This window comes from Microchirus variegatus, assembly GCF_963457635.1.
Source record: "Microchirus variegatus genome assembly, chromosome: 12".
NCBI lineage: Eukaryota > Metazoa > Chordata > Actinopteri > Pleuronectiformes > Soleidae > Microchirus > Microchirus variegatus.
The window spans coordinates 16,361,388-16,433,476 of NC_139813.1; the positions used below are offsets into that span (position 1 = coordinate 16,361,388).

The following is a 72,089-nucleotide window of genomic DNA, read 5'->3' on the forward strand; positions in this document are numbered from 1 at the left end:
GGGGGAAGGGGCTTGTCCAGCAGAGTGTCCCTGCCGTCTAAACCAGAACGCAAGTATGATATTTTTGGACATTTTAGGCATTGTTTTTTAAAACAGACATTTCGTGTATTTGCATTCATTTGGAATCTACATGTAATAGTGATTTTGTTTTACAATACTGTGGCTGTTAAATGGGACATTTACATTAACTGTCAACTCAAATCACAGGTTTAATATCTTTCAGTTTCTGTGTTTAAGCTACAAAAAGAAACACTCTTCACACTCCTTGCTTTGTTATTTCAGACCTACCCTCCCACCAGCCAAGCAAGCCAACAGAAATCTAATACTGAAGGCCATTTCTGAAGCTCAGGACTCGATCATCAAAACTACATCCTACCCAATAAGTATGTTTTCCACTGCCATTAAATTTCTGTACTTCAGGCCATTCAGCTATGTTGCTGATTTAAAATAATAATAATCATTTCTCGCTGTTCTCCCCCACACAGTACCACAGAAGCAGACTGTTCCTGTGGCGCCTCGCACTCGCGTGGCCAGCAGCGAGGAGATGTCGGCAGCCATCCAGCTGGTGCAGGAGCACCTCCACACTCTGGTCCCCAAGGTGCAGACCTACAACTCTGAGGAGCTACCTCCTTCAAGAACAGAAGGTGTGTTAAAATAGAATTCCCTTCAGCATACAGTATTTGTACCGCTTTAATGTTTCCATAACATCAAATTCAACATTTCAGTGCTTTAATCAAATACAAGTTGCTTGACGTGCCACCTACATGCATGTATACAACTTAATAACATGAAAAGAACAGTTTAATACAAAGAAACAAAGTCCAGGTGTATTTATCTTTTAGGTGTTAAATGTTGCATTTTCCTTCCAGGTCCAGTGAGATCTTTAGCTTCACGCCTCCAGTTGGATTTAGTCGAGAGCAGTGATGGAAGAGAGCGACGTGATTATGGTGATTCTTTATTTTATTTCTTTTTTGGGATTTAATGAACATTTCTTCTCCCCAGTGTTTAATTAAAGTAAAATTTAACATGTAAAATGCAACATCTGCTTTTGTGTTCTACCTAGTACCTACACGTGTGGAGGTTGCTGCTGGCAGTGAAGAAAAGGGATTCGATACCCGCTCCTTCATAATGAGTCGACCACGACTGGAAGAATCTCAGACCAGAACTCAGCAGCCTCTTCCAGTCAAAGGGGAAGTTAATTCTGCTGTACCACGCACTGTCCAGGCCAGGTATATATACACACACGTCCAAAATAGAGTACTCCCAGAACTACTCCCAGTTCTGATTTATTCTTGGTGGAATTTTGCAACCTTTGAGAGTTATATTGCCATATTTTTTTGTCTTCTTGTTTTTCTCCACATACCAGCAAGGAGAGAGGTGACTCTGCCAGCCCAAAGTTTATAGTGACATTGGATGGAGTACCGAGCCCCCTGGGGAATCTTACAGACTGTGACATGGAGATGGATGACGTGCGGCCACCCAAAAAGGACTCTGTTACAACCGACCATGCGCACAGGGAGCCCAAAGTCAGCATCCTTCAGAGGCTACAGGGGGTGGTCATGCCATCAGACGGTGTGTGTTGTTCATCATGCTCCATTTTATAACAACAAAATACACGGTTAAATGTAGTAATAACTGTGTGTCCACCCGTTATAGATAATGTGATGGACATTGAGATGATGGATGACGACAACGTCCCGTTAAAGAAACAAAAGGTCACGGAGCGTTGCAGGTTCTGGCCGGTCTGTAAAAGTGGAGACGAGTGTTTGTACCATCATCCTACGACAAAGTGCAAGTGAGTAATCCAGTTCGTAAACTGAAGTAACACACTGTTTTTTTTCCTTCTCAACACTCACTTGAGCTCTTTATTCACGACTCTTTGTATATTCTTTCCCTCTTGAAGGACGTTTCCCAACTGCAGATTTGGGGATAAATGCCTTTTCATCCACCCGAATTGTAAATACGATGCCAGGTGTACAAAGCCAGACTGTCCCTTCACTCATGTCAGCCGCAGAAGCACGGTCGCTCCTCCACCCAAACCAGGTGCCTCTTTCTTTCAATCCCCAATATACAGCAGATTTTATCTTTATCTCAGCAGTAATCCGTAGTTTGTTCAAAGGTGTTGTATATTTTTGGCCTCTAACTGGAATTATCTGTGTTTACAGCAGTGCAGCTAGCTGAAACAGCTAGTGTGTGTCGCTTCTTCCCTGAGTGTAAGAAGATGGACTGTCCATTTTATCATCCCAAGGTGATGCTTCGATTGCATAATATTGTTTTAGTGTGTATATATTTTGGTGAAAGAGAAAGTGTTGTTTCTTTGTTTTTGTTTTTAAAGATGGCACTTTTTTCTTTCACACAGCCTTGTCGTTTTGCGGCGCTGTGTAAGCGAGTTGGCTGCACCTTCTACCACCCGACCACATCCGTGCCTCCGAGACACGCCCTGAAGTGGACAAAAACACAGAGCAGGTGAACAGACGGAGATAATGTTGTGTTAAACTTGGATAAATAACAAAATCCCAATTTAAGTGCATTAATTTTATAAAATTCATGTTGAAGTGCAGATGATATAACATTTTCTCTCTCTCTTTCTCTCAGCTAATTGTGCGGGGAGGTCTCGACAGACGTGCGACATTCGAGATGTCGCAAGCATTTTCTGGATCTGTGTCTGCAAATGTTCATTCTTTAATTAATTGTTGTTTTATTTTATTTTATTGTATTGTATTGTTTGAACTTGCAAGGAAAGTGTTTTGTAAGACGAACAGTCAGATTTTTGCTGATGATACAAAAAAAGAAAAAGAAAAGCCAAACAACATTAAAATGATCCACAACGAACTTTACTGTTATCTTATTCTTCTAATGGTCTTTAATTTTTATTATAATATTGACTTTTCCTTATGAAATGAAAACATCTATTATGTTTCTTCCTCATAATCTCGTTAAGTTTCCATTTAAAAAAAAAAAAATTCAAATGGGCCCTCAATGAAAAGCGACTTCACTGTACTAGCAGGAAAACCTGTTTTCAAATCAAATGCATTTGTTTTTATAAATATTCTGCCCAAGTGACTCCATTTGAGATGTTTTAGTATTTTCTAAATATAAGTATTGTATCTAAGTGTAGTAGCTGTTGTCCTCCGGGTGGAGGCGCTGTAGGAGCAGCAGAACTGCAGCTTTGTGTAGGTTTAGTTGAATAATAATGTAAAGCATGAGAGATGAATGTGAGTGATATAAAGACGTGATAATGATGTGTGTGTCTGTGTGTGCTGACAGTTGTGTAGTGATGTGTGTAAAAAGACTGTGTCTCGCTGTATTACTCAGGCTGTTCTCCAGTGTCTATTCACGGGCGCGATCCCACTACTGAGCGGCACGGGGGCTTTGACCTGCTCCGTTTCCGGCCTGGGTCGGTGCACCCCTCCTTAGACGACCTGGTGATCCCGGGCTCCCCCAGGAGAACCATATCGATACCGAACTTAGTGCGGACACCCACTCGACATAGTCCACTGAAGCTCAGAACTCCTGAGCTCAAACGATCCAACAGACTCAGCCTCCCGGTAACTTGGATTACAGGCGCGCGCCACCGCACCCGGCGACTACACCACTGTTTCACAGAGACTTTAAATCTTACCTGAACTCTTTCCTGGTGTGACGTCATGATAGAGTACTCTACGGCAGCATCTAGTGGCGGGAAACAAAACTGCAGCTCTCTCTTTCTCTCTCCCACACACACATCAATCAGTTATTCAACATTACACAACACAATCAATTCATCGACATTTTAATGTGAAATTATTCGCTTCTTGGATTATACAATAGTGATACTTATTTACTATTATATGAGTTACAATAGTGGCCTAATAGACTATGATAATAATGTAATGTAAATTTACCATGCTTTTGAAGAGATTTCTGATGTATTTGAATCACACACCTTGCTCAGGTGATGATGACGTCACCACAGTCAGGTTAAAATCTCTGTGAAACAGCGGCGTTGTCGCCGGGTGCGGTGGCGCGCGCCTGTAATCCAAGTTACCGGGAGGCTGAGTCTGTCGGATCGTTTGAGCTCAGGAGTTCTGAGCTTCAGTGGACTATGTCGAGTGGGTGTCCGCACTAAGTTCGGTATCGATATGGTTCTCCTGGGGGAGCCCGGGATCTCCAGGTCGTCTAAGGAGGGGTGCACCGACCCAGGCCGGAAACGGAGCAGGTCAAAGCCCCCGTGCCGCTCAGTAGTGGGATCGCGCCCGTGAATAGACACTGGAGAGCAGCCTGAGTAATACAGCGAGACACAGTCTTTTTACACACATCACTACACAACTGTCAACACACACAGACACACACATCATTATCACGTCTTTATATCACACTCCTTCATCTCTCATGCTTTACATTATTATTCAACTAAACCCACAAAAAGCAGCAACTCTGCTGCTCCTATAGCGCCTCCACCTGGAGGACAACAGTTACTACACCACTGTTTCTCAAACCTGGTCCTGGAGACACAACCTGCTCCAACACACCTGATTCAAATGAATGGTTAATTACCAGGCTTTTGCCAAATACCTCCAACAAGACTTGAGTGCACGTTTGAAAACAGATTTTTCTGCTAGTAACTAATAACTAGACTCTGATCAACTGTACAAAGAGAGCTAGCTAAATGTTCTGAATAAGAATGAAAAAGATGTGTTCAGCACATTAAGATCTAGTGTATTGGATATTGGACATTTTTACTGTACAGTTTTAGAGAAATTTCAAATGAAATGTCTCACATATGCACGTTTTATTGGGAAAATTATCAGCTTTGAGAGGCCATTAAAAAAACATTTCTCTAAAGCTACACAGTCAGAAATGTCTAATTAGCAGTATGCTAGTAGTCATAAATGTCCTAAACACAACCTAGTCAGTCTTGTGCAGAATGTATGGCAATATTAGTTTTTATGACATTTCAAATGTGATACTTTTCTGAGTAAAAAGTGAGAATATGGGACTTTTCATTTCAAATTTCAGAAACTGTACAGTAAAAATATCTGACTTGCTGTATGCTAGTAGCCATAAATGTCCTGAACACAACCTAGCGCCAGATAGCTCTCTTTATACAGTTGCTCAGAGTCCAGTTATTAGTTACTAGCAGAAAAATCTGTTTTCAAACGTGCACTCAAGTCTTGTTGGAGTTATTTGGCAAAAGCCTGGTAATTAACCATCCATTTGAATCAGGTGTGTTGGATCAGGTTCTGTCTCCAGGACCAGGATTGACAGTGGTGTAGTAGCTGTTGTCCTCCAGTTGGAGGCGCTATAGGAGCAGCAGAACTGCAGCTTTGTGTGGGTTTAGTTTAATAATAACGTAAAGCATGAGAGATGAAGGGGTGTGATATAAAGACGTGATAATGATGTGTGTGTCTGTGTGTGTTGACAGTTGTGTAGTGATGTGTGTAAAAAGACTGTGTCTCGCTGTATTACTCAGGCTGCTCTCCAGTGTCTATTCACGGGCGCGATCCCACTACTGAGCGGCACGGGGGCTTTGACCTGCTCCGTTTCCGGCCTGGGTCGGTGCACCCCTCCTTAGACAACCTGGTGATCCCGGGCTCCCCCAGGAGAACCATATCGATACCGAACTTAGTGCGGACACCCACTCGACATAGTCCACTGAAGCTCAGAACTCCTGAGCTCAAACGATCCGACAGACTCAGCCTCCCGGTAACTTGGATTACAGGCGCGCGCCACCGCACCCGGCGACAGCATCACTGATCACAACGACTTTAAATCTGACTGTGGTGACGTTATCATCACCTGAGCAAGGTGTGTGATTCAAATGCATATCTATAGCAACTTGAAAATCAAATGTATTTGTTTGTATGAATATTCCGCCAAAGTGACGGCATTTGAGAAGTAATGTGTTTAAGTATCTTCTAAGTATAATTATTTAATCCTCAATTTCTGCTAAAGTAACACATTTTCACCTAAATGTTACACACTGTTTGTGTTAACACAAGGACTATATTGACATAAAGTGTGTTGTATGTCGTTTTTGTCAAATTTTGGACCAAATAAAAATGTCTAAACATTTTGGACGACATAGTATATTATGTTGTTTATGTCAAATGTTCAGGACATATATGGCTACTAGCATACAGCAAGTCAGACATTTTTACTGTACAGTTTTTGAGAAATTTAAAATGAAAAGTCCCATATTCTCACTTTTTACTCAGAAAAGTATCACATTTGAAATGTCATAAAAACTAATATTGCCATACATTCTGCACAAGATTGACTAGGTTGTGTTTAGGACATTTGTGACTACTAGCATACTGCTAATGAGACATTTTTGACAGTGTAGCTTTAGAGAAATGTTTTTTTAATGGCCTCTCAAAGCTGATAATTTTCCCAATAAAACGTGCATATGTGAGACATTTCATTTGAAATTTCTCTATAACTGTACAGTAAAAATGTCCAATATCCAGTACACTAGATCTTAATGTGCTGAAAACAACTTTTTCATTCTTATTCAGAACATTTAGCTAGCTCTCTTTGTACAGTTGCTCAGAGACTAGTTATTAGTTACTAGCAGAAAAATCTGTTTTCAAACGTGCACTCAAGTCTTGTTGGAGGTATTTGGCAAAAGCCTGGTAATTAACCATCCATTTGAATCAGGTGTGTTGGAGCAGGTTGTGTCTCCAGGACAAGGTTTGAGAAACAGTGGTGTAGTAACTGTTGTCCTCCAGGTGGAGGCACTGCAGGAGCAGCAGACCTGCTCCTTTTTGTGGGTTTAGTCGAATAATAATGTAAAGCATGAGAGATGAAGGAGTGTGATATAGAGACGTTATAATGATGTGTGTTGACAGTTGTGTAGTGATGTGTGTAAAAATACTGTGTCTCGCTGTATTACGCAGGCTGCTCTCCAGTGTCTATTCACGGGCGCGATCCCACTACTGAGCGGCACGGGGGCTTTGACCTGCTCCGTTTCCGGCCTGGGTCGGTGCACCCCTCCTTAGACGACCTGGTGATCCCGGGCTCCCCCAGGAGAACCATATCGATACCGAACTTAGTGCGGACACCCACTCGACATAGTCCACTGAAGCTCAGAACTCCTGAGCTCAAACGATCCGACAGACTCAGCCTCCCGGTAACTTGGATTACAGGCGCGCGCCACCGCACCCGGCGACAACACCACTGTTTCACAGAGACTTTAAATCTGACTGTGGTGACGTCATCATCATCAAGATTTGTGATTCAAAATACATCAGATATCTCTTCAAAAGCATGGTAAATTCACATTACATTATTATCATAATCTATTAGGCCATTATTATAACTCATATAATAGTGACTCACTATCACTATTGTATAATCCAAAGGCGAATATTTAATTTGACGTTTAATTTTTTTTAAATTTTCATGTTAATTTCACATTAGAATGTCGATGAATTGATTGTGTTGAATAACTGATTGATGTGTATGTGTGGGAGAGAGAAAAAAAGAGCTGCAGTTTTGTTTCCCGCCACTAGATACTGCTGTAGGGTACTCTATCATGACGTCACACCAGGAAGGAGTTCAGGTAAGATTTAAAATCTCTGTGAAACAGCGGTGTTGTCGCCGGGTGCGGTGGCGCGCGCCTGTAATCCAAGTTACCGGGAGGCTGAGTCTGTCGGATCGTTTGAGCTCAGGAGTTCTGAGCTTCAGTGGACTATGTCGAGTGGGTGTCCGCACTAAGTTCGGTATCGATATGGTTCTCCTGGGGGAGCCCGGGATCACCAGGTCGTCTAAGGAGGGGTGCACCGACCCAGGCCGGAAACGGAGCAGGTCAAAGCCCCCGTGCCGCTCAGTAGTGGGATCGCGCCCGTGAATAGACACTGGAGAGCAGCCTGAGTAATACAGCGAGACACAGTCTTTTTACACACATCACTACACAACTGTCAGCACACACAGACACACACATCATTATCACGTCTTTATATCACACTCTTTCTGTTGCTACTTTGCCGTCTTCTTCACACCAAAACTTACACAAAGCTCCGCTTTGTTTGCCTCTACAGCACCCCCACCTGGAGGACAGCAGCTACTACAACAACCACTCATCAGTGCTCCACATGTTACTGCTGCCAAGATGAGCTGCACAAGAAAGTGTAAGACACCTCTGTTATTATCCTTCCCAACATGTGTTCAGCAGCCATTTTAGCACAGTTACTGATCACAGTAATGACTCTGTTCCCTCAGGACGTCCAAAACCAAACACTTAGATACCATTATAAGAAGTTTGCAGTTGTTAAATTCACATTTAGGTTAGATTTTAAGGTACAATTGCACAAATGAACCACAGAGGGATATATTCATACCCAATTTGTATAATTGGGTTGGTGAAATCAGTAATTTAATAAATATGATTATGAAAGTAACTATTTAAGTAATTAGTTGAGTTAAGGTTGTCTCACTGTCCCAATCCATTCAATCCATGTGAGCCAGGAACAGTGTGACAATGAAACTGAGGAACCAAAATGGAACTCAACCATCCTTAATGTGATGATTCACACACTGTGACACTGTCAAAATGGCTGCCGTGGAAACGAACAATGTACACCCATGTTCACTGTGTGACCTTTATACACTTGACCCATTGGATTCAGACAGTAATACGCAGTATTTTATGACTTATTTCTCCGCCGTGATGTAGGTGTGACAGCTTTAGTTTTCTCAGCAGTAGATGAGCAGCTGTCCGTATGCTCGTATTAACATCGATGCAAATAATTAAACCGTGGGCTCAAAAAGTCTGAAAACATATTAAAGACCATTGTTATAATATTAATAATAATTATAATTTCCCGTAAAAAACAAAACAAAAAAACGGAGGTGAATTTCTGAGTCTAGTATGAAACTTTGTACGGGTGGAAAATTTCCACCAACATTCTCAAGGAGGTTAAACACTCACACGCTCTCTATTGCATGACATTTACTGTCAACCACTGACAATACAATGACCTTTATTTCAGGTAAAGATCAGGAAATCTGCTTTTGAAAGTTGATTTAGTTGATTATTAATCGATAAATTGAATATTAAGCTTTTTTCATTGTTCAAACAAGATTTCTGCTTGTTTTAGCTTCTTAAAGGTGAATATTTTCCTTGTTTCTTTGCTCCACATAACAAAGAAATCATTAAAACTCAATCATTTTGCTTTGTGGACAAAAACGATGTTCGACAACATAATCATTTCCAGGTTTAACAAACACTGATCAACGTTTTCTGACATTTTATGGACCAAACGATTAATGGATTACAAAAAGAATCGTCACTTGCTTAAAAAAAGGGTTTCCTTTCGATCACTTCAGCATCTTCACAATTCCTCTTTTCCCTCACTACTTTTGTGATTATTATAAACTTCCCACAGTAATTTCCAATGCGTCATCTTAAGAAGATTGTATTTTTTGTCTGAATAAATGTCCCTTTAGGTGTTTTTTCCTAAGTAAATACGGTCCTGAAGGAGAAGTGAGAGTGTGTCACAAAAAAAACGCACTTTTCAATAATCTCACGTTGGCTGCTTAAACTCTCAATGATAACTTTAAACGTTAATCTGTTGGGAAAGGTCGCCGACATTTCTCATGACTGAAATAACTGCAACATTCCTAGAAACGTTGTGCTTTAATAAGGATTAAAATATCACTTGAGGTTTAGAGATAAACTGAATGCCACCATCATAATCTTATTTTCTTTTTTGTTGTTGTTTGCATCCTAGTTAAAGCCTAATTTGACTAATCAGCTTTTCTGTGTTTTCTTTTTACGGACTGTTTTTTTTTGGACGGCGTTAAATGCCAACTATTAGAAATGTCTGCCCTTGCTGGAGCTCTTTAAAAATCGCTGTGATGGTAGAACATGTTTTTGTGTGGGAGGACTGTTCTGCCAAGCAAAGCTGTTTTGGTCCTGATTATGTTTTTTTTCTTTTTCATCACAAGAAAATCGAGTCCTTTCACAACCAAATGCTACCTCATGACAGGGCAAACAAGAAAGTAATACACAACACGGAAAGGGCACGGCAGCTTTAGATGTTTATGCGTCAGTCAAACGCACAAAACAAGTACAATTCTTCCCGGCAACACGTTCAGGGAACATACTGTACATTTTCTTTTAAGATTCCCCACAATTCAAGACTCATTTAGACTTTAGTCAATGAGGGAATTGTACAGGTGTGTGTCTGGGCAGCCCCGTCACTGTGTGTCCGTCCATGTTGCTGCTTCACCTTACACTGCAGCTGCTGTGCGATGATGCTGCAGCTCTGGAAATCACCACAGAGCACGAGCAAATGTTCACCACCCAGTCATCCATGTTCAAGTTCAGGAATCATCACGCTTGTCTCTTGAGGATTCAGCCGAAACATGACATCAGCATGTGGCTGCTGAAAAAGAGGAAGAGGGACTGCCCCCCCCCCACCCCTCATGGCCTGTACCACACACACTGTGAACCACCTTAACCCTGTCGGAGCACGACCCTACACTCTTAGAAATAAAAGTGCTAAGTAGAACCATATAAGGTTCTTAGGCTTGTCCTCATAGGAGAACCCCCTTTTTTGGAGGGTTCCACCAAGAACCCTTTTAAAACCCTTTCTTCATGAAAGGGGTTTTAAAGGGTTCTCTGGATCAAAATGGTTCTTACTGGAACCGTTAGTGTTACCAAGAACCCTTGAAAAACTCTTTCTTTGGGAAAAGGGTTTTTCAGAAGCAAATAGTTCCAGGTAGAACCTGGAGCCATTAGACAAAAGTGCTAAGTATAACCATATAAGATTCGTCGGCTTGTCCTCATAGTAGAACCCTTTTTGGCTCCAGGTAGAACCTTTTTAGAAAGATTCCACCTGGAACCCTTTTGGAAGTTTCCACCAAGAACCCTTTTAAAACCCTTTATTCAGTAACAGGGTTTTAAAGGGTTCTCTGGATCAAAATGGTTCTTACTGGAACCATTAGTGTTACCAAGAACCCTTTAAAACCCTTTCTTCGGGGAAAGGGTTTTTCAGAAGCAAATGGTTCCAGGTAGAACCTCAGCCCTTGTAGAAGAACCCTTTTAGAACCCTTATTTCTGGGAGTCAAAGGAAAGATAATCGCAGAAAAAAAAGGAATTAAATTACTTTATTTGGTGCAGCTATGCATAATTTGCTTTACACTTTCAAGTTTATATATTTGTATTCTTCTGTAAAGCCTTAAGTACACTTTGTACTTCACTTTTTATTTTATTTACCTTTTATTTCAATCTCTGTTTAAAATATAGATCCAAATTCCTGTCTTGTTTTTACGCACACAAATGATGTGATAGATAAAGAAATCGTGAAAACAAGTTATATAATATAATATAAATAATGAGTTTATGTACACACTTAGAAATAAAAGTGCTATGTAGAACCATATAAGGTTCTTCGGCTTGTCCTCATAGGAGAACCATTTTTGGCTCCAGGTAGAACCTTTTTTATAAAGGATCTACCTTGAAAAACGCTTTCTTCGTGAAAAGGGTTTTTCAGAAGCAAATGGTTCCAGGTAGAACCTCAGCCCTCGTAGAAGGAACCCTTATTTCTAAGAGTATACAGACTAACTGTCAGAAGAAAAACGTTATTATGTTAATAAGATATGGACACTTTCTCATAACTGCTCGAATAAATTCACATGGATTCTTTTCAGTAAGTTTGCCCTCTCATTTCCTAATACCAGTGTAATCCTGAAACTACACCATTAACACCACAGTGCCCAAATGTCCTCACAAAACCACAGAAACACATATGGCTACTCGCACATATGTGAGTAAAAGTTAATATCTCATTTCAGAGAAATATCAGAGACGGGTAATGTCCGCCCATAGTGTGTTCATATTGTTTCTTCAAGCTCCCGCTGTGTTGTTTTTCTGGACTTTACACGATTAGCTTTGTGTGTGTTTTAACTTTCCAGCAAACATGTGACTTCCAGTCTAATGCAACTTACCCCAAATTCTTACCAGAAGCCACATCAGATACAGATAATTAGGTAGACATTTAGTCTCACAGTGTATATGTGTCAGAGAGAGAGAGTGAGAGAGAGAGAGAGAGAGAGAGAGAGAAGGAGGGAGGAGTGACAGAAAGGGACAGAAAAAGAGGAAGGAGTCTCATTTCTCACAGAGTGGTAAACTTCTTCTGAGCAACTTGTTCTGCTACACGACTCTCTCTCTCACACACACTCACTCACACACACGCTCTCTCTCTCTCTTCGTCTTTCACACACACACACTTGTATACGCCACACACACACACATTGCCAAAAAAAACACAAAGCAGAAGTGGATAAAGACACGCGGTTTCAGTCGCTGCAGTCAGCGATGGCTCAGGGCTCTGACAGCAATGACACATCTTACAAGTCCCCTTCACCTGGTAGCAGGCCGGTAAGTGTGCAGTTTCCATTGACTTTCTCCATGATGGTGCACCTGTGTTACAGTATGTGATGTTTTATTAAGAAGGCTGTGATCCTGTGAGACACACGCTACCTCTGTCCTTTTGCTGTGTGTGTGTGTGTGTGTGTGTCACAGTTTCTCAGGCTGTTGCACACATGCACACATGGGGCTGCAGGCATGACTCGCCTCTCAAAAGTGTGAGGTGCAGAATTCATCACTTTGTCCCAGTAGGAGGACTCTCTTTTGTTCGCTGCACATTAACTGTGAATGATGGTGATGGGAACTCTTGTCAAGTATGCGCTGTAGGATTTCTGTGCAAATGAGACACTCCCCATCGTCCTCGGTGCTTGTGTAAAGTGTGTGTGTGTGTGTGTGTGCTGTCACATGTGTCACTTTCCAGCACACAGTTACTCATTGTCCTGGAAATAAAACCCTCAAATAGTGTTTTTTGTTCATGCAAAATGTTTCAACAGACGGTTTCAACAGAACATTAACTCTTTGATGCACAACTGATTCAGCAGTTTGACATCGATTAGTTATTCCGATACCAAGCAGACGAAGGGTTCCGGACACGAAACAGGGTGTGTGTTGTACCTACACGATGACTCAGACACTCCCCTGACCGAGCCCTTCGCGTTAGGCGTGAACGTCGAGCCTCACCCCTCAGTCTGTCAAACTGTCACGACACGCAGGGTGACGCTTCCATTCGCACGTTTGAGCCCACCACCGAGTGTCATGAGCGCCAAGTCGGAATTTGGATAGCAAAATTCTGATTTGTGAAGTTAAAACCGTCCACCACATTTGTGTGTTGTTTTTTTTTTTTTGTCAGAGCTCGTCAGATGATGCAAAGAAGGTGATGCGGCGGGAGAAGAACAGGATTGCAGCTCAGAAGAGCAGGATGAGGCAAACTCAGAAAGCTGACAGTCTACACTTGGTGAGGAAACCATTTACTCTGCAATATAACACAGATTACTACATTTTCCACATAAAGTGCAGCACAGTATTTAGTATTACACTCACAGAAATAAAAGTGCCAAGTAGAACCATATAATGTTCTTAGGCTTGTCCTCATAGGAGAACCCTTTTTGTCTCCAGGTAGAATGTGGTTCCACCAAGAACCCTTTTAAACCCTTTATTCAGGAAATGGGTTTTAAAGGGTTCTCTGGATCAAAATGGTTCTTACTGGAATCATTAGTGTTACCAAGAACCCTTGAGAAACCCTTTTTTCAGGAAAGGGTTTTTCAGAAGCAAATGATTCCAGGGAGAACCTTAGCCCTTGTAGAAGAACCCTTTCTGAAGCCTTATTTCTAAGATTGGAGTAGTATATTTTTGGATGTTATGATGCAGCCGATCGGCATCGTGGATGTAAACAAACGTCCTCAAAGTCTCTCAGTTCTCATTCTGCACTCTTAAGCCTCCACGAATGAGTTTGTCTTTACCAAAAAAAAACTACCTGACCATGTGGCGATGTGTCATGGCTTCTGTCAGGGCCGCACACTTGGACGCTCTGCTCTTGTGTGTTTGCAGGAGCTTCAGGAATAAATTAGCACGTGTGGGCAGTCACAGCATCAATCCACCGCCAGAGAGTACAGTGCTATGAAAGGAGCGCGTTTGGTGTTTTTGCCCGGCACAATCCATCACTGCCATTACTCATTTGTGGGTCTAATTTGTCGTGATAGTAGTTAGTACACTCTAAGAAATAAAAGTGCAAAGTAGAACCATATAAGGTTCTTCGGCTTGTCCTCATAGGTGAACCCTTTTAAAACCCTTTATTCAGGAATTGGTTTTAAAGGGATTATGTTACCAAGGACCCTTGAAAAACCCTTTCTTCGGGAAAAGGGTTTTTCAGAAGCAAATGGTTCCAGGTAGAACCTCAGTCCTTGTAGAATGACCCTTTTGGAACCCTTATTTCTAAGCATGTAGTTACTTATGTTACTCTTTTATATGCCCGTGTTTCCACACGCTGACCATCTGAATTCAAGAGAATCTTGATTTGTGCTTCTCCGTCACCGTGATGACGCTCAAAGCAGATGTTTCTGTGAACGCTATCAGATGAAGATGTTGACCGTCAGCGCAGACACACTGACAGTTTTTTTTTTCTTTACATCCAGTGTAAATGATTTGAATATCTGAGAATCCTTCCTGTGAAGTACGCTGTATGTTATCAATCGCTCTGAATCTTGTCACAGACAAACACCGCGGGGGACCGCAGAGTATTCTGTGGTTTGGCTTTCATCGTCTCGCTACACAAACAGGAAAGTTTCCCCTCTTTATGACACGCTGGCCTATTTCCTGTTTCTTCAGTAGTATTTTATTTTTCTTCCGTGTAAATGAGCTCAATATTTTGTGCCGTGGGCAGGAGGGGAGAAAGAGGCAGTCACTTCTTGTAAAAGAGTTGACAGCAGTGGGCTGTATTTGGCTAAGTGACGCAAGAACAGGGGTTTGCCCAAAGGTTATGTGACAGTAAGGACCCACAGATAGGTATTATAATCGCTATGGCCACGCTGCAGTGACCTTTAACTTTACCCAGGTGGAATATTTCTCCCCTGCTGCTCCCACACAAGAAAAACTATTGACATTTTACTCCACCTTTTATGCCTGATTCAAGAACTGCTGTCAGTCGCAGGCGGATCACATCAAATAACGCATGCATTTAGAAGTTGTTTTGCACTTTTGCAGCACAAGTGCTCTGTCAGCGTACAACTTATTAGATTTTTAATGCACTGCACTAGCTCCTAATGAACCTACAGCATATTATTGTTGAAATGACGATGTTCTCCAATGTCTCTATTGTCCACAAACCAAAATGATTCTATTTTTATGATTTCTTTATAGGGCTGGGCGATATATTGATAATCAACGCCAATTTGCCATTATCGATACATTCGATAATTCAAAAAAAAGAAAGAAAGCAAAATAAAAGTTGTTTTTGGCTGTGTGTGTAGGTAGGCAGGCTACCTGTATGTTCATGTCTCTTTAAGACACTCGGACACTTATATCAGGCAAATGGTCAATTATGCAAATTCGGCGATGACGTCATTTCGCAACTTCGAACTTATCGTTCATTTACCGTTATCGAGGTGAGCTGCTCAATATATCGTGATAGTGATTTGAGGCCATATCGTCCAGCCCTATTTCTTTGTGATGTGGAGCAAAGAAACAAAGAAAATATTCACACGTAAGAAGCTAAAACGATCAGAAATCTTGTTTTAATCACGAAAAAAAAGCTTCAAACCGATCCATCGATTATCAAAATAGTTGACGATTAATTTAGTAACACGCTTGTAAGCACACAAGTAGAAAGGTGTCACTGCAGATCATCCGTCTACATCCACACCACTGAATGGAAACATAAAGCTGTCATTAATATGGAAACGAGACTGAGAGTCTACGGCGACATCAACAACTCACCACACATGATACCAGCAGTGACAATGACAATAAATAAACCTGGTAGTGTTGACTGGTGGTTATAATCCTCAGTTGTAGACATAGGGCCTCATTTCAGCTCTCTATAGTCAGAGGATCACCAAAAGATGGAGCGTATATTCTCTGGGGGACCTTGAATATTTCTATAAAACAGTTTGTCTCAGACTTTAAAAATCAATGAAGCGAGGGGAAAAAAAGTCTAGAATTGGCAAAATGCGTTTAAAGGTATATCACAACTGTCCATAATAAGGTTTTCGGTACGATATTCCATAGAATTTCAAAATAAAAGCGTCTGTTTTTATATGGAACATATAGGGCTGCATTAAATTGATTGAGGGGCCACACGTTTGAGATAAAATGTCAAACTACACAAGATATTGCAATTATAAAGGGAAATAAAGTGAAAACATACCACCTTCAAATATAGATTGTTTTCTTTTAGTTTTCTTTTCTTGTATTTTTACTTTATTCCCTCAGCCTGTCCCGTCTGAGGATAACGGATGAGAATTAGGCTATATAATCTGGCATATTTGTATTAATTAGCACTTTCATGCATGAATTATGCCAAGGATTTTTTTATTCAGTGTTTATATTCATCTTTAGCCATGAAATAATAATAATTTTGAACTTGGATGCAGATGTACTTGGTTTTTTTCGTGTACATGGTGGCATCTTTTTTGCATTTCTGGCCTCGGTAAGCTGTGGCCAATGTGTCCAGGGCCTAACCTGATCTCAGTGGGTGGGTGGCAGTATATGGGGGGCCCAATGTTGTGGCCAGTGTGCAATTATACTATCAACACCTATATGCAAGAAAATAACTCTTGAATGAAAGTGTGTCAGGATGAAAACAGGAATTGTGCAGCCTCTAACCCTTCATTGTCCCCCCTGCGTGTGTTCTTCCAGGAGAGCGAGAACCTGGAGAAGGAGAACGCTGCTCTGAGGAAGGAGGTGAAGCAGCTGACGGAGGAGGCCAAGTATCTGTCGTCCGTGCTGAGCAGCCACGAGCCTCTGTGCACTGGCCTGGCCCCTCAAACGCCCGACCTCCTCTACCCGGCTCACCACGGCAGCTACCACCAAGCTCACATCACCGTACCACACTACCAGCACTGACCCGAGTGAGCGGCGAGAACGACGTGCTGACCAAACAGACGACTGACCTCAACGGAGAGAGACACTGACCGGTGACGTCGTGTTTTTGCGAAAAAGCCGATCGAGGAGTGAACGTGACAGACTGATGACAGTGTGTGAACCCAGACTGTAACATGCAGTGTTAGACATGTATTTATTTTTCCTTATAGTCACTTATTTGGTATTGTCCGACTGGTACCAGTGATCTGTGTGTGTGTGTGTGTGTGTCCTTACATGACTAGAATTATACAACCAGTCTATGTTTACATCGGGGCCAAACGACCAACTTACTGTACGTTCAGGTGACTCAATCGCTTCATTTAGTGTCATATTACAGTTTTTTTCTGTTTTGTGTGTACATGTGGAATAATGCTCAGGAGCTTTTATTTTTTATTTTTTTGACAAATGTGATTGTGGACAATCAGAATGTAACCTGTATCCTGTACGCTCAGACGGACCAAAAAGAAATCGTTCGGCGGCGGGCGGAACGGGGAACTTGGATGCAGCAGAAGATATTTATTAAATGTGACGCCGTTTGGGTGAAAGGTTGTTCTTTCTGCCTTTTATTCTGTGTCCTCTGTGTGGACAACAGTGTGTGTGTTTGTGTGTGTGTGTGATGATAACATTGGGACGTGGAGAAAAAGGTGTTTCATTCAGTCTCTCTAGATGGCACTGTTTACTTGTGAGGAAGACGACAGCTTAAGTTGAAGCTTAAGCAAAGTGGTAATCACTTCTATGTGGGCATACATATTTATTTTTATTATCATGTGTTTTTGTTTTTTAACACAGCTGCAGAGGCTTTTGTGTCTTTTTTTTTTCTTCCATGTTTGCCATCATCAGTGGTCAAAGTTCATGACCTATGTTTTGAATAATTTTAAAACTGGGGCATGGAGTTATAATATTAATAAAGTGGTTATAAAAATGATGTTGTGTTTATTCAGGATATGTGGGTAATACTCACTGGGGAAATGAACATTTATTAATGTGCTGCAGAGCTGGCCCAATGCATAAGCGAACTATGCCCCGTGACCACTAGAGGGCCCCCAATAGCAAAAAAAAAAAGTAAAAGTATGGATTGCTGTAGTTTATTTAGAATTTTTCTCCCCATTTTTACCAAAGCTTTTTCACTCTTTTTACATAGTTGTCAGATGTGATTATTTAACTTTATATTTTATTTATAAACCATTTGTATATCCTTGTTCCACGTGCCTCTGTTGATGTACATTATTATTTAAGTGTTTGTTTGATATTTATTTGTTTATTTCATTTAATGCTGTGTTTTTTACATATAAAAGTCAAATCTTTGTATTACAGGAGTGTATTTTGAAATCTGGTGTCAAACAAAAAGTTCTCACATTTAGTTTTACAAGTGTAGTTTTATAAGTGTAAGTAGAATAAGTACCTTTAGTATAGTAGGTGTGTGAATGATCAATAATCATTATTATTGGCAGTAACAGAGGGCCCCCAAAATCTCATTTTGCTTAGGTCCCCAAGACAGACTTGGGCCGGCCCTGATTGGCTGTAACTGAGTCACATGAACAAGTTTGTGAAGCCCCGCCCCCCCCCCAGAACCTGACGTGAGTCTGACCGACTTCTTTCAAAACAACACGGGGGTTTTTCAGCTCCGGGTGGAGGGTCACACACTCACTGACTCACGGCAGAGCAGACACTCTACACGTGTCAACTCGACAAACTAGACCTAAAAAAAGAGGAAAAACACTCATTTTAATTTGACCTGTAACCACACAGTGGTTTAAACTCTGTACCGGTGTCGACGAAATCTCGACTCGGAACTTTCCGGCGGATTTTTAAACTTTCCGAGCAGCTGTACAGACCTTTACTGTCTGTATATGTATATTTATGTGTTATTTAAACACTTACGTTTGAGTGTAACAAGTTAATTAGCTGAAAAACATGAAGTTATAAGCTGTCTTTCAGGAAGCGCTGCCTGGTCACTTACGTAGAATACGTGTCACGTTGTCACTTCACGTTAAGTTTAGACGTAAACTTTTACTCCATGTGGACACGGGATATGACAGTTTAATATGGGCGAGGACGAGGCAGTGGAAGACACTAAAGTTAACGTGTGCGAGGTGAAAGTTGACGCGGCGAACCATGCTCCACCGGAGGCGGGGGACGCGGCGCAGCACGCCGAGCTCATCGTTGAGAAGAGCGGTCACGAAGCGCCGCAGAGCACCCGTCTGTACAAGCGGCGCTGGATGATCGTGCTCCTGTTCAGCTGTTACTCCCTGAGCAACTCCTTCCAATGGATACAGTACGGCATCATCAGCAACATCTTCATGAAGTTCTACAACGTGGACGCCTTCACCATAGACTGGATGTCCATGATCTACATGCTCACGTACATCCCCTTCATATTCCCGGTCACCTGGCTCCTGGACAAGAAGGGGCTGCGGATCGTCGCGCTCGTCGCCACCGCGCTCAACTGCGCCGGGACGTGGATCAAAGTGGTCAGCGTCCAACCGCACCTGTTCCCCGTCACCTTCCTGGGACAGTTCTGCTGCTCCCTGGCGCAGGTGTTCATCCTCGGGATGCCGTCGACGATCGCGTCGGTGTGGTTCGGGTCACAGGAGGTGTCCACCGCCTGCTCCATCGGAGTCTTCGGGAACCAGGTAAACACTGTGCGAGACACTGTCCTCTCTTCAGATACTATAGGCTACAGGTCAAGTTAGTTGCTTCACCTACTTCATCACTGATTCAAAGTGTGGGCTTCACTGCACACCTCTGTTTTGGCACGCTTTGCGTAATTACGCACGCCTTGGGTGACCACAGGGCACCAATTAAGAATGAATGGGATCGACACACTGTGAAACAGATACATTACACCAATATAGCACTGTCACTGCTCATAAACTACACATTAATATACAACAACACAGTTAGAAACACACAGCATACACACCCAATAAAGTTATGTGAACTTAAAGTGTTTATTATACAGCTGTATGAAGCATGTGGGTGAAAGATAATCTCATAGGGGAAACCTCCTCCTCCTGTCCTGTCCTGGTGGTTTATGCTGACACTTGACCATGACAGTAGAAGTAGTCACAGAACTATTTCCAGACAAAGAAGCACTGATGAGCCTCTTGGATGAAGTCCAACACAGCACAGAGTTAAAGAATGAAAAAAAATAATTTTAAATAATAAAAGTTAGCCTTAAGCCTTAATTTTAACATGCTGATGTATGCGTAGATCCTATTAAACCTGATATTCCACATTATGTTTGTTCCAGTGCGTTTAAGAATGAATTATTGGATTTTATTTACTGAGGCAGATCAAAGATGAAAGTAGTGTTCTGCATGTTTTTCTTTAACGAAACATTCTGGTCTGTGACTGTGACAGAAACACAGTCATCTACTACTTTCATGACGAAAATCACGCACAAAATCAATCTGTGTCTGAATTAGTAGCAGCAGCATGTTGTGAAATCCACATGAGCGACAATTTCAGATGGAACACTGAAGGTTTTTGACATTTGAGTCAACTTGAAGCTGCAGTGCGTAACTTTCTGTGAGTGTTTTTTTGCTCATATTATTATTATTACTGTGTTGACTCTGTTTGGTCTTTGTGAACAGAATTAATGTAGCATCATTTGTATGCTGTGTCCTTCAGTCCAAGGAATACTATCAGACCTGACAGAGGGAGCATTTGTGTGTATACAGCAGCAGCAGCATACGGGGGAAAAGATGGTTTATCCTATGATATTGCTGATCGACTGGGTTTTTTGAATAAAGTGTTTGAATGAAGAGGTGTCGGGCTCACATGAAGGTAGTTAAATTATACAACTGTGGGTGTCATTAAAAAAAAGAAAGACTAAAAACCAAGGGTATAGGTTTGTGTATGGCTGGTGGGGACATGTCTAATTGGAGAAAGCCATATTTTCCCTACCAATATTAGAGACAGGGCAATGTGCATGTGAGCGGGCAAATTTTACGAGCATCGCAGCTTCATCACTGATGCTTTAGGGCCAAACCTAAAGCACACAGGCAAATATTTGTGCGCTTCCTTTTCTCTCTGGCCTACACTAATTAGCACACACATTATTTTTTTATTTTTTTAATCACAAACAATGCCGTTTTCAAAGGAAAGAGTATAATTTGCATAACCCCACCCCACCCATGAACCGCACTCCTCTGGCTATATTTTGTTATGTGCTTATCTCGGTCTTTGTTGACGGCAGTTATGAAAGACTCAACAAAGGTAAGATTATAATTCCAACCCTGGGCGATTCTTTGTGTTTTTAGTCATACTCCATTATGTTTGCAGAAATATTTTTTTATATATACTATGAAAAGACTTTTTATAATCAAGCAATTAATCAAATAATCAAATACTCATGCCTGCACCTATCTCTCTACACGACCACTGTCTGAACTGTTCTTACTATCAGACACAAAAGCACACTAGTTATAATAGTTATAGACTATCTTGAAGCATCCAGACTTCATATCGGTGTGTCTCATCAGAACACACCCTTCTAGGCAATGATAAGTCTTCTGTCTTCGCTGTCCAATAAGATTGTGGGTTTACAATAGCTGGGGAAGCAGGAGACTGATACAGTATAATTGCGTAAACTAACTAAAAAAATAACAGGAGGAACAGGATCTCCTCTGTACCGGCTGTCCTATAAACAGTGACAAAAACTTGGAAACATTAAGCCTTTGCTGCTGACTCCAACTCTTTTGCAAGAAACTTCATTAAAATTCAAGAAAGGAATATGTTATGTTTGTGTGAGATCATTTACTGAGGCGATGGTACATGGTCTGAGTTGGTGGGAGTGTTTAGGGTCGAACTGGACAATTATCTCTATTAAAATCACATGGCAGGGACTGGAGCTCTGCAAATATGCGGACGTGTGGTGAAGAAGTGCAAGTCCAGCACATGCACTGAGCTGAGACCAGTTTGCACACAGGAGAGCAAACTGTTGGGACACAACACTCTCTGGCACTTTTCAGAACCTCTCACCTCTCACATTTCCGCTGTGGGACAGTTGCAATGCCACGGAACAATACTTTGAAAGCCAATCGTGCGGATTCTGGACCCGGTGGTGAAGAATGGCCACGGTCCAAGGCCGCAAAGAATCTTGCTCCTGGCTTTGCTTCGCTGCAGTGGAGTCCAGGACCTTTAGGCAGACCCATCTCCATTGGTTCACAGGTAGACGTTGTGGCCGTGCGAGGTGACCGCGCACATCTGGCGCCAAACCTGGAGACCAAACTTTACCATCGCCGTTGGTTCATGCTGTTCCTCTTCAGCGCCGTCGCAGGCAGCAACAGCTTCATTGTGCTCCAGTATGGCATCATTAGCAACATCTTCATGCGCTTTTACAATATAGACTCCATGGCCATAGACTGGCTGTCAATTATATATCTGCTCACCTATATACCACTCATTCTGCCCGTCTTGTGGCTACTGGACAACAGGGGCATCCGGGATGTCGTCCTCGTCGGTGCAGCCTTTAACTGCATCGGCGCTTGGATAAAAATTGGTAGTGCAGATCCCGGTTCGTTTGCAGTCACCTTCTTTGGCCAGTTTGTGTGCTCAATAGGCAATGTGTTTGTGCTCGGTATTCCCTCTCATTTCGCCTCATTGTGGTTTAGTGAGACGGAGGTTTCCACCGCCTGTTCCATAGGAGTTCTGGGGAACCAGGTTTGTCTGACTATCCAATAACTATCCTTTCTACTTTTGCAACTAAGTGACTTATAGAGACGCTTAAACTTTCTGTACATTGTGCAGCACTGGATGCCATAGTCACATAGGACTTGTAGTGTCCGAGTGTGAGGGGCCAGTGAGGTTAACTGTTTGGTGGCATCTTCTCGTTGGTCTAGTCACAGGTTTAAATGTAAAATATATTCAGTCTAAATTATTTTTTGAGTCATATTTTGACAGATTTTTTATCTTATACTGAAGCTTGGACTAATGTTTCTCACATCTTTTAGACTGACATTTTAAAAGGTTACTCGTATGAATGTTGTAATGTTAAAAATCAGTCTTAAATCTGCTCCCATCTGCCCTTTACAGCCTACTTTTAAATATGCATAGGTGTGAATGAAGAGTGGTAAACAATTAACATTTAATCAATGTGAAAAATACCTTCTGAATACATATGGTGTGTTTTTGTCACTTGGTATGTGTGAGATGGTATATCTGTGGAAACGGTGGAGATAAAAGCTGCTTTTAAAACCAACAACTTGGCTCCAGTCCCTCCAGGTCTGTCTTAAACTTATCTTATTTGTATGTTGTTGTTGTTTTTGTTTTTTTGTCTCACAGCTGGGTATCGCCATCGGGTTCCTCGTGCCTCCGATTCTCGTGCCTAACGTGGACGACGTTGACGAGCTGGCTCACCACATCAGCATCATGTTCTACATCACGGCGGGAGTAGCAACGTTGCTCTTCATCCTCGTTGTCTTTGGTAAGGTAATAATAATGGAGCGTACTGTATGTCAAATGTCACTTTACAATAGGGAAATAGAGACTTTGGTCGATAACAAATATTATCTCGGTTTATATTGTCAGTTCACAAGAAGTGATACTAGTTATGCCTTGTAAAACCTTGTAGAGCACTGGCTTCAGTTTTAGAAGGGAGTGTAGGTGGGAGGCACAAAAGGAGACTTGTGGAGGAATTCCATAGTCGTACCATGCACAACATTCACACGGACTGAACTGACACTGTTGCATTGCAACCACATTCCACCTTTTTTTGGATATTTAACTTCTGTGAGACTGGTTTATTCCTGTGGTTTCAAAGGAGCAGTTACAGTACCAAATTCACTCTTCATTAGCACTTTTAAAGCTTGGTAATTAAAAAAATGATATACAGGACATAAGTGAGTGGAGAGTTTTTCCCGTTTACAGTCAAGTATAAATTGTGTTCTATGTCTATATTGTTATATTGGAGTGGTTCTCTTAATTACGTTAAGAGTGTTTTCATTTGAATGAGTTTTATTGAACTAAAGAGGTACAATAAAGACAGAATACATACTAATTGCCCAATAATTGTTTAATAATTATTCCGTAAGTAAAATCAAGCATTAGGTATTAGGTGATATTTCGATATATTATTTGATATATTTTGTTGATTTGAACATCTTTTCGTAAAATAAAAACAAACTGCTTCACACTTAAAAGATAGAGATTGCACGTAAAGTTAATGTAAACCACTGACATGACATTTTTCTGGAGACAAAGCTTTTCTACGCAACAAGACACCCACTGTTCTCGACCTCAGGTCATGTGACTGGTGGTATGGAGACAGAGGCTTGTGACTTGTGTCACTCTTGCTTACTCCAGCAAGATAATTTGCACCAGCTGGCCGCAGTTGTTCCATGATATGACATGACACATTTACTTAGACACACACACAGCACACAGCACACAGCTACAGCACACCCTCACACATGCATGCAAGATGCCATGTGTGAGGGTTGTCCTGCTGGCTGGGCCATCTGTGGTCCCGCAACAGTCCTGTGAGTCAGCAGGACAGACAAAGTCCCAAAGATTCACAGATTTGCATAAACTGTGTGTGTGTGTGTGTGTGTGTGTGTGTGTGTGTGTGCGTGTAAAAAAGATGTGAGAAGTTTAGCTGCTGCCTTTCTCAGAGAATTTACAGAAACTGTCTACAGCGAGATGATGGGAATTGTTTTGGTTGAATGAATGAGATGAATTAGTGTGTGTTAAAGGAAATTTAATAAAACTGAAATGCATCACTTAAATATAAAACCATGATGAGTTCACACGATGAACACACTACTCTGTGTTTCTCAGTATAGTGGTGTCTAGATCTGGTGTCACACGGCAAGTTATTTGTTATAAGCCGACACAAAGAGGGAGCAGCAACATTGCGCTAGTAAAGCAAGAGGATTTGTAGGAACTTCAGAGGTAGAGTTTGGGGCCCAATTTACAGAGACTAAGAAAATAAGTTTAACCTTTTTATTAACGGAGAAAAGGACGATCAATTACAGTCAACACACATTAATGGCATGGAAAAACGGTACTATTTACTATAACTATAATTCATAACTCCTACACATGTATACATATGCTCCCTCAGTCAGGTCTGATAGTATTGCTTGACAGAGCCTGTTCCCACATTTAGGACACGGCCCACAAATAATGTTGAGACCAAATGGAGGTCAAATTAGATTAGGTTTAGCCAAAAAAAGGCACCTGTGTACAGCTCGGATAATAACATTACAGTATTAAGACACACCAGGATGTCCTACCATTAAAACACGTCATTTCATAACTTTCATAAATACCAGCATGTCCAAATAAGAGTATAACTTTATTTTGGAGCGTTTAAAACGCTGTAGACTGACGTGTGTTCATGTGTTCACGTCAGCAGCTGTGTGTCTGTTTACAAAAAGAAAACGGGATCAGTTTTGTCTTCAGTGTCCTCTCTGATCTCATCCACACATGTTCAAACATACATGGCGTATCAGTAGTTTGTCATAGAATAAATATTTTGTCACTGTGTAGACGCATTTATAATATTATTTTGAAGCACTGCAATAAGTGTCAGAGCTTAATATTGCAGTGTCTCCACCTGACAAGAGTTTGCGGAGCACTCTGCAAATTATCACGGCCGTGAAAGCAAGCGTATGCCGTCTTTTTGTGCGTACGCCCCTGGTCTTGAGCCATGATCCTCTCTTGACAGATTTCTTGCTCGCGGGTCAAACTTGCCACGCTCCACATCCACAGAGAACCTTCTCGTATATCCTCATGTGTGAACATGCCTGTAGTTCCACTCATACTTAAACGAGGGAGAGTTCTCTTTCATAGTTCGCCTATTACACCTTGAGTTGTACATGTATACACCACTGCACCTCCTTGTACAATCTCAATTCATTGGTTTTCTCTTTTACCAAAACAAGAGGATGCCACTGACTGGACTGGAAACTCTGACTCAGACTAAGACGTTTCTTCACATTTAGATCTTTGTGGACCGCTGTAGAAATGGCAGGTGTCCTCCTCCATCTGCAGTTGATACTCTTAGCAGGATTTAGTGAATTGTTGACATGATGACAGATATGAAACAGTTTGGCAAAATGTGTGAACTTCAAATATCTTCTTCTCCTCCTCAGAACTGAATAAATGAAACGTTTTGCATATGGTTTGCATCAAAGTAAAATGGACAACAATGTGTTTGTGTGACTGTGTCCTGTTGTGCAGCTGTTCAGAAGAAGTGCTTTTACATAACAATACACATGTCTCACATTTGCTGCAGTGGAAAACGCACAAAAAAACAAGTTTACAGCCCCAGTTTTGTTTTGTGAAAACATTGAGTGTCTATTGTTTTAGCTTCTCCAATCTCCGGAGTCTCTTTCAGTGTCTCCAACTTTTGAGTAAAACAGAGGCTTCTTCTGTATCCGCACCATATGTTGTCATTTTGTATCATCTTGTGTGTCAGTTGGAACAATTGTATAATTCTGGTTTTTGTGTCGTACAAAGAACAATGTCGACTTTAGTTGTAATTTCAGCCCTGTAGGTTTGAACATGAGCCAATGAACGTGCCCAAAAAAATAGACATGGCTGAATATTTCTGCAAGTAGAAATTAATTTTTTGTGTGTTTTGTCACTGATTGTGGTCATGTTTAACATTTGTGTTTGTCTCTGTACATGTCAGTCTTCCAGGAACGACCTAAACTTCCTCCAACTCATGCTCAAGCCATAGCTCGTAGCATCCCGTCGGAGCAGTACTCGTACATGGCCTCCATCCGCAGGCTGCTGCGCAACAGGCCCTTCATCCTCCTCGTCATCACTTACGGTCAGTCGGCACAATTCATAGCGTAAAAGCTGCAATTTCATAGTTATATAGTCACTGTTGCCAGTTATACCCTATTTCTCCAAGTTAACCTTTTTCCCTGGTGTCCTAATGAGCGTGTCTGTAAAATGCTTTGGTCAAGGATGAAGGATGATCATAAGGATGAAACACCACAGCAGTTCAATCACCCTGCCAAAACAGTCTTGTTCAGAACTCTCGGTTTAGTAGTATCTCTAAAAAAAAAAGAAGTAAAACGAAGGGACAGGAAATGACTGTCCCTGATCAGCCACAGAGGCTACTGGGAGGTAACAGCAGTTAGCATTTGGAAAAGTGATCATTTGCAGGCTCTAGCAGGCACATTGCCGTCATATATAACATGTATCCACTGGACAGATAAATCCTCTGAGGCTGGAAGTTTGTGTAGAACTCTGTGCTGCACTGTGGAGCCAAGAATAGAACTTTTCGTTGACTTCCGGTTTTCGGATACTGTTTCCCTCGCCAGCACTCTCGCGTGTTTTTCGGACAAATGCGGCCAATGAGTGCGGAAGTCAACATCGCGTGTTATATCTCCTGTACTTAGACTGAGGAGGACCACAAAAACATGAGTGAGTCATCTTTTTTCACACTTTGGCGACTGATAGGGCCTCCAGAGTCCCAAATATAACTGATGAGGAATGATTTAAAAAGTTGTTTTTGAATAATATGGGACCTTTAACACATCCCCTTTAAAGTTTAACAAGACAAGTCATAATCTTTAGATCTCACATAAGCGCTCATCACTTACATAAATCGTTAATTATTGAAGCAACAGAAAGAGGTTGAGAGCGAGCGTCTCATCTGGGTCCAAAGTTTCTTTATGGTCGGGACAATGTTTAACAAAAGGGATTTGATCAGAGTTTCTCAAAGTTAGAACGTATTATGACGTGAATCACTCTGGGACGTATTAATTTAAATGGTTTCTCAGGTGTTGCCCAGTGACTCTGTTCAACAGCTGTGAGCAGTTTGAGGAAATACTTTCACCTCCTATGACCTCAAAGGACATGACAGACTATAATTAGAGAGCGTTCACTGTCCTTCACTGTTGCCTTTTGAGTTTGTCAGGTCAGATTCACCTGATTGTCACCATTGCAGGGATGAAAGCTTGTGTTTTACAAACTAGTTTGGTCAGGTCCATTCAGACACAAGTGAAGAACACGTTATTATCTCATTGTTAATTCTTCTTTGGCTGAAACATATTTTGTTCCTTTGTTTTGTTCACCCGACAGGTCTTAACGTTGGGTGTTTCTATGCCGTTGGCACGTTGCTGAACCGCATGATCATTGCACATTACCCAGTAAGTAAACACAAATATTGGTTTGGTTTTAGAGCTGTCACTGTATTTACTCATGTTGCCTTAAACCCCACTTGTTGACATTGCATCACACGAAAAGCCGGAGCAGCTTTTTAATCTATTGTTTTATTGTCTTAAAAAAATAATAGCCTCACTCTCCTGTTGTCATCCCTGGAATTAATCTCTAATGCACTAAACTCCTCACATGTAGTTCATTTTTAATTGAGTTGTTTTTACTTGATTTTTCAGCTTTGTTTGTAGGATTTCATGGAGTTCTGAAGTATTTAATTAAATTTTACTGACCGTTAATAAGACGTGTGAAGAAAGGATTGACCGGACAATGAATTCTTGTTGCAAATTCCCACCCCCACCCACACTTCCTGTGTGAGCCGTAAACTGCCGTGCCTTTCTTGGTATGCAAGATCATCGGGGTCACTGACCTCTGTCTTGACCTTTTCAGGGAGAAGAGGTGAATGCTGGGAGGATTGGCCTGACCATCATCATCGCAGGGATGACTGGATCTCTGATCTGCGGTATTTGGTTGGACAGAACTAAAACCTACAAGTAAGGCAAATGTAGGAAGAGCAGAACTTCCTCTTTTTTAGTGTCTATTTATATTTAGGACCGTGTCTCTGTTTGTGCAACTGTCTCATGCTGCTCCAACAGTAACTTGCGGTTCCTGAGTCCTCTGGCTGCTTAAGAGTCATCTGTAAATGAGTCAGTTCGGCCATGTGTGTGGAATACACAAAGGAACACATCCCATATAATTTATTCAAAATATCTATCAGCAATTTCAGTTTTTTTATGGTCACTGTTTGCAATAGTGCCTAGTGGGAGCTGAAGAAAATTTTTCAGTCATGGTAATGCATGATAAGGAAAGTAAAGGCTAACATAACAGCTAACAGTCTTGGCGTGGATGAGTCACAACAGCTAGCTATGCTAATGCTAATCAAAAATGAAAACATTTGCATTGTGCCTAATGAGGTTGCACAGTGTTTGTTTTATGTTAGCCCTACGCTAATGCTAATCATAGCCTCGCTAGCTTACCTTTGGAAACAGGTTCGCCAAGTTAGCCGCGAAGTAGTAGCCTGCTAATGCAAAATAAACATGTGCTTGCGTATTGGTGAATGGACACCTCGTCGTTTCAGTATAACACCATGTTCTGCTGTGAACCGTGTGAAAATGTCTCACCCATCATGAGGACAGCCTCTTCACTCACACCTCCCTGCTCCAGACAGCGCAGCTGCTGCTGATGAGCCACTGCCTGCCTGGTGTAGTGCGATAAAAGTGAAAATTAAAGTTTCTCCAAAAAATGTGAAAATCAAGGATGCACACCATCGGGCCATGCTCAACCCATATCTAAAGTCTTAGGGCGATCTGAATAATGGTCAGCGAGATGTGCCTGTCACAGACACACAGACACAACTTGCTTTATAGATAGTTTTTTTTAGCCGTGTTTGTCTGTTTGTCTCTTAACATGGATTTGGATGAAATGTTACGGCAATATAGGTTAAAGCCAAAAGGAAAAAAATTTACATTTTGCACATAATAATCCACCAGCAGTTGTGCTAACTGCTGTGTTAAGTTAAAACTACCCGTGAACGCCACATGAATTTATCCTGATAATAATGATAACTACATAGTTTTGTGTTGTGTTTTCCAGGCAGACGACGCTTTTAGTCTACTTCATGTCTCTGGTGGGGATGATCATCTTTGCTGCTACACTCAGTTTGGGACACCTTTGGGTCGTCTTCATCACCGCCGGTGCTCTGGGGTATTTTCTCGTCTCTTTAATCCCTCAGTCTCTCCGTTTGTACAGACGCCACAATGCTTAATTATTTGTTTATTTTTATGCTTTTGCTTATTTGAGAGGTGCTCTGTTCAAAAAGTCTCCTCCACAGTAAGTGACTTAAGATAAGATATGAGTCATAACCCTGCAGAAAGACGTTGTGCAACCCTCGGCCACTAAATCCTTTTCTCACACAGTGACTGGGGTCTGTTATATTCCACAAAGTGCAATAATGTCTGTTGACATTCGCAGCAATAATTTACACCGTATTTATTCAGCGGTCAACTTTGGCTTCTGTGCTTTCACGTACGCCGCAGATAAACATTTGCCTTTGTACCCGCTCCCCTATGGAAGAGTGCGTATAGAGATGAGTAAGGACTATTTGTGAGGAAATAATCTTCAGCAGTGAATTTAGTTAAAGCGAATGATAGCATTACTATTTAGCTCTCATGTCTGTTTATGAAATGAACTCTGCGGCGACAGCAGCACCAGATTGGTTTTACAGATTGGACTCGCACTTTCTGCGAAGGCACACCTACATCATACACCGCGCCTGCTCACATTCATGTCCTGCCAGACAAGTGTTCATGCGACTTGTCAAGTAGAAAACAAGTTTTTTTTGTTTGTTTGTTTGTTTTTGTCAATGGAGTTCCATGAGCTCCAGATAGCCTCTCACACTCCTGTTGTACCTCACACTCTTATACCTTGCCCATTTCCCCAGTTTATACAACTATTGTTCTATTGTTTTTTTGTTTCCCATCATTTCAGAGCTTATTAAGAATGAAACATAATAACATCTGCTGCTTTATGGTCCTGTTAACAGACATATTCATAAGCAGAAGTTGCATAAATGTAAAATAAATGGTCGGGGTTTGCAACTGTGGCTCTCTTATTTAGAGATCAAGGCGATAAATAAAATAAAAGTGTTTTAATATTTCGTCAACTAATAATACGCGTCGCGTCACATCACATCATGTCACACATCAAAAGTGACATTTAAGAACCTCCCCAAACTCAACAGACCTGTTTGAGCCATTCCTAACACTTACTGTAAATTAGGTCATGTGTACTTGAAGAAGTGCACATTTGGATCCACATAATAAAAAAAAAAAAACAGCAGATAATATCCAAACATTGTTCTTTTTATTTAATCAATTTTCCACAAATAATGTTTTTTTGGGGTTTTTTTTTTCTTGAAGTGTTATTGTGTGTGTTTTCCATTGTCAACAGTTATGAAATGTCAACATTTTCCTTAGTGTAGTTCTTAAATTTCACAAATACAACGCACTTTAATTATTATAGTTACTTATAAAACTTTATACATGATGTTATCTTCATTTAATGGGTGTTGCGGCTCCAGGTGAATTCTATTTGTTTGAAGAAAGGTCAAAAATGTCTCTTCTGATACTAGAGGTTGCAGACCCCTGGAGTAAGGTAACAGACTGATATGTCCTGCTGTCACCAGGTCACACACACACTTGTGACTGAGTTTCACTTGTCACTTTGAAGTTACAAAGTGACGATGTCATTGTGAAACCAGTTGTTCTTGTACAAATGCACACATTTACTCTAAAGCCCTGCTAACTGCGAAAGGATTTGTTAAGTCAAAAAGTCTTGAATCCTGCAAACAGGGAAATGCAAAATGCAAATTTAGAAAAAACACACAATGCCTAGAGCGAGAAAACGGCTTTATTGCAATTACATTGTTATAACTACGATATTGTGATTCTTTGTTAACAGTCTGTGTGTCTCTGCGTCCAGGTTCTTCATGACTGGCTACCTCCCACTGGGCTTTGAGTTTGCAGTCGAGCTCACGTTCCCAGAGTCAGAAGGAACCTCCTCTGGACTCCTCAACTGTTCAGCACAGGTACGTCCTCCGTTACACCACGCGTCATTATCAACATCATTTTTCGTTATTAAATGCCCTGAACGACAATCTGTGTTATCTGTTCTAGATTAGATTGGATTCAGCTTTATTGTCGTTGCATATGTCACAGCTACGAGGCAACGGAATGCAGATTATATAGTATGTAGTATGTGTGTGTGAATCATCAGAATTTAAGCAACGTAAAGACAGCAGGCAGCATGTTTCATAGTCTGAGAGCCATCGCTTGAAAAGCTCGATCCTTTTTGGTCCTAAAGTTTGTGTGAGGAACATCTACCAGCCTCTGACCTGAAGACCTCAGGGTGCGGGCGAGTGTAACGGGGAGTTTGTCCATGAAAAGCTCTAAAAGTAAGGACCAGGATTTTAAAATACTCACCAACCAGTGATGTGATCGCCCTCTTGCGTGTGTTTGGTAAAAGCGGTGCATTAGCGTTCTGTACTGCCTGAAGACGGTCAAGCTCTCTCATATTAAACATGTAAAAAGGTCCTTAAAGTCGTTTAAACAAGAAGAAGAGCATGGATAATATTTTCAAGTTTTTGACACCAACGTTCCTCAGATGGAAGAAGCAGTTTCTCACTGGTTGTCGGGAGTGATTTTCAAAAGACAATGCTGGGTCAACAAAGTTCCACAACAATGTCCTGGTCCCAATATACAAGCTCTAGGTGGCGCTGTGCTCCCAAAAATCAGGTATTTTCAGGTTGGCCCTTTCTTTGCCCCACAAACCAACATTAGCCGGTATCGTGTCGTGCGCCATTCCATCATGTTAGCGTCTCTTTAATGTAAGATGAGAGCTGTGATGATGCAACACAACTCGGTTGTGTTTACGTTTACGAGGAGTCGGAGCAAGCGGGTCAAGCTCTGATGTTAATAGTTAAACATTAAAAAAAGCGAGTGTTTCATATTTCTTTCAACAGAAACGCTCGCAAAACTTTACAACGGGCGACTGCTCCGAGTTAAAGCGTGAGACGGATCAAACGTTAGTGAGATAATTTAAGATTCAAACCTCGCAGTCCTCACAAAAACACTCATTAAAACGGGGGGCCCCCTGGAGAAATGATTGCCAGTTTTCAACGCCGAAATCGTGACTGTTGCGTGTTCCACGTGTGCAGGTGTTCGGGATTATATTCACCATCTGCCAGGGGAAGATCATCGACAGCTTTGGCACACTGGCAGGAAACATCTTCCTCTGTGTCTTTCTTCTCATCGGCACTATAATGACAGGTGAGACCTTTGGGCGTTGTGTAGAAAAGACGTGTCTTTGTTTGTGATGTTTCAGTTGTTTTCAGAGTTCGCAGGAATCTTCAAAGCGGTAAGTAATAGCGACCAGATGTGTTTTGATTGTTGCACTTATTGCCTGAGCGGGCCTGTCGTAGCTTATAGACGAGCCACGTGGCAGAAACAGCGGTGCGCGTTTGAAAAATCATAGAAATTCGGTAATTTCCTTGAGAAGGATCAGTAAAAACAGAAATTTGTTTGAGAGCGGAGCCTGCAGACGTCTCCCGTTTCCATCTTCTCCTCCATGTTTTTCATTAACAAAGCTCTGAGCCAAAGATTCTTGAAAAACACTTAAGTAGGGGGAGCAGTAAACAGTTTTGTTGTCCATTGACTTGAGTAATGGAAACTTTTTCATGGCTTGGATGATCATGAACGTCCTGTTAGAAATGCTGCAAATCGTTATTTTTTTTCAGGTATTACCTCATGCTTCACTTGACGCGTCCGTCAATAAAAAGCCACTTAGGTGTTTTTTTTCACGGTCCATTGAGGGATTTATGAGCAATGGATAACTGTAAAAGTGTATTAGCCACTGGAGCACTAAACTTTGTGCACACTGGATAAACACTTGAAGTGTTCTATGCTCACAGAGGTCAACACGCTGACTTTTTTAAGTTACTATGTTGTGCTTTGGTCATTTTTATTTAAAATGAGTCCAGGAATCCTACATTTTTGTACATTTGTACATGAAGCTGCTGAGCTGCATCAAAACTTCATCATTTTGCGACACATTCTCTCTAAATTGCAGTTAATGTAATGTGCTGTATTTCTATAGCCCTTTACAATAATGTGCTTTACAAAATAAAAGCGTTACAGCTAAATGACATTAAAACAAATTCATGAAATATAAAAGAAAGCATGAAAATACCAATTAAAAACACAAGAATAAAAAGTAATATAAAAGAATAAAAACTGTTGACTTCTGAGTATTAAAATCTGAATAAAAGTTTGTATAAAAAATAACTCTAACTTAAAAAGGTCAGTGATAACATGAATCTCAGAGGGGAGCTTGAGCAGGTTTTTTTTTATTATATAATATAAAGTCTTTATAGTCTACTAGTGAAGTGTGTTATGTTAAGTTAAGTTATGGTAATGCTAATTGAGAATTAAAACATTTGCGTAATGCCTAATGAGGTTGCACAGTGTTTGTACTATATTAGCCCCAAACTAATGCTAATCGTAGCCTCGCTAGCTTACCTTTGGGAACAGGTTCCCCAAGTTAGCCCCAAAGTAGTAGCATGCTAATGCAAAATAAATATGTACTCGCGTATTGGTGAATAGACACCTCACCGTTTCAGTATAACACCATGTTCTGCGGTGAACCGTGTGAAAATGTCTCACCCACCATGAGGACAGCCTCTTCACTCCCATCTCCCTGCCCCTAACAGCGCAGCTGCTGCTGATGAGCCGCTGCCTGCCTGGTGTAGAGTGATAAATCAGTGAAAATTAAAGTTCCTCCAAAAAATTTGAAAATCAAGGATGCACACCATCGGGCCATGCTCATAGACACCCATATCCAAAGTCTTAGGGGGATCTGACTAACGGTCAGCGAAATATGCCTGTCACAGACACACAGACAGACAGACGCAACTTGCTTTACAGATAGATATAGTCTTTCTTTGTGAATCTAGAGATTACAAGATCTCACTATGGCTGCACCTCTTCCCTCTGTCTTCTTTTCTCCACAGGGTTAATCAAGTCTGAGCTGCGGAGACAAAATGCAAATCACTTGGCCAAAGCAGCGGCAGTAAGTATTCGTGTTCTTGTTGGGTATACAGTTATAGTATTAATATGAAATTCCTTGGTTATCTCATTCGAGCAAATCACTCAAACAATGTTGTCTTGTGAAATCTGTGTGTTTTTCCTCCTGAGATGAGTGAAAATGTTGTGCTGCAGCTGTGTTTTCGTTTTGCTTGGGAGGAATCACTCAAGGTCACGTGTTTGTGTTGAGCTGCTTCAGAAATATCTCGCTCTTTGCTCCATGATGTTATCTTGAGCTGTGTCCTTGCATATTGTTGGAGCATGTCCTGGTGCTGCACGTCCGTCTCTGTCGTCTTCTGCTGTTTTTAGACTCATTCAGACGACAACACTTGCCTGCTCGAGGTCAAGTCATAAGCAAGAATGTTGCTTCTAAAAGGACATGCTCTACTTTTTTCAAATTTGTCCAGTAGGATTGAAGTGAATAGTTTTAAATGTGTTTTTTAACATGTAATTTAGTACAATTCTGTCAGGAAAGTGTCTGAATGGGTTTACAAACAAGTGAGGCAGTGCTGCCTGAAGAAGGTGACGGGACTGTGGTCAAAATCAGTGATGAAATCAGTGATAAAATCAGTGATGCCACGGTGTGTCTCCAAACTCTGTGGTGAAGTCAGTGACAATGCTCTGGAAATGAGTCTATAATCATGAAAGGTTGCTGTGAGCTCAACAGTTTTTCTGTGGTTTTGGAGTTATGGAGCAACAAGGGCGACAATTAGCTTATTAATAATAATTAGCTAAATTAGCTATTAACAAAAATGACTAGCTTACTTAACATAACGAGTTTTACTCTTTATGCTAAGTAAGCTAGTAATTAGCTTAGCTATTTTAATAAGATAAGCTAGTCATTTTAGAGAATTACTGCTAGAGTGTCTATTTCAAATGTCAGTTTGCTCATTAATGAATCAATTTATTTAATCTGTACCATTGACTCGATATAAAAACGGTATATGTTTTGAAAAGTGAAGCCCATGTTGGAAGTAGCCGCCAGGGGGCGACTCCACTGTTTGAATGGACACCTGTGGGGAAAAGAAGTCTATTTCCTGTTGTTAGTTTCAGGTGTTCAGCAATAGAAAATTTACATTTTGTAAATTATGTTCATATTTAGAGGAAAATGGACATTTAAACTCAGCAACTATGAGTGGACAACAGTGTGATTGACAGCGGGTGTCGTCCAATTGCTGCCTGGTTGCTGTTGTCTGTTATGGACAAACACGGGCGACAATTAGCTTAACATAGAGAGTTTTAGTCTTTATGCTAAGTAAGCTAGTCATTTTAGTAAGCTAAGCTAATCATTTTAGAGAATTACTGCTTGAGTGTCCATTTCAAATGTCAATTTGCTCATTAATGAATCCATTATTCCATTATACAGACTCTGTATTAAAGCAGTATATGTTTGGAAAAGTGAAGCCCATGATACAAGTAGCCACCAGGGGGCGACTCCACTGTTTGAATGGACACCTGGACATCTGTTGCTAGTTTCAGGTCTTCATGAATAGAACATGTCAATTTTGTAAAGTATGTCCGCATTTAGAGGAAAATGGATATTAAAACTCAGCAACTATAAGTGGACAACAGTGTGATTGACAGCTGGTGTCGTCCAATAGCTGCCTGGTTGCTGTTGTCTGTAAATTTCTGCTTTCAAAAGCTGTTGCAAAAGTGCGATTCTTACCAAAAACGGTTGTAAAATCAACAGTTTTGTCGCCCAGAGCTGAGCTAAAACAAACCGGATGTTGTCCTGTAAATTCATATTTAATTAACACCCAAGATATCAGCAAATGACCCTATTCCCCTCAGTGATGACCTGTTGATAGTGACCGTCTATAAAACACAGACATAAAATCATTCTCGGAGGAAATAAAAACACTGCCCGTCAGCTCAGATTGTGTTGAACTTCACCCCAGACTGGAGACACGCCTCCATGAACTCTGAATACAGAAGTGATCAGCAGCTGTTGTTTTGCTAGGAGGGGCAGATGTCGGGGAAAGACTACGGAGCCACGTCGTTACTCTCCAAGCTGCGGACTCCTGCTTCTCAGACCTGATCAATAAATCCTGCTTTCTGCTTTCTACAAAACAAAAAAAATCTCTACAAATCATAGCTGAACACACAGACACTGAAAGGTAGGAGCACAGAGCGATGCTGATGATGATGATCACCACCACACCTGCTGCACACTCTCCTCCTCTTCACCCCCTCACTCCCTCCCTCACTCCCTTACCTGTCACTGTGTGTCACTGTCTCACAATCACACTAAATTATTAACTCTTTGCACCTGATGTCATCTTATATAACTGCATAATGATAAGGAACACATGAGGGTTGAGCTCTCTTTCTTTTAAATGTTAATTTGTTTATTTATTTATTTTTATTTGTATGAGAAGACGGGTTCTCTCTTTTCAATTCTAGTAACAGTTTGATATCAAAAGATGAAAAGTTATCAATTCATTTACAAAAAAACAAGCAAAGGAAAGTCCAACAAAAAAAACATCATTCATCATCTAAGTTAATAATCAACTTAAGTCTTATTTTTACAGGGATATGGACCTGTAATGTAGTTATTTTTTGACTTTTTCTTCCACTGAAGGAAAAAAACTATTTTTATTTCTCTTTTTTTTTTTTTTTTTTAGAAACTACATACAAGCCATCATAAGATGATTTTATTTAAAGAAACAGATTTTGTGACTTTCTGGCTTCTGTATTCTGGTTTACAGTGATATAATATAAAATGTATATGTATCTGTATATATGTATATATGTGTATAAATATATGTGTATGTATATATACATATATGTATATATGTGTATGTATGTATACATGTGTATGTATGTATACATGTGTATGTATGTGTATGTATGTATACATGTGTATGTATGTATATGTATATATGTGAGTGTATGTATGTATACGTATATATATTTGTGTATGTATACGTTTATATGTATGTGTATGTATAATATACATACACGTATAAATCTAATCTAATTCCATAAAAATCTACAGAAATTAAAATTGAACGTATAAGACTGTTGATGAATAACACAACTCCTCTGATTGATAGGGACCCTCTGACTGCCATGTTGGGAGCCTGGGAGCGACTTACATCATCAGTGAAGCTCAGTTGTAACACACACACACACACACACACACACACACACACACACACACACACACACACACACACACACACACACACGATCTTCCTAGCACACATTCAGGAAGTCACTTCCCTTCTGCGAAGAGTTGAATGCTGTGATTCTTTATATTAAACCGCTCTATTAATCTTTATACGTTTAACACACAATGTCAAGAACACAAATGCAGTGTTTTAGGACATGTTTTTATACTGTAAGTATAAACGATCTTTTCACTAATTCAGATACGGACACACATTATGTTTTCTATCCCGTCCATTTAACGTCTCTGTGTTTTCAGGTGATTACAGTCCAAATGTTTGCTCTAATTAATTGCAATGAAATGTTTGTCCTGAATTATTTTTTTAATGTAGGAAATCTCTCTTTTTTTAAAAAGATGAAAATAATTTCTACAACAGTGTATTGTAGACTTCCTGGTTGAGGGCAGCCCACAGGGACTACATGTTGATGGCACATGGGTTTGTTATGTTTGTACCGTTCATGTTTACTTATTTAACATGATATAAAGCCGTTTTATGAAGATTCCTTTCTGCATTGTCTTTTTTTTTTTTTTTTTTTTAATCTCTCAGTGAAACTAATTAACTAAATAGACCAGGATTTCTGCATGTTTTAGATGTTTCCCCTGCTCCAACACACCTACTCCACTGACTTGAAGCAGGTGTGCTGGAGCAAAGGGAAACATCTAAAACATGGAGGTCAGTGTGTCACTGAGAACCAGGATTGAGAAAGACTGCGAGCTGTTGTAAAAGCATAAACCAATAAAGTGAGGTTTACTACACCTAATCCACATCAGGGATTAGATATAGAATGTAGTATCATATGTGGCATCGGCATTTCACGATCGCAATATAGATATCGTAGATTACAGGGGAAAATCCAACACCAGGTCTTCTTCTCTTCTTCTTATGTGATAAATAAACCTGCTCATACACATATGGAGCAGATGCTTCAGTTAAATTGAATGTGAATTACAATACATGTATGGACACATACTGTTCATGAGTCTATGAGTTACCCATCATCTATACATCTATATGCATTGATTGAACCTTTTTAGATCAATAAACTTTATTGTCTGTACCAATCAGTGACTTTGACACATTAAACATTAACATTTCATTTTTATTTAACCAAATAAAACACATTGGGGTTGAAATCTCTGGTCAGCATCACCCCCATGGTCAGGGTAATCGGTATAGATTTAGGATATACACTCAATCATTTTAGACAAAAACACTAATTTTAACAGTGTGCAAAATTAGCTTGGCTTTTGAAGTGCAGGGATTGAGGTCACAGTAGTAATTTAAAGGTGCCATATGTAAGAATGTGGCCAAAAACTGTTACTTCATTCAAATTCAAAATACAGAGTTCTTTTAGGTTTCGTTTTTTGACGTAACTGGCAACCTGTGGTTGCTCGGCAGCTGAGACTCTACTTTACTGCAATGATTGGTAGACGGCGGTAGGTGGCGCCACATGCCAAAACATGATTTGCAGTCTGCAAAATATATTTTTTAATGCAAATATGCTACTGTTGTTGTTGGTGAGTTCAGTTTGTTATATGAACATTATTCCTGAGTCTCTGTGACATATTAGGAGGATTTTATGGCCAGTTGCTTTAGATTTATTACATAAAGCACCTTTAAAGGTTTCTCGTAGTCTTGTCTTAACAGGATACAGCGAAATGCTCCAAAGTTGACATGGTTCCTCTGGTCTTGGAGACTGGTTATTAGCTATAAGGAAGAGTTTGGTTTTGTGTTTGATGGAGAGGGAGCTGTACCAGGAGTAAATGTTGAAAGTAAAATTGGATTATATGAGTGAGATGTAAACCAGAGCCAGAAGTGTCTGCTGACATTGAAAAGCCTCCATTTTCTCAGCAGTTGGAGGCAATTTTGTGCTTTTATTCTGAAAAAAGTCAACACGATAAAAAACAGACAGGAGTGAATCTATGTTCCCAGATATTTGAAAACTAGTTAATTAATCCTGGAAAAAGTCATGTTAAAAGTCTCTCTCAGCACAACTCCTTATTTGAACATGACGAGGAATACATTCAAAAAAATGCCATACATAAAAACAACATCCACACTTCCACTCAGGGCAACACTAGTGCAATAATATCAAACAGTCTGGAATAGGGTTAAAAGTAGTTAAAAGGTTAAAAAGTAGTGCAAAAAAGCAGTTTCTAGTTAAAATTCCAAAAGATTAGACATTTATAAATAAATGCAGGGTGGTTTCTCCCCCTCTTGGTCACTTGGTGGCAGCATTGTCATGTACAAACAGTGTTGACGCTCCTAAGATAGATTAAGCTCCAGATGGATTTAAATGAGAATTGCGAGAGAAATAAACACAAACAAACTACAGCAGTTTAAACACTTATATATGATATCAGTGCTTTCATCAAATAAATAAACTATAGAGTGAACGAAGCCAAATAAGCTGTACATTTTAATAAATGACATTATTTTAACATTCACTGGCATGAGGAGATAAAGTTGACTTGGAGCAGCTTTAACATGAGCTCATCCTGACTTAAGGCCAGCACTCAAAAAGCACTTCTCATCTGACTGATCCTCTGATGATCTCATTGTTTTGTAGTTCGCTAATGACTGATCCTTCCCATAGATTGATCGTTCAGCTCTCTATCGTGATGGGTTTTTCCCCCCGCAGCACTATCAAGGCAGTGGATCTGAAGGTGGTAGTAAATGTAAAGTTCACCACCAGATGATTTCACCAGTCTTCACTTGAACTTTTATTATCGGTTACTTATACGGGAGAAGAAGTGGTGTGAGGAAAAAAATCCGAAAAACCAAAACAGAAGAGTGTTCACTTCCATAAAGAACGCTGACATCATCCGGCATTTGTTGTGTCAACGCTATTTATACCGCGCCAAAGAGTTTCCCTCATTTTATGATTTTTATTAACGTGGAATATATGAACTGCAGACAGGAAGGTCATTAAAGGACGAGGGTGGTGGGGGGGTGTGGGGGCGTGGGGCTCGCCGGGGGGAAACTCCTGACATGTAGACATGGATGTTTGAATAAGGCCTCTTGTTCACATCTGACATTTCAGGACTTTTGGAAGGACTTTCTGTACATTTGTTCATCATACTGAGGCATTTTGCTCGTCTGTTGTCACTTTATGCAGATAACCTTAGCTTTTGGTACAAGGTTGGAGGGAGGATTTCATGTTTTTCTACACCTTGATATTTGTTAGCTGGATTTGTTATCAAGGGTCACTGTTTCCATCTGTTGCTGTGTGCCTCATAGAGACATTTTAAAGGCACATTTCTGTTGTTTTACTTGGAACAGACAAATAAATTATCTATTTAGTTTAGTTTAGTTCAGTTGATTAGTTTAGTTGACAAGGACCATGTACAGAACTGGGTCTATACCAGAGTTAGCTAAATAGCTAATTTGCGTATGTGGCCCCTGTGCAGGGAGTTAAAAGACAATAAAACACATACTAAACAAATCTACCTACACACCTACCCACATTAGTAGTTTAGTTCAGTTTATTAGTTTAGTTGACAGGGGCCATATTCCAGAGTTAGCTAAATAGCTAATTTGCGTATGTGGTTCCTGGGCAGGGAGTTAAAAGACAATAAAACACATCATAAACAAATCTACCTACACGCATTTGTAGTTTAGTTCAGTTTATTAGTTTACTTGACAGCCATGGACAGAACCTGGTCTATACCAGTATTAGCTAAAAAGCTAATTTGCATATGTGGTCTCTGTTGCTGTGTGTGCGTTTTTGAATGTGTTTTAACCCCTGATAGCCCTACCGTCACTGTCATACACTATTAAAAAAACATAGTAAAACAAAACAAATGTGTTCTTTTTTTAAATGCCGCTCAAAGTGAACACCCTAATACTCACAGAACAAGCCCCAACGTTTATTGTAAGCGCAAAAATGAATGTTTATAAATGTATTTTAATCTTTCTCGGGCTCATTGTGAATCGACGTGCTACGTGGCCATTTTTGTAGTCCTTTTGAAAGGGGAGAAGCTACTGAATTATCATCACACTTTGGTATATTTGTAGTCAAGGGAGTGAATCATTGTTAGCATGGTGTTAACCTCGTTACTTTACGTTAAAAGACAAATTCCTGTTTGTTTTTTTAAATTGGAACAGACAAAGTATTTCTCTACGAACTCTCACACTTGTAAGGTGAAGCCAATGCGAAAGTGCTTGAAACCTGTATTCTCTGGAACGGCCATCAGGGGGTGCAGTGGTTGCAAAATATTTCTATAGTCCAATAATAACAGTAATGGTAATAATAATAACCTGTACTTCCTAAAATAGTTAGGCTTGAACCTAACTTGAATTTTATATCTTCATCTCCTCTGTGGTTTTCTTTTAGTGAAGTCATAGGCGATGTATGCATGTGTGTTTGTGTATTTCCCTAAATTTGGAACATTCCTGTAAAAAAATCAAAGCATGAATGCTATTTCATGACATATATCATGACATGTAATGACAGTGTGACAGATTTAACAGTCTTACAGCATCACCACAGTATGGCTAATGTCTTACTTTACTCTCAGCCTTGCAAATAAAATAATAATAAAATAAAAACACATGATACTTCATGGCATAATGATTTATTCTGCAATGCAGTTGCATGATGGTAAAGTGCGTCATTGCCCTGAGCGCGGCTGATCCTATCTGCCCGCTGGCGCTTCACAGATATTATCAAGTATCCACACCATGATCCTTCCTGCACCCGCAAAACCCAAAAATACACAGTTAAAATTATAAACACTATATTTAGTTTGTCAAAGAGAGGTGGGAGGAAAACAGTATTCTGTAATCAGCTGTGGTGCTGTTTGTGTCAAATGAGGCTTAGGGACGAGATTGTAGGCCTTCGGAAAAGAAAGCTCCGTTTTCGAAACTAGAATTAAACCATAAAATTTGCCAATAACGCTGCCAGTCGGTATGGGAGCCGCGGCGATAGCCATCGCAGTCGTGAGGCATGAAGTGGGAGGACGAGGTGTTGGCAGGAGAGAGATTGATGGGGCCGGTGACAGACGAAATGAAGAAGAAGTGCTTACGAATCACAAGTAACAAGGAAGGATATGAAAACAACTGCACAGAGGAGGGAAATGTTGAAAAAGTTGATTTCTGTCACACACACACAAATGGCTGCTCTGTTGTGTCTCATACTGGAGAAAAGTTAACTCTCTAACAGATGGACTGCAGAGAGGAGGAGGAGGGAGGTGCTGCTGCTGTGAAGCCTGAACACATTTTTGATATTTAACACTGGCTCGTAGCCAGCGGAGCTGTGCTTGGTACTGGTGTTTTCCCTCTTCACCTGACAGAGAAGATAACCATTTATTTGTGTGTGTGTGTGTGTGTGTGTGTGTGTGTGTGTGTGTGTGTGGCCTCTTCACCTCCTTAGATAATGAGTGCTTGAAATAACAAATACAAAAGAGTAAATGTGTTTGGTTTTCCAGGTACAGGAGAGTTAAGACAACCACCTCCAGTGGTTAATGTGAAAATGACAGAGTATATAAACCACTGAGTATTGTTTCTATTTCACGCCGCTCCCTGTTTTTTCTTCTGAGCGCACTAGCATGTAGTGAGAACTTGGACTCAAGGATAAACAGATGCTGGCAACTTAACCAAAGGCTCACTAAGGCCCCGTCCCATTTCTTTCCCTTAAAATGTCCACTTAGTTTGGAGTGCCCTCAACCGTAAATTAAAGTGGCTTCCCTATGGAATTGGGACACCACTATATGCAAGTTAGCATAGTGAACGTAACGAATGTGCTAACCGACGTCACATACTCTCTCGAAGCACTCGGCAAATAGCCGCTAGCTAGCTAGCTAGTTAGCTAGCTGCTTTGATAAATCGTCTGTTATTTTCTGCTATTAGTGTTCAAAGCTCAACGTTCCTCTGGATGTATATCAAACCAACATATTCCAACACATTTCAACATTGTAACATGCTTATTTGGAAAAATATACTTACAATGAAATAGTTCCTCTGCAGATGTGGCCGCCATCTTTGTCGAAAAAATAATCCGCCAGCTTGCTGAATTTGCAAAGCATCATGGGTAATTTCCTTTTCCACTTGATTTTAAGCCCGCATCAGAGCTCACTACATTTTTAAGGTTGTTTATAAGTGGAAAATCACACTCCCCCTCGCTCCCCCCCTACATGATAATGCGCAACATTTGGGGTAAGGGCACAGATTTAGGGTTATGGGAGGTATTGGGACGGGGCCCAGTGTTGTCATGTAACAAAGTATAATTACTTCAATACTGTACTTTTACAAAATTCATGTATCTTTACTTAACTTTTTCATTTATATTTTTAGTAGCTTTTACTTACTCCACTACATTTCCTCTATCTTTGTTACTCGTTACTACCAAATAAAATCAGAAGAAGAAGAGTTGGTAATCCTTACTTCTCACTGTTTTAATACTTTTACTTCTAAAACTTATTTCCTTTTTACATCAGAAAATTACTCTTGATACTTAAGTACGGTAAATGTCATGTACTTTAAGACTTTTGCTTAAAGGGATATTTCACCGTTGAGAAGATGGATGTCTATTAAAACTAGGTCATCTATGTAGTATAAATGTGAAATAATATTTGAAGCAAGTGCCTTCTTGGCTGAGAAAAGCAGAAAAATGTATTTATCGCTCATGTACACGAAAGACACCAACTCCCAGAATGCACAGCGCTCTTTTCCAGCGAGAGTTCACACGCCGCCATTGTTGCTCCCGAGAGACACAGACGCGTCCATTAGCAGACAGCGTGATACACGGACACAAATCCCCGAGGGGAAAAGCTACATATACATTCCGGATACATAACGGACCTGCAGGTTACACAGGATTGTTCTCTACTGTGCTAAATTATACCGGGACGTGCAGTAAAAACAAGGAAAGGACAAGCAGTAAGTTCCCATTATTTGCCGGTCAGAGATTCAGAGCGGTGCTGAAGCTTGAAAGCTAAGCTATGCTAAGCTTGTTTGGAGTGAAGAAATCGAAAGAAAAAAACCTGGAAGCTAGCGGGGTTCACAGTCTACAGTTCCAGCAGGAAGACGTAACTGAGAGGTAAGACTGGCGATAATATGCCATTCTATTTCTGATCATAGTATTCGATGTGATATAGTTGTCGGCAGTGAAGCAACAACTTTGTAAACGTAACGTTTGATAGACAATTACACACACGTTATATACACGTATTCTGTTAGCAAAGTAAAGTCACCTTGCTTTCGCTGGAGAATAATGTCAGTGTTATTCAAATGTTTTATTGTTGTTCATGTTTGTTCAAGACGCCTATATAGACAACAGTATAATGCTCACAGCTCACCCAGTTGGTATATTTAGCTGAAATGTTTGTTTTCCTGAAAATAAGTAAAATCTTCGTTCACATTTTATGTGTAATTATATTCCTTGTCCTTTACAGCTGAAGCCTGGTTTAATCAAGTCTTGGAGAAATTCTTCACAGCATCCAGCTCTGCTCCTCTTCACCACTGTGACTCCTCCAGCTGTCCCACATCAGATTCTGACACCGCTCTACATGTTTCATTATTTATTTTTTGTTTGCATATTGTGTTAGACATGATTTTAGATATGGCTCCTTGATTATTTTTAATGTGTACTCTTGAATATGATGGTAAAACATTTTCCTTTGTGAATAATAAAGTTATTTTTTTTCACCTTCACACCCTGCATGCATTTGTACATTTTTGTAAAGTAAAGACTTGAGGAAGGAGGCTGAATAGTTACTGATTTTATTAATTCTGAAATGTTTATCAACCCTTTTCTCCAAATTAAATCACTTTTCATCTAATAATACTGTAATAGAGGAACACTAAGGGCTAGAAAATAAACCACAACATATATGAATTTAGATTTTTAATATTAATAGTCATAAAAAGAAAAATCAGACTTATTATCAACAGTCTTCATAGACAGTACTGTTTTCAGGAGCTGCGTATGTTCTTCTCAACAACACAGGCAGGTAAAACAAGACGATCGTCTTTCCCCAGTCTGGATCCACTCCAGTGATGGTAAGGTGTTAGGTGATATGACTGTCTGTAAAACAATGATTATAGCGTTAGCGAATCGAAGTATCTGTTCTTACATGTAAATGAACTGTAAATATGCTAACGTTAGTTCAGCTGGCGTCACATATAAACATGGATAAATGCGGTGATAAAAAAAAAAAATACTCACTTTATATTGAGGCGGCCGTTTATCCCGTTTCCTTCATCCACCGGACCAGCGCCCGCTACCCCCGTTGCCCGCCCGGCCGAGTTGGAGCGAGCTGCTCCAGGTCCGGCCAGTGCCAGGCCGAAGTGTGTGCAGCTTCGCTCCGCTGCGGCAGCCAGAGCCCGCGGCGGCACATTCAAGTGCCCACAAAAAGTTCTCCAGGTACCCGGTTCCGGCCGCGGGCAACGCCAAAAAGCAGGTCCTTTCCCTCGCAGCCATATCAGTTTGAAAACTACATTCTGTCATTGTCTTCTGAGTTTACAAGGCCAAATTAAAGAGAGCGAGAGCCGGTGGTAGCTTTTAGCAAAGATGGCGGACACTGTGTTTTCATTCTGGGAATGAAGTCTCGTCTATTCTGGGAAGTCTCGTCCCCCTGTGGGTGAGTCAAAAAAGTGCAGAACCTAATATTGTAGTTCTAATCTCGACGTTGCGCAATCCTCCTCTGACGCGATATGACGCGTTACGCGTCATAACGCGTCAGAGGAGGATTACACAAACGCTTTTATTGTAAAATGAGGGGAAAAATGAGGGAGGACAGCAAAACTTCTAAAAAATAATAATGCTTTTCTAGCAATACAAAGCCACATGCTAATCAGTGAAGTATCCCTTTAAGTAATGTTATAAAAAAAGTGACTTTTTTTTCCCTTTTTTTGGTTAAGATACTTTACACAAGTATCCCTTTAAGTTACTTTATACAAGACTGCTTAAAACACTTAAAAACAAAGTGAGCACTATCTTAACCACTTTATTTGGATTTACCTTTGTGTCACAAACTTTAGATGTGCAGATTGTGTCTCTCTGCGAGCTAAGATTGTGGTCTTCGGTGTAGGAGAGGACACAAACGTCAACGTGAGGACGTCTTATGCAGAGATAAAAGGGGCAAAAACATTATTTGAAGATGGTGCACACTTAAGATGCTGTATAGATCTAATCAGACGAGCCTTTTGTGTAGCAGCTGGCAGCCTTTGTTTTCACTGAGCTCACGCCTGCATGTCTTCTGCATGTTTTCTTCTCTACACACTGACGATGTGTCACTATGTCACACAACCACACTTCCTTCCTCTAGAAGCATATAAAAACTTCAATGAAGTCGTTTGTCTGAGTGATGTTTTCTGGTTCGCAGCAGTGTGTGTTGTGGTCGTGTTGATCAGCTTGTTGCCGCAGTCGTGGACTCATTTCTTCCATTTTTTTCCCTCTGAGGTTGTTTTATTGTTTCAAAACGGCTCAGTTGGTTAAAATCGGAAAAGTCACCCAATTTTTTCCCCCCTCCACACCCGAGCTACTGTTTTGGCTTTTCAGAGCACGCTCCTGCGCCTACGCAGTCGTGTCGGAGACTGGGGTCTCTATTAAAGAGGTTTATGATTGTGGGCATATGTGGACGTTTCACTGTAAGCACCAACAACACACACTCAATGACAAACCAGGCATTCATGCAATAGTTTGTGTGTGTGGTGGAAGAATCTTTGATTTACCTTTAAACTTTTCTTCTGAGTGCCGGAGAGGCCTGGACCCTGGCTCTTTCTCCGTCTCCGCCTCAGGTTTCAAAGCTGGCAGTCTGATCAGAGCACAGGAGGTTTGTGAGCCTTGGCACCAACACACACACACACACACACACACACACACACACACACACACACACACACACACACACACACACACACACACACACACACACACACACACACACACACACACACAGCACCAGGCTTTGAGGACCCAGATTAACCTGCACAGTAGTTAAATAAACACACACACACACGTATGGCCACATGAATGGACGTTTCATCACAGCTCGCTACGTTTCCGTGATTATACTGGGCTGTCACACCCTTACATGACTGCATGATGCAATTAGGAAAACACACAAAAAACACACACACGTGAAGACGGGCACAGTGTACACTCGCATGGAAACTCTCTTTTTTGGATGTTTTGCACGTATGTGATGTATGTGCAGCACCAGTCTAACCCAGCATTGTGCACTTAAATTCCCCTGTAAAATGACTTAAAATTTACCCATTTACACATTTTCAATTTTCAATGATTGGTAGACGGCGGTAGGTGGCGCCACATGCCAAAACATGATTTCAAAACATAAACATGATTTGCAGTCTGCAAAATATTTTTTTTAATGCAAATATTTTGTCTGTACTTTTGTTGTTGGTGAGTTCAGTTTGTTATATGAACATTATTCCTGAGTCTCTGTGACATATTAAGAGGATATTATGGCCAGTTGCTTTAGATTTATTCCATAATGCACCTTTAAATCCCCTATAAAATGACTTCAAATTTACCAATGTTGCTCGAGGGTGTCCGTGGGGTCTTGAAAACTATTAAAAGTTGATGAATCAATTTTTGGGAAAATGATTGCCCTTAAAAAGTATTCAAAAGTCTTAATCGTGACTTCATGAGGTATTCAATTTTGTCTATGCGCGTACATGAGACGTTACGCATCTTGCCACGCTTAAAGTGGCGATAAAGTCTTGAAAAAGTCTTAAAAGGATATTGAATTCAACTTCAGGATTCCTGCATATACCCTTTGTGTGTGTGTGTAAGTGTGGGCCGACTATGACCACAGCTACAGGACGAGAGCTCGGTGGTGTCCCATGGCGACAGGTCACGTTAAAGTAGCAGGGATGGTTTGGGGGGTGTGTGAGGGTTGTGTTTGTACACAGGGAACCCCAGGCAGCTCAGTAAAAGGAGCTTTATTATTTAGAGCTCTGCCAAGCAGAGATCAGGGTGGAAAATACACAGGATCCCCGGCGCCAAGTCCTTTTGCTCTTGGAAAAATCTGCCCCAGAAGCGTCCAAGCGTTAGGGCCTGGGTTTAATCACTCACTGCAAGCATTTTTGTCCTCTCGGGCCTGAAGTGAGAAGGCAACAATCAATCTGCATCAGCGCGACCCTCAATCCCTCCACGAGCAGTCGCACGTTTAAAAAAAGACACATTCACTGTCACGGGGGAGTCCGACTCATTTTTTAATTCCGGGCATGACATCAGAAATGACTGATGTCGCTTCAAAGGAACAGTCAAACATGCTCTGGCCTCATAACTCTCACACACACACACACACCCACACACACACACACACACACACACACACACACACACATACAGAGCAGTGTGCTGCTCCAGAATGACAAAAAATATTTTCTGCATATCAGGATGTTTTTGCAAAAAAAAAGAAGAGAGAAACGTGTCCACCGCTGTGAATTCTTTCCATTTCAAGTTAAAACAATGTGGGAAAAGCAGCAATGTTTGTGCATGTTTTCGACCCGGGTTGTGAATCCAGTGAAGTGTGGTGTTGAAAATGTCCTGCGTGAACTTTGGCTCATTTGCTCATAAAGTTCAAAATAAACGGATGAAATCAGAAAAAAAAAAAAAAATTGATAAACAGCATCAAACCATATCATGAGTTTTGGTTCCACTTTTTCATCCGACTGGCGCTTAAATAATTCCTCATCATAATTGAATGATGAACATGGAAAAAAAAAAAAGTGTGGAAATAAGATTTGACCTCTGCGAAAACCATTTTCCCGAACGCGGCCAAGCAGCGAAAGAAGCCAAAAAGTAAGAGTTCATACGGTTTTTGGTGATATTTTTAACAACCAATAACGTCCACCTGCGTCGACAAACTGCTCTATCACACTTTTGTGACATCATCGCTCCGGCATTAACATCTCTTTGGCGTCAAACGAGAGAGGCCTGACAGAGGAAAAGACTCTGCGCTGTCGAAACTGTTCCTGTTGATTCGGAGCATCCCCTCTCTCCTCTCACACCCTGCCCACAGGCAAAGCTCTGTCTGCTTCGAATCATCCACCTTCGTTTTTCTGCCCAGAAACGACAAGTTCTCCCTGTTATCCCTGACTGCGAGCCATGGAAAACGACCCCAGTCCTAATGAAGACCAGCGAGTGTCTGGTTTTGTCCTTCACACGCCCATCATTACTTGAATCGCTCCACTTAGCTTGCACGAGAGACGCCGCTTTACCTGAACTGTCCCTGCGACCCGAAAACACTTTTCTTTTTTTTTTTACACCTTCGTTCATTTCTCGCGTGATGGTTAATCATCTGTATTTACCACTAAATTGAGCTTAAAGTTTTCCACATGGCAACCAGATATCACAGAAAGGAAGCTGAACTGCCTCCATATTCACGATTTGGCCGGGGCCATTTTTGACATTTTGCAATCAGTAATTCAGATTTATCACCTGCAACCGGGCTCCTATTAGACAATAGAAGCTGTCAATCACACAGGTGTCCACTCATATGCTAAATGTATGCTCTATTTCCCTTTAAATGGAAGCATAATTGACATAATTTCCTATTATACTCATGATTGAGACAATAAATGTTATAAATCAAGAAAGAAGTAGAGACTTCCACTCAAACTTACTTCTTTTTTGCAACAAGTTGCCCCCTGGTGGCTATTCAGTATATTCTCACTTGCTGTAAGGTTTTCGGAGGAGAACCTGAAAGAAAAAATTCATTTTATCCAGTTTTCTTTAATACTAGTGCTAACGGCGGTTAACGGCGTCAACGTTAGCGCACATTAATGATGCGTTTCCATGATGCCGATTGTTAAAATGAGTTTCTAAAGTAATGCTAAACTTTAAAAACAAAGGCACACATACACAGTACACAGGTACGCTGGTTATTTGTAGCGCTGCTCTTTTCCTTTAATAAACAGACCACTCCAGTTCGACTGGTGGCGCGCTAACGGCGCTAAAGGAGCTAACGCCGCCAACTGAGCTAACTGTTTTTATTTGTGTTTCTGAAACTTAAGGACAAGATAGATAGAATTGAGTTTGCTTTCCTTTGTATCTTGTTATAATAGTACATACATGTACCTTAAAGGGATACTTGAGAAGAAAATTACTACCAGAAAATTACTTTGGTAGGAGATTAAGTCACTTTTTTAAATAATATTATTTCAGTAAAATTCATAAAATGTATAACTTTTACTGTACTTAAGTATCTAAAGTAATTTTCTGATATAAAATACTTAAGTTTTAGAAGTAAAAGTATTTTTTTTTTAAACTGAGAAGGTAAGGATTGAGCCGTGGTAGCTCAGTGGTAGGGCTAGTTGTCTTTCAACTGGAAGGTTGTGGGTTTAATTCCTGGCTCTGCCAGTCTGTATGTGTCCGTGAGCAAGACACTTAACTCCCCATTACCAATTCTTCTTCTTCTGATTTTATTTGCTAGTAACGAGTAACAATGACAGTTAGAGGACATGTAGTGGAGTAAAAGTTGCTAGAAATATAAATAACAAAGTAAACTACAGATATGTGTATTTTTTACTTACTGTAAAAACAGTAACAAGTAACAGTGTGCTTTTTTTTACATGACAACACTGATAAAAGCTACTTGTAACAATGCTTATATTAATTAAAAACATGTTCAAGGTTGACATTTACTATACTGATCCCTTATTTTTGTTAATAAAGGATAACACAGGAACACCTGCCACCTTCCCTGTAGTGAGCAGTTGTACTCGTGTCGGTTGTGTAATTTAAAAAATCCCTCCTCCACACGAGAGTTAGAAAACATGTCTACAAACAATAAAAATCATCATCTCCATTTATCTTCATGTAACTACATCATGCTTTATTGTTCCAAAACACAACGCCCACCGACATGTGTTCGCAAAAAAGACGAGCCCGTACTTTTGACAAAATCACCCCTGAGATCGAACACCTGCCATGGACGTAAATACTCGAGCCGCATCACCTCCGCGTCCGCTTTGATCCGCCGAGCAGGTTGTGAGATCAAGAGAACGCAGAGCTCTCCAACTGACAATCAGCATCTGGACGGAGCTTTTAGGGCCCGAGAGATGAATCCAAAACACGCCCTGTTTTTTTGTGATTCACCACCACTAAACACAGCTGCTGCTGCTGCTGCTCCATAGCTTCCAGGCAACAGTAACACTGCTATGCACTGACACACACACACACACACACTGAAGATCCAATAATACATGTTGTTACATCCACAGATGAAAATCAAGTATGTGTTTATAACTCATAGGTAATATTTGCTTTTATATAATATATATATATATATAGACCTTAACATTATATTATGTTTACAGTATTTTTTAAATTGCTAGATAACTTTCTGTATATATTACTTATTCAATTTTACTCGTTGCATGACGCACTGCGATCTAGTGGCGGTGCCGTCACTTTGCAGGTAACACAATCACCATGCATTGTGGGAAATGTAGTTCATGGTCAACCCACGCCTTAAAGCAGCATAGACCTATTTTAACACAGATTTTTAAGACCAATTAATCACTCGAGGGCCACATAAAATGACGTGGCGGACCACATCTGGCCCCCGGAGCCTTGAGTTTGACACGTGCTTTTACACATAACTCCTCAAAATGTCCGTCGAGACTTTGTTCTTGCTTATTTTTAACCATAAAAGGGCCAGAAAATGTCCTGTGACTAAGCGCTTTTGCATATTTTTCCAGAATAACTTTCAATATCTGGCGGTTAGTTACAGTTTACCGCATGTTAAAATAGTGTATAAGCAATTTAAATTGAAGAAAACACTACAGTTGTTCAGATTGTCAGGCCTTTTTTTCCAACTCTCTCCTCTTTGGCGACAAAGTCGCTGATTCTCCGGCTTCCTCGAACAGCGAGAGTGAAATTACCGTAATAACCACACATTGTCTTTGACGTGCATTTTCTCAGCTTCCAGAAACTGTTGGAATTTTTCCGATAGCTAAAAACGTTGCGTAATTACGGTGCAAAGGTGTCACCTGCGATACGCTGGGTGTTAAAGTTTTCATTGTTTCAGTATTATAATATTATTACATTTGGTTATATTTACTATTTACGAAAACTTCTTTGTCCTTTCATCCAAATATTGTTTCAACACAGAAAGTTTAGCTTACAATAAGTTGCTGTTGTTGCTGCTTTAAGTTCATTTCAATTGCCATTTTAGGTCTAGATGACTGTTGTTTTTCTAGTTTTTGCCTTGAAACTACGTTGAATCCACCTCGAATCCATTGTTTCGATCAATCAATCAAACTTTATTTATAGAGCACTTTTCGTACAATAAAAGTGCTTCACATTAAAACAGAATCAAAAAAGTCACAAACATGAAATACAAACACACACTAAATTGTCTGTCAGTTTCACATTTGAAAACTTAATAACTTTTATTTACTGACCTATATAATGGTCATGATAATTGTCAAAGATAACGATCACACGACGACTCTATCGCAGTTGCAATTTCATAGATATTATGGAAAAACACATTGTAGAGATATCATATTCTACACTCTTAGAAATAAAAGTGCTAAATAGAACCATATAAGGTTCTTCTGCTTGTCCTCATAGGAGAATCCTTTCTGGCTCCGGGTAGAACCTTTTTATAAAGGTTTCACTTAGAACCCTTTTGGAGGGTTCCACCAAGAACCCTTTTAAAACCCTTTATGCAGGAAAGGGGTTTTAAAGGGTTCTCTGGATCAAAATGGTTCTTACTGGAACCATTAGTGTTACCAAGAACCCCTTTCTTAGGGAAAGGGTTTCTCAGAAGCAAATGGTTCCAGGTAGAACCTCAGCCCTTGTAGAAGAAAACTTTTGGAACCCTTAATTCTTAGAGCGTACCAAACCATAACTACTGTATTTTCCTCTCGCACGTTGGCAGCAGCAGGCAGCTGTTTTCAGTTGCCTGGTGCTCAGCGGGCCACAAATCAGACAGTCAGAGTGAACAGCGGAGCACGTAGCAGCTAACGAGCGACATGTTTTGCTCGGTAATTGGTGGGTGAGCGGCTAAAAGCATCGCCTGACGCGTGACTCTCAGTGATTGCTGTTGTGTTTGCAGCCTGTAATCCTGTGACACAAGTGGGCAAAAAGTTCATTCAACCTGTTTTATTGATCATTCCACACACTCTATAATACAACGCGACATGAGCAACCGATTTTACTCCAGTAACGTGGATAAATCGAGGAAAAATGAAGACGTGATATGGCATTAAATCATAAAATCACCTGCTCTCATGGTCCACTGCTGCACAATCTTGGTCCTCTTTGATTTACTCTGCGTCCGCACAGAAACCTGCTCTTGAGTCATTCGCTGGCACCGTCGGGGGCTGAACCTGATCCAGGAGTTCTCTGGCTGCTTCCCATTTGTTTGTCTCACTGTTGGCCTTTGAACAGGTGAATGAATCACCTTACAGATCCCTGATTTGCTGCATCAGCTGTCTGTACGCTTGTCTTTTTTTTTTGCCCCGCTGGCTGAATTTCATGTAAACTATGCATGTTTGGATTATAAAAAAATAATAATAATAGAAAAAAACTTTATTTTTCCCCCCTCTTTTTTTTTCATTTTTCCTCTGGAAACGGTTTCCCTGGCAAGGAAAAGGTCAACTGTGAATGTGATCACTGAGAGTGAAAGGGGGGAAGTTACGTCAGCCGCACGCCATAAGCCAGATTAGTGAGTTATGATCATAGTCTAAGACTTTCACAAAGCCCAATAAATGTGTAGTAACAGCGAGAGCTGGCTTCGGATTGGTCGAGTCCAACTACTGAACCGAGCGACTTTAAAGCCTCGAAAAGGATTTACTTCAAGAATGTATCAGAAAAGACATATTCCTGATACACCCAATGTTTGGCCAACTAACTTACACGCGCCATGGGATCTGTGGAGTGATATACTCAAGTGTCAAGTGAGGGATTTAAATACAACACGAAAGCTTACATGGTCACTCAGCGCCCCGACGACTGAAAAAGTCTCTTTTTTTTCAGTCCCGAGGTCATATATTGGCCTCGATATGAGGGAAGTTACTAAAGTTATTATTCCAATCCCACACAGTAATTAGCCGCTGCTTTTGTCTTGGCCCTTGTTATATTCCCTCTCAAAACACCAGTCATCGCAGAAAAATGTCAAGTGATGCAACAGATCCCCTTCTCACACAGATACACAGGCTGATGCTGCATCACGTGGAGCCGTCGCAGAGGAGGGTTTTCCCCACGTTTGCAGAACTCAATCACGAGCGTTAATGATCCATGTGGGAAGACTTTGCTCTGTCAGCAAATAGGAAAAGGATATTGTCCACGGTCAACTCTCAGCCGGACAGAACCTTAACTCTTAACACACACACACACACACACACACACACACACACACACACACACACACACACACACACACACACACACACACACACACACACACACACACACACACACACACACACACACAGTGAAGGTGCTGGTCTTGATTATGAAGGCCAACTGGAAGTGAACTAAGTCTTGTTCCAGCATATGTGTGTGTGTGTGTGTAAGAGCAAACCAGTAACACAATAAACTCTGCAATTATTAGATGCTCTGCTCTACGTCCTGAGCCGCAGCCAAGAGCCGGACATCTATAATACTATATACTATATAACTAACATTACATAGTCTGCAAATATAAATATATATATATATACGGCTCACAATGAGCTCTGTGTGCTGACTTTATTTAACCTATTAAAACAGAGCTATTTGAACTCACACTGCTATTTTTGGAGCCTATGCAGAAAGAAGCATCTGGTTGTTTTCACGTCACCGAGGTATAAACAAAAGCACTATCATAGTCAGTTTTGTATCAAGTACCTTAAAGGGATACTTGTAAATGTACCAGAAAATGACTTTGGTCTAGTTGAAGCCACTTTTTAATTATAATAATACTTAAGTAAAAGTCTTAAAATATATTACATTTACTGGACTTAAGCATGAAAAGTACATTTCTAAGTGAGGAGTTAGGATTGAGCTATGGAAGCTCAGTGGTAGGGCAAGCAAGGTTGTGGGTTCAATTCCTGGCTCCTGGCCCACTAAATGTATGCTCTATTTTCCATTAAATGGAAGCATAATTGACATAAGAACAAGGCTCATTTTCCCATAGACTTCCATTCAAAATGACTTATTTTTGCATCGTCTCGCCCCCTGATGGCCATTAAGTATATTCTCACTTGCTGTTTGGGTTCAGGAGGAGAAGCTAGATGACTAAGTCCATTTTATTCAGTTTTTCCTCAAACATTAACACATTTATTCATGTTTCTGAAACTAAAATAGATGATATGGCCAACAGAATTGAGTTTACTCCCTGTGTATCATGTTATATATATATATCATGTAATAGTACCTAAATGTACCTAAAATAGATACTTGCGTAAAAGTACAAGTATGTTACCAGAAAAATGACAAGAAGTTGAAGTCACTTTATTTTAAATAATATTACTGCAGTAAAAGTCTAAATGTATATGACATTTAATGTACTTAATTATCAGAAATAATTCTATGTAGCTCAGTGGTAGGGTGAGTTGTCTTTCAACCGGAAGGTTGTGGGTTCAATTCCTGGCTAGTCTACATGTATCCTTGAGCAAGACAGTTGAAGCGTGTGAATGGTTGAATGTTAAAACTATAGTGTAAAGCAGGTCATCAAGACTAGAAAAGCTCTATATAAATACAGACCATAATACCAACTCTTCTTCTTCTGATTTTATTTGGTAGTAACAAAGATAGTTAGAGGAAATGTAGTGGAGTAAAAGTTGCTAGAACTATAAATAACAAAGTTAAGTACAGATATGTGAATTGTGTACTTAAGTACAGTACAAAAGTGTAAAGTAAACACTGTTTTGTTTGCACTCACACACATTTTCTGTGTATGTAACCTGAACAGATTTCAGGGAGCTCTCTCTCTCTCTCTCTCTCTCTCTCTCTCTCTCTCTCTCTCTCTCTCTCTCTCTCTCTCTCTCTCTGTCTGTCTCAGTTTTTTTGGCACGAGTGCTAAATCCTTCCTGTGTTTCCTATACTTCTGGCCACGGGCGATTCCCCTGAGATGACATAAAATGCTTTGCTGGTTTAAAACTAATATTGTTGTGTGGGGATTTGCGAGGAAATTATTATTCTTTTTTTTTTATCTTGAAGTCGAATCAGACTGAGCCTCCGATCATTTTTATGTCCTTAACAACAAACTCTATGTAAAGACTTGATTACAATTAAAAATGAATGATTTTAAAAGCCAGTTTCTTTGCCGTTGACGTCGATTAAATAGATGTTAAGTTCACTGTGTCTATGTTGGTAGGTGGTGTCATTATTATTATAGCTACTGCCGTTCAAAAGTTTGGGCTCGCTTAGAAATGTCCTTATTTTTGAAGGAAAATCACTTTTTTTCAATGAATATAACATTAAATGAATCAGAAATACACTCTATACATTGTTAATGTGGTAAACGACTATTCTAGCTGCAAACGTCTGGTTTTTAATGGAATATGTACATAGGTGTATAGAGGCACATTTCCAGCAACCATCTCTCCAGTGTTCTAATGGTACATTGTGTTTGCTAATCGTGTTAGAAGGCTATTGGATGATTAGAAAACCCTTGTGCAATTATGTTAGCACAGATGAAAGCAGTTTTGCTGGTTCTTTGACGAAAACAAAGTTTGAAGGGCAAAATTATTTAGTGCAGGGCAACGTTAACGCATTACGCGTTTCCATGGCGGCTGACCGGAAAAAGTTTGACTGTAGGCGCGGTAATGGCGCTAAAGGAGGCTAACACAGCTAACGGAGCTAACTAGTAAACGGTGCCTGGACTCCGGTGTCGCGGCACGTAAACATGACGTCATGTGCGTCTTTTTCCAGTCAGTCGTCATGGAAACGAGTCCTGCGTTAACGTTGACACCGTTAACGCGTTAACGTATCCAGAACTAAAATTATTATTCTGAATAAAAATCATTATTCTTAATCTTGTCTTGACTATATTTTCTATTCATTTTGCAACTCTTTTGATGAATAAAAGTGTGAATTTTAATGGAAAACACACAAAAAAATTGTATAGGTGACCCCAAACTTTTGAACGGTAGTATATATGCCTCATTTCTAGAACCATGCATTACGGAGCGGCTGCTACTTGCATCGACTGCTCTCTCGCTCCGCTCTCCACATCGGTCCAGAGTGTGCCTGTTCCTCTCCATATGACTCTTATTAGGTTGATATGAAAAACCCCGGCTTGGTTTCTATTCTCATGCTCCATTGCCATTCTCACTCACACTGTGATTTTCACCTCCCCCTTCCCCCCCGACCTAACTGCAGCCTTTGGCTGCTTCAAATCAGTCTCTGACCGACGAGCGACTCACACAGCCGTATTTGTTTTGGATGTACAGTAGAGTAAGTTCAACTAAAGTGTTTCTAATAGTTACATGTTGACACCTGGGTCTTATTTTCCAACAGTAACTGAGATTCTGGAGGCCGTTTATATTCAAGCCGTGGTCCCCTTTTTCTTTTTTTTTCCCCCTTGGAGGTCAGAAATGCAATTGTATTAGCATGTTCTATCAATAAAGGGAGTACAACATGTGCATTTGTTTCCTCCTAGCGCTGCCATTTAAACCGAATAACCTGCGCTTCTTTTGAAGTCTTTGTTGCGCTGGGAGCTGCTCGAGGAGCCACTGGGAGGGAGTTTTGCTGGATAAGGTGTCCTTACACTGTCAACACTTTAAAGATATCAAAGCATGCATTTTTTCCCCCAGTTCCTGTCGAACAAAGGGGGGGGGGGGGGGGGGCGCCCTCATGTTTTCGATTTCCCAGCAAAGCGAGGGACTTTTGACTCTTTCTCACAGAACGCTTCACGCTAAAAAGCCCCCGATGTCGGCGTCACGTTCCATATGTTAGAGCCCGCAGAGGTGCTGATATGTTCACCAGCTTTAGGTTACAGGGCTCACGTCATCCTGGTGATTTGTTCACAGCAGGAGACGAGGACCTCTGTGCGATCTGCCAGGAACTGAAGGCTGATGTTTTGTCATTCACAATTCAAAGTTAATACCGTACATACGTAGTATGTCCGAGTGATTATTGGTTTAAATAAGATATGATACTCTGTTCTGTATGAATGAATGTTGATGTGAAATCTGGACTTCATTTGTAATAATCATTTGTTTACACTTGTGTCCATCCAAATCTTCATACTTCATTCCCTTATTTCCTCTCTATCTACAGTCAAATAAAGGAACCAATTATCTATATTTATATGTAAAACCTTGAAGGTACTGAAGTGAACGTTAGCTTAACCCTTTAACACCTAGCATCTCACAGACAAATATAGATAAGGAACCAATTATTTATATTTATATATAAAACCTTGAAGGTACTGAAGTGAACGTTAGCTTAACCCTTTAACACCTAGCATCTCGCGGACGACACATTTGCGCTAGCACACTTTGCATTATCGTAATTACGCGACGGTTTGTGCTATCGGAGAAATTCCGACGGTTTCTGAAAGCTCAGAAGTTGCACGTCAAAAGCCAACATGTGGGTATTACGGTAATTTCACTCGTGTTGTTTCAGGAAGTCGGCGAATCAGCGTCTTTGTCGCCAGAGAGAAAAGAGTTGGAAAAACGCCTGTACGTAAGTTTAAATTTTTTGGCCTGTTTTTGGATTTTGAGTCAAAAACTCACAAAAATGTCACCTTAAATATGTTTAATACTGTTCAAATTTAAAATTGAACACTCAAAATCTGGTGTTAGTGTACAGTGTTTTTATTCATTTTAAATTGTTAATAAATAATGGCCAGATATTGAAAGTTATGAAAACTGGACAAAAACACTTAGTCTCAGGACATTTTCTCTCTGTTTTATGGTTAAAATAAGCAAAGGCTTAGGTGTTAAAGGGTTAAAAGTACACTAACAATGAACCAAATTCTGTTTTCCATCAATTCTCTTCATATAATCACTGTCCAAATGTGTGACATTGACCTCAGAGCTCTGTGGGGAACTCTGCTAATTGTTTCACAAAAATCCCCCTGGAGAAACATAAAGCTACAGGTTCAGAGATGCTATCTTCCTTTGTGTTCTTTTGTGTGTGCACACACTGTACTTATACGCTCTGAGACCCAGTGAAACATCTTGTGGTTTTTTCTTTCTGCCTCCGAGGCCTCAAATTATTAGCAGCAGGTTGCTCCCCCTGTGCAGCAGATTTTAATTTTCTCCACCGCAAACTGTGTGATCCGCTCACACTCGCACCCCTGCATCTACTCTGCACTTTTAATATCTCGTCTGCACAGCTTCACAGGGATCATGTGGCCGCGCGGCTGCCGTGAGATCTGTGCTGCGAGGCTGACGCTGACCATTTGAAGTTCCCCCCTCTCTTATATATCTGTTGCAGATGGCGGGGGTTGTGCCGGATGATGGCGGCTTTATGGCTGACGACTGCTCTGATGTGTGCCCGTTTGCAAGTGAGACGTCATCGGGATGAAAAGTGACGGATGTGTTTTCCGCGCTGATGCTTTATGTGACACCGTGTCTCCAGAGGATAGACTGTAATGTCACACTTCACTAACGCTTTTCTAAGATAGCTCAGAGAATTGGGTCCAATCCTATTTCTTTTAACCCTTGTCACTTCCTTGCCCCTTTGCCACTTGGATCTGAGTTACAAAAGGGGAAATGGGACACCCATTCACAATCACATTTAATGTGATACACTGCCACATAGACGCTATATCACTAGTGCTGTTGATATTGCTATTGTGATCTATGCACTTGTCTGAAGCAAAGCGTATACGTGTTAGAAAACGTTTGAGAATACAAGAGACTGAATTGAATCATACCTGAGAAAATCTCCATTTGAAGGCCCATTTAGCTCTTACACCTCACCTGTGCTTCAACAAGTATCAGCACAGTAGACCGTATCGAATAAATTGAATGGACTCTTCTGGTTTCCATGGAGAATTCAATCAGGAAGTGAAAGAAGGCCAAATTTAAAAGCCACCAGTGGGCTTTTGCTCATAGTCAGTGAAAATGATGATTCATGATGTCAGATCAGTGAACATTTTTTAATTCAATTCAAGTTTTATAGTAACAATTCATAAAATATGTGACCCCAAGACACTTTACATGGTAAGGTCAAGATCTTACAATTACTGTAGAAGAACCCAACAATCTCCCCTTTAATGGGAAGAAATCTGTGTAAGAAGCAGACTCAGAGGATGAACGGTCGTGGTAGGAGAGAGGAGAGAAAAGAGGGGGAAGGGAAGGGGGTCAGTGAAGGAGAGGTGGGTGAAAAGAAGAGTGGTAGGTAGAGAAGAAGATGGAGGAGAGACAAAGATCAGGAATGGTTGTATTTCAAGAATCAATCACGATCATGCTTCTTGCCCCATTGCTCTCTGGGATGGGTTCCAGCTCCTCGTGTGACCCTGAGAAAAGGGCAAGCCATAGATGAAGGGTGGATGAGGATAATAATATCATTAGCAGTAATTAGAAGTTATAGTAATGTAGTGTTAATGGTCTCAAAGACTGGTTTCAGTTTTGGAAGTTGTCTTCCCCATTTTTGAGGAGAACAAATCATTAAGTGTGGTACAAACCAGTTGTTAATTGAGCTCCCAGTTGCCAAACATCCACATGGTGCCAGTAAAGTCAGGATTTCAGAAGCTTAACCGGTTGCCACTTCATCAGGACGCACACAAATGTGCAAAAATGGATTGGTAGGCTCTAAGTGGTCGGGACATGGGGGATGATTTATTTTGAGAGCCGATGTCGTCGCCCTCTAACCTCAATTTATGTTGGCGAAGAATAACAGAGAGCGACGCGCGGACCGCATTCGAATGAGGAAAACTGTTAATAATGAGAAAGAAAGGTGAGCGTGAAAGGTGACGCCGTGTGTGTGGTCTGCCTGTATCAGATGCCCGACAGGGAGACGTGCACTCACCATGTTGATATTCAAAAGCCTCGGCTGTTTGTTTAAAGTGAGTAATTGATACTTGCCATTGGAAGAATTCCCCCCTATTTGACACAGAGTGTGAGAACAAGGGCGTCCAGTTTGCCATGTCTGCCTGCTGTCGGCATGTGTTATGCTACGGGGAAAAAACACGCTGGCCCTGGCTTCTTTTGGAGTTCACTGCAATGGCAGCACCAGACCACACACTGCCGTTTTTATGGGGTTTCGGCTGAGGATTATTACTGTCGCTGCCAAATTGCCTATTATTGAAACTTTCAATATACAAGCAAAGAAATGCAATGCCTTTGTTTGGTTTGGAACGACGGCTGAAACGAGCTTTCAGGACACCAGCGACTGAACTATGTGAGGAGATCTCAGTTTAAAAAAAAAAAAAAAGAGCTCTTACTGGAAGCACACCCTACATGATTTGTTCTCCGAAATCCATGGTTTCAAGGTGTCTTCTGTTTTGGAAATTCTCTGCTGTTGGTGAAGAGTGAAATAGAGAACTTCTGCCGGCCGACAAGTTTTTATTTTTCGTCAATCTTCACAGGAGTGATCCTAGCTGGAGAAAGACCCAGGGCATCGTGAGCCCTCCACATTTATTTCCTCCAATAGACAAAGTGTCTACCTTTCCAGGCGGTGTTTTCACCCCTCTTTGTCTACTGTAGGTATCGGGGAGCCGACTCCCTGCAGATTTGTTGTAGGAAGTTGTCAGTTCAGACTAGACACAATACACAATATACAATACACAATACACAAAAGAACCTGGTATTCTGTGTTCGGCAGGTATAAGGTGATGTTCAGTTGTAGCTCTGAGACAGAGAAATTGAATTTACCAGTACACTTCTCAGCCTCCTGAGAACTTTGTTGAACACCGCACCATTTAAAAAAAACGTTAAAGTCGTCACAGCTTCTTTGATCTCAGCCTGTTAACACCTTCGAAACGGCGTGAAAAAGTGCACTAAAGAGGCTTAGCTGTGGCAGGATTCCACCTCACTTGTTATCTTTGCCTGCATGGCACCGCGCACAAAAGAGGGAGGATTCGTTCACGATGTTTTGATTGTCACTACTTAAACCCGCCAGCATCTCCGCTCATGCACAAAATGGTGCTTTGAATATCATTTCGATCATTTCATTCTTCTCCCTTCGGTTGCCCTCATGCGTGTGTCAGTACACACAGTGTGAGCCCTAATCCCATAATGAATGTCTTCTTTCGGGAGCTTGGCATGGCAGTGCATTCCAACCTCGGGGGCGCTGAACAGCTGGGCGACTGCGGCGCTGCGTGTTTTATTTTATCCCTCATTGTCAGATGTTTGTGTTTGCAAAACACCTTTTTAGCCCAGTGCATGTGTGTGATGACAGCTGAGCTGGTATGGGCACAGGGACAAAGTGGAGGAGGATCAGAATCAGGCACTGCATATTTGTTTGTTTTTGTGTTTCTGGATAACTAATACGAAGTCTTATTTGATTCATCTACTGTATGTTAAGGTTTAAAAAGTGAAGTCCAGGAGGCGAGATGGAAGTAGCCGTTCACCACAGAGCAACTGGTTGCAACCCCCCTAAAAAACTAAATTTGAATGAAGGTCTAAGGGAAAATGAGCCTAGTTCTCACTTGAATTATAAAGTCTAGTTTCAACTCTTCATCAATAGAACATGATGTCAATTTTGGGCCACACAGCCCTAGTGGCTAACACTGTTGCCTCACAGCAAAAAGACACAGGATATTGGATCTCGCGTCTTTTTCTTGGATTTGGTTGAAATTTTCAGGAAATGTCCGCAATGGGACCAGGAACAAGTGATTACATTTTGGACGTGATCCATAGACGCTATCACAATTTTTATCGCTATTTTGTGGGGGGCTGAGCTGACTTGGCGGAGGTCTGTGCTCTCCGAGTGCTTTTCTAGTTTTTGCATGTTCTCCCCGTGTGTGGGTGGGTTTTCTCTGACTACTCAGGTTTCCTCCTTCCCACAGTCCAAAATCAAAGGAAGGGTTAATTGGACACTTTAAATTGATTGTAGGTGTGTGAATGTGAGAGTGAATGGTTGTTCGTCTCTATATGTTTGCCCTGTGTTGGACAGACTCCTATATTAGAAAGTGAATATTTTTAGCACTAATGTCAAATCTTGAACCTGGAAAAACTAGAACATTGTGTACTATTGTTTTTAAGAAGAGATACATTGTTTATAAGAAGAGATACATTATGCACTTCAACACAATGCACTCACATAACAAGCCACACGTGTTTCTATAGAGGTGTTTTTCGCTAAAACATGAAACAGTGACTCTCTGCATAAGCGACTCTCCTCAGTCCTGACGCATTTGTTTCTCCACCATGGCCTCAAACCAAGATGTGCATGTTCTTTCCCAACACACAGGTACGAAAACAAACAATGGTGACCATAACCATCAGGGAGGACGTATTTTCCACATTCTTCCGGTTCTTCTGAACACAACAACCCTGACATTAGTGGTGCTCGACGTCATTTCATCTGTGAAAACTAACTATTAACTTTTCATTTCCAACTGTCAGACTTTGTCATCTGAACAGTGTGTCCTAAATGCTGCTGCTGCTGCTGCTGCAGAGCTGGACACAAGGATAAAACTGCAATAATTACATCACCCTCACTTATAGCAAGTAAGATAATTGTCCCCCCCTCACTGCAAAATCTCAGCTCTATAACGGCTCCCAAGGTAGAACTGCTGATGCCAAATAACACAACCACAGACTCAGACAGTCCAGAGGGGCATGCATTTAGTGTTTGTTCAGTTTCACTTTGGAGATAAGACGGTGGGAAATTCACTGTGCATGACTGAAGTGAGAAACAGAGAAACAGATTGCCCATGGCGCTCATCCCCCCCCACTGTTAAAGACGGGAGCTTCAGTGCAACAGCAGCGATGACTAAAGATGTACTGATTCTGCTTAAAGCAAACTGAAATACCTGCCTCACACTTGGCTACAGCCCTCTATGTCTCTGTGCGGTCTCTGCACACTAGTATTTAAAGGGTTGCAGTCACCGATGAAAAGAAGGAGCCATGTATCCATCATGTCTTTTACTATTGTGTAGTGCTTTTCGAGTTTTCTTCTGTTTTGGCAAAGGTTTGTCGTCAATTCAATCGTTATTGAAGACTGACAAGAGAGTCCACATTAGATCAAATATAAATAAGTAAAATAGGTGCTTTTTAAATGTTTTTTTGGCCCACAAGCTTTTTTTATCCATACAAGCTTGGATGGATGGATGGATAACAAAAGTAGCTCATTTTGTGGGCTCCTATGCAAATCTGAATGTCCAAATATGCCAAAATACATTATGTATGCAAAAAAAACACTTTTTTTCAATGCATATAACACTAAATTAATCAGAAATACACTCTTGTTAATGTGGTAAACATTAAGCTAATGGTTCTAATGGTACATTGTGTTTGCTAATCGCGTTAGAAGGCTATTGGATGATTAGAAAACCCTTGCAAACCCTTGTGCAATGATGTTAGCACAGCTGAAAACTGTTTTGCTGGTTCTTTGACGAAAGGGCAAATTATTATTTTTTTAATAAAAATCATTATTTCTAATCTTGTCAATGTCTTGACTTTATTTTCTATTCATTTTGCAACTCTTTTGATGAATAAAAGTGTGACTTTTAATGGAAAACACAAAAAAATTGTATAGGTGACCCCCAAACTTTTGAATGGTTGTATAATCCCACGTGAATGTACTGCTTAAATTAAACTAAAATTAGATAAGATAAAACTCGCCTAACCATAAAAAAGAGCAAATTGACGTGATGATACGTCCCATTTTGTGAAATAGGAACGACGAGTGCTTTTGTTGTTGGAGCGAAACGAAAAAAATTTCAGTCTCAGTATTCGGCAGCTCTCACGTCACCAAAGCCAAAAAGAGAAACAAACAGTTGTGTTATCTGACAGAACCTCCCGACAGGAAACCATGTCAGCTTCCTCCTCCTCAGAATTCCAGCTCTCTGACTACTTGCACCTGTGAGTTGCCCAAACTTTCTGCAGCAAAATCGGCCCAGGCCATTCACTGTCACGCTGCCAACGTTTTTTTTTTTTGTTTTTTTTTATATAACGCTCACTGACAGATGTGGCGGATACCACCGTGATATTTGGTTTAATGTTGGCCTTATTTAAGTGCGGCGCATACTTACCAATTCTCGGAAGAGCCACTATCAAAGCCTTGGCTCCTGGAGTGAAATTTCCTTTCTGTTTTACATGTTCCCACATATTTTAATGGCATGAATGCCATTATTTGGTATTTCCACGATAATACCTGCACATATTATGCTCTCTCTCTCACAATGTGTTCCACCTGTAACGCTGGCTTTGTCAAATGTAAATATTGGCCCACGGGAGCGGCGGACTGCTTTTAATTCAAACCATCCACTCTCACGTGTACACTTGAGGAAGACAATAAACTCCTGTGACTTTAATATAAAGTCAGTGTGGTTTTGAATGTGCTCTGTCAAAAAATGTTGCACGGCTTTCAGACATACCACAGAGAGGATTTTCAGTAAATCGATAATGGAAAGAACAGAAGTACATGCTCCGTCTCTTCCGTTATCAATCTGTCATCCCGCGCTTATTGTCCTCCAGCCCAACCGTGTCTTTACCAGTTAGCAATGTGGTCCCTTTTTTATTATTATTATTCCCCCTCGATGAATTTCTACTTTACATTTACTCTGCTGTATCTTAGCCAGTCTTGAGAGAGAGAGAATGGCTTCGTGATTTCATGGAAACTCACTTCTGAAGCCAACTAAGTTGAGCACAGAGAGAGAAAGAAAGAGCGATACAACGTAAATTTTATGGCTGTTTCGGGGAAGACTGCCTGAGCAAAGTCATTTTTTTTTTAAGAACCGTGTTTCCTCGTCGTATATCCTACGATGACCCAGCTATTCAGCGAAGTGTACGTCCTTTTATTTTTAGGTTAACAAAGCTATAAAACCTACTCTCAAGGTCTCAGAGACTGCATGCTGCAAGCAGAAGTGGGTCTGGAGTTGATTGCATCAGCAGTCGTGAGAAGGCAAACAATCCTCTGGTTTGATGCTGTGAAATGAAAACGCTCTCCGGGCTGACAGCCATGATAAGGTATGATTCAACACACGGGCACACACTGCTATTATTGATGTAATGTTACCGAGAATATATCATCTCTGCTCCTGCAGCCAAGACTGGATTATCATTCGGGGGCCAATGTTTTTCTTTGGTTTTCAGGCCTGCAGCCAACACACAATACCAGCGGGTTAACTTCTGATGACCTTCTCTAATAGTATTCATTCATAAGGAGAGGCAAATAGATCATCAAAGAAGGGGGAAAGAGTCTTGTATTTTCTTCTTTTGTGGTAGATGTTCGTAACCCTGTAGGTATTTGGACTGAAACTACAGGACGAGTCACGATACTGACCCCTGCTGGTGACCTCTACATTCCTGCCAGGACACAGATTAAGCTGGTAAATGAACAATGGGAAGATCAACTCTCCTTGTCATTGATTTCTGTGTATTTTGTACAATTTAAAATCAGGATTTTGTATTTTACTTGAGTACGTATTGACTCACATATTGTACTAAGTTACTTTATAAATCCTATCCGTTACTGAGTAAAAGTAAAAATTCATATTTCTACTACCCTCACACCCCACGCAAAGTAACTAAGTAACTTTTACTTAAAGTACATTTCAAATGAACTACTTTTTACTTCTACTTAAGTACATTTTCAGATGACTACTTTTACCTCTACTTGAGTAATATTTCATCAAAGTATTGGTACTTTTACTTGAGTACAATATTTTAGTACTTTTTCCACCTCTGGTCTCAACCGATATTTATAGTTTAAGCATTTATTTGATCGTATTAAACACACGGCACAACAGGTAAAGCTCAGAGTCACATGTCCATATGAATCAATATGATATATATACTGTACATATATTTATATATAAGGGAATAAAAATGAAGCAAAAGTAGAATGGGGTCTAAATATATGTGCAAAACAACTTAATAATAGATCCACTGAAGCAGTATATTAAAAATCTGAACGTGAATATCAGTTTTTTCCTACCCGGCACCATTCTGGCGACAGACGTGTTTTTGTTTCAGAGCCTTCACTGATTTTAACCTTCACTTTTAAATGTTACAGTGTAGTAGGAAAAAGGTATGACTCAAAGGTATGACTCTGACTCACAGGTTGGACCTAAAAGTCAAATTCTTTTGCACATAGCAAATCTGCTTGGCCCAGTGTTCCTATTATTCATAAAAAAGAAAAAAAAAATCCAGGTCTACTGTACTAAGTCATAAACACTTTAGCAGACTGAGTGGATAATTTACATTTTTATCATGACTCAACCCAGTAGTTCACTTGAAACTACAACTCCCATGGTGCTTTGCGAGGCGTCGACAGACGGAAGAGTCAATTGGTTCGGCCAGTTTAACCCTATGTGTGTTTACCTTGGTTAGTTTGTTTAATTTGCGTCGTTAAAAGTATGCCGAATTAACAGTTACCACCTCCCGTTGGTGTTCACAAATGGATTACGGGGAAAAAAATCGCACCTGGACGACACTGACACTGAATTAAGTTTAAAAAACATGACGTTTTTTATGCTAGCTCAGCACGCCGACGGAGCGTCTTTTCCCCGTTGGTTTCCAAACACGTACAGACGCGAAGGAACCATTGACGTCACAGAGAAACACTCAAGAAAGGGTAAGTGACACATGACACGTGTGTGTGGTTTCCGTCACCATGTATTTGAGTTTATAAACAGCGGTGTGCACCTGCCTCCTGTCATGTATTTCCAGTCTTTAATGTTAACTTAAGCTAACTCCCTCCCCTGGCCTCAGTCAGCATCATATTTAATGCACTGAGATGATTGAATTGCACAAGTCTTCTCCTTCTACTCTGCATGGAAGTGAATAAGCATATTTTCCTTAAATCCCATAAGAGTGCAATTATGGTTTTTTTGGTCCATTTCAGTGAAGTTTACATGTGTCTTCACATGCACACGTAGACCTTACTTGGATTCATAAAACGACTATTTTCGCCATAATATTCTCTAAAAAATCGCCCTGTACTTCTCGGGTAAAAGGGTACGAGTTTAAGATTAGCATCTGATCTGATGTCAGCCAAAGAATCCTAATACACGTCTGTTATAAATCTGTTCTCCAAACACATCTGCAGATATACTTGATCATAATAGAGAGGCTTTTCGATGGATCTACCATATGAACCTAACCAACAACATACCTGAACCACCTCCAAATTTCCCTGCATGGTGTCTATTTTTAAATCTGGGCCTTTTGCTCGATGTGCATTTCCGAAAAAAGAAGTGATTTTTGGAACATGTGGTATGATTTTAGAATGGAACGGTTTAAAAAAAAAATGGGGGTGCAAACAGGAAACCGTGTCACTACTTAGCATCGAGTTTCTTTAAGTTGTGTTGTGTGGAATTTATGAGCTTAACTTTCTTATATTCGTCCGTGAAAGTGAGAGATCAGATCCACATTGAGAGGTTTAAAGTCTAAGTGAAGAGAAGAATGGTATTTCTCACAGGGTTATTCTTAGTTCCTCAAAGCAATACATTAATCATGGCTCCTGTCACATAATCCTGTACAGTTGATTTTTATATACAGTAATAGATCTTTTCTGAAGATGAAAGCTGGACATGAAATTGAATTCCCTTTCTCATTCTTTTCCGCTCTTTGTGTAAATTCTTGGCATTAAGCAGTGATTAAATTGGCAATCGCATGCCTGAGTTCATGCAACCTCCTCTTCCGAGCATCCAAAAGACTGACAATCCAAGAGGACTAATTGAGAAGCTGAAATAAAAGGCAGTGCCGGAATGAAGAGCAAGAGTTTGCCCTCTGAAAAGGGGGGGCAGGATAAAAAAAGAAATATATGAAGAAACTCCATCTTTGTTCTTGTAAATCAGAACCAGATGAAGGGCTCTGCACCTCTGATCCCTCAAAGGTAAAACAGCTCTGATCTTAGTGAGCAGCTTCATGCTAATAATGTCCTGGGATACACTTTGGATAAAGTTTGGCAGCCATTAATTTGGGCAGAGATCAGACATTTACGTAACATTATAAAACAAAACATATTATTGTGTTAGTCTGACCAAAACTGGACGTTTGAAATGCAACATGTTAGTCTAAATGGAACTGTACAAAACAGAATTTGTCAAACTCAGACTAACACTTCCAGACAAGTTGGGAGTCTAATTTTCTATTTCATGTATAGGTTGAACTTTGCACTTGCTGCACAGTGCCCACCCCCAAAGCTTTGACCCAGAAATAAAAGAAGAAGCCGGTACGCCGAAGAGAAATACTTAACGGACACCAAATTCATGCTCTGTCAGCTGAGTTGAGTTAGGATGTTTTAATAACTAGCTTGTTGTTCCCGAAAGCGGGGAACGTCTCAGCTCGGACGCAATCGCTCCACGGTGTGGTTTGTTTGCAATGTGTACGCAATTTATGAGTAGTATCCAGCTGCAGTTACCCACAAACTGGTACAAGCAACACTGGTACTGCCAGAAACAACTTTGGTAAACAGAGTTTGAGCTACTCATTTGAAAAGAGTCTCTGCTTATAAATGGGATAAAAAACAAGTGTGTCAATATTTTGCATAAAAAAATATTGATTTAATCATTAAAAAATGTTGCGTTTTATTGTTTGAAAATACACTTTTGCGCCATGGTTTTTTGTTTGTGGGCGGGCCTTAGGAAGCTGCCTGCCGATTGGCTACTGAGTTTCAGAGACAGCTCAATGGACCGGAAGTCTTCACAGGCTTGGAGTCGCTCTTCATCTGGAACTCGTTTCCCAAGTTTTCCCCATCAACATCTAACAAAATAATTGTACATTTCTAACCTTTGCCAGATTATAAACGTTAGATACTTCCAATTATTTTATCGGATATCGACGGGCAACAAGTTTGAATAGGTCACTATATGCCTCCAGAACGGGCAATCCAGAGAACGACAAACGGCAAATTTCCCACAAAACTGTTTATTATCATATAGCGTTAGTGTGAAAACTAATCAAACGTGCAAAGGTTACGTGCGACCTTGTAACATATTACTTCCTGAATCGTAACTAAACACAGGTATTAAAGCGCCCTTAAATATTTTGAAGTCAACAGTTATAGAGAAAGATGGAATGGCTCTCAACATGGTACGAGCTAGCCTTAAGGCCACATTGTACTTCTACAAGCCTTCATAGTTCTCCATCATGGTGCTGGATACACACTGCAATATCCCGCCCGATCAGTAGGGGTCAGTATGCAAGGTTGTTGTGCTTCTGGCAGTGAGCAATGGCGTCCGAGAGAGAAAGACTGTTGTTGTTGCAGCTGAATAACATTGAAACACAGATACTTTTGATGCAAAAATGGAGACGTGAAAGAGTGAGCAGACTTGTCCGGAGGTGGTATGTACGTCCACTAAATGTACTGAGACTGATGGCAGGCGAATTTAACAACTGTCTTATTGGACCGATGAGGGACATGGACCAAGAAACCCACATCCCAATGTCGGTTGGCAAAAAAGATGAACTTCTAAGCCGTGTGCTACCTCATATTATTCATCAGGGCACCCACCGCATGCCCGTTGATGACGCCCAGAGACTGGCTCTGGACCAATCGCAGCCCTTGCCGTCTCCGTTGTCCCTAGACAGAGTGACAGATACTTATTTCGTGCAGCCGGAGACGCAGGAGTATAAAGGAGACGCAGGAGTATAAATTGGGCTTAAAGCTAAATTTGATGACACCTACAGTAATACTAACACACTTATAGAAGGCATATCGCCGCCTAGTGTATCAGAGGCAGACCCACTTCATTCAAATAATCAGTTTCAGTTTCTGTAGTGTTTTATACTGGGACAAAGACAGTGGTTAAATGGCAAAGTCAGGCTACAAAACCGAAGCTGTAACTGTAGCTGGACTTAACTGTGCATGGAAACGTACTGAGAGTCTCTCAGGCCAAACTGGGTAAGACGTTTTCCAGATTATGTTCTTTTACCCGTTTTTTTTCCCCCTCGCAGCAGCTCTGGCACCGTGTGCTGCAAGTGTCAATTCCTGAGTCTGAAGCTGCAATCTTCAGTTGGAATCCGCTCCCTGTTGAATTTTGAATAGCTGCGATTGATTAGTGCAAAGGGGGAATCTGATTATGTAAGACGGTGCTTTTTATTTTCTTTTGATAGCTAAGCTCGTATTAGCGGGGATGACACATTTTTGACTCGAGTGTATCAGTGAAACCACAGCGTGTT

At 40.7% G+C, this 72,089-nt stretch overlaps 3 protein-coding genes across 7 annotated transcripts in view; all 3 read left to right on the forward strand.

Annotated features, from left to right (window-relative positions):
• The window catches only part of zc3h14 (zinc finger CCCH-type containing 14), a 4,908-nt gene extending 2,106 nt beyond the window's left edge, over positions 1-2,802 (forward strand). For 3 of the 5 annotated variants that reach the window (XM_083899193.1, XM_083899196.1, XM_083899194.1), the window contains exons 7-17: positions 1-53; positions 283-383; positions 486-644; positions 870-947; positions 1,064-1,229; positions 1,367-1,572; positions 1,657-1,795; positions 1,904-2,043; positions 2,166-2,248; positions 2,360-2,466; positions 2,596-2,802. The exon at positions 1-53 is cut by the window's left edge. In XM_083899193.1, the coding sequence (XP_083755319.1) occupies positions 1-53; positions 283-383; positions 486-644; positions 870-947; positions 1,064-1,229; positions 1,367-1,572; positions 1,657-1,795; positions 1,904-2,043; positions 2,166-2,248; positions 2,360-2,466; positions 2,596-2,599 (1,236 nt within the window). In that variant the 3' untranslated portion in view covers positions 2,600-2,802. The remainder of the gene's footprint in view (positions 54-282; positions 384-485; positions 645-869; positions 948-1,063; positions 1,230-1,366; positions 1,573-1,656; positions 1,796-1,903; positions 2,044-2,165; positions 2,249-2,359; positions 2,467-2,595) is intronic. The other 2 variants (XM_083899195.1, XM_083899197.1) reach the window with 1 other exon arrangement.
• A 9,463-nt stretch (positions 2,803-12,265) lies between these two features.
• On the forward strand, positions 12,266-16,915 carry batf (basic leucine zipper transcription factor, ATF-like; the record flags this gene model as incomplete). The annotated part of the gene is made up of 3 exons (XM_083898327.1): positions 12,266-12,367; positions 13,206-13,310; positions 16,709-16,915. Exons 1-3 carry the CDS (start codon positions 12,305-12,307, stop codon positions 16,913-16,915), a joined length of 375 nt encoding a protein of 124 aa, XP_083754453.1. The 5' UTR covers positions 12,266-12,304.
• A 2,063-nt stretch (positions 16,916-18,978) lies between these two features.
• flvcr2b (FLVCR choline and putative heme transporter 2b) lies at positions 18,979-38,370 on the forward strand (the record flags this gene model as incomplete). The annotated part of the gene is made up of 11 exons (XM_083898548.1): positions 18,979-19,566; positions 23,222-23,363; positions 26,577-26,717; positions 27,980-28,047; positions 28,505-28,608; positions 29,708-29,818; positions 31,595-31,700; positions 32,829-32,940; positions 34,680-34,738; positions 36,713-36,869; positions 37,809-38,370. 10 exons carry the CDS (start codon positions 18,979-18,981, stop codon positions 36,788-36,790), a joined length of 1,509 nt encoding a protein of 502 aa, XP_083754674.1. The 3' UTR covers positions 36,791-36,869; positions 37,809-38,370.
• Between the last annotated feature and the right edge of the window lie 33,719 nt (positions 38,371-72,089).